The 68,648-nt window shown below is 53.4% G+C and overlaps 4 protein-coding genes and 2 pseudogenes across 6 annotated transcripts; 3 read left to right on the forward strand and 3 right to left on the reverse strand.

Moving 5' to 3' along the window:
- The first annotated feature begins 4,931 nt into the window (after positions 1–4,931).
- LOC101389457 (keratin, type II cuticular Hb1) lies at positions 4,932–10,579 on the forward strand. The gene is made up of 9 exons (XM_014786494.2): positions 4,932–5,468; positions 6,227–6,435; positions 7,115–7,175; positions 7,913–8,008; positions 8,237–8,401; positions 8,692–8,817; positions 9,058–9,278; positions 9,544–9,575; positions 9,880–10,579. Exons 1-9 carry the CDS (start codon positions 5,100–5,102, stop codon positions 10,113–10,115), a joined length of 1,515 nt encoding a protein of 504 aa, XP_014641980.2. The 5' UTR covers positions 4,932–5,099; the 3' UTR covers positions 10,116–10,579.
- A 5,000-nt stretch (positions 10,580–15,579) lies between these two features.
- Positions 15,580–20,496, reverse strand: LOC106801626 (keratin, type II microfibrillar, component 5-like). Its single transcript, XM_014786504.2, has 5 exons — positions 20,443–20,496; positions 19,116–19,241; positions 17,360–17,580; positions 16,333–16,364; positions 15,580–15,825 (listed from the first exon to the last, which is right to left on the reverse strand). Exons 1-5 carry the CDS (start codon positions 20,443–20,445, stop codon positions 15,650–15,652), a joined length of 558 nt encoding a protein of 185 aa, XP_014641990.1. The 5' UTR covers positions 20,446–20,496; the 3' UTR covers positions 15,580–15,649.
- Positions 20,497–27,356: 6,860 nt separating this feature from the next.
- LOC106801647 (keratin, type II cuticular Hb6-like) lies at positions 27,357–33,324 on the reverse strand. The gene is made up of 9 exons (XM_014786726.2): positions 32,779–33,324; positions 31,802–32,010; positions 31,067–31,127; positions 30,579–30,674; positions 30,200–30,364; positions 29,816–29,941; positions 29,350–29,570; positions 28,459–28,490; positions 27,357–27,884 (listed from the first exon to the last, which is right to left on the reverse strand). The coding sequence occupies exons 1-9, from the start codon at positions 33,277–33,279 to the stop codon at positions 27,772–27,774; spliced, it is 1,524 nt and encodes a 507-aa protein (XP_014642212.2). The 5' UTR covers positions 33,280–33,324; the 3' UTR covers positions 27,357–27,771.
- Positions 33,325–38,455: 5,131 nt separating this feature from the next.
- Positions 38,456–44,713, forward strand: LOC106801646 (keratin, type II cuticular 87-like; annotated as a pseudogene). Its single transcript, XR_015554906.1, has 7 exons — positions 38,456–38,809; positions 40,111–40,168; positions 41,008–41,216; positions 42,761–42,856; positions 43,352–43,514; positions 43,702–44,262; positions 44,365–44,713. The product of XR_015554906.1 is annotated as a keratin, type II cuticular 87-like (transcript).
- Positions 44,714–47,215: 2,502 nt separating this feature from the next.
- On the reverse strand, positions 47,216–60,396 carry KRT7 (keratin 7). Of its 2 annotated transcripts, XM_004429063.3 has the most exons (9): positions 59,983–60,385; positions 58,429–58,640; positions 56,261–56,321; positions 55,008–55,103; positions 53,384–53,548; positions 53,141–53,266; positions 50,621–50,841; positions 47,879–47,913; positions 47,216–47,515 (listed from the first exon to the last, which is right to left on the reverse strand). In XM_004429063.3, the coding sequence occupies exons 1-9, from the start codon at positions 60,304–60,306 to the stop codon at positions 47,358–47,360; spliced, it is 1,398 nt and encodes a 465-aa protein (XP_004429120.2). In that variant the 5' UTR covers positions 60,307–60,385; the 3' UTR covers positions 47,216–47,357. The 2 variants fall into 2 exon arrangements, with proteins under 2 accessions (XP_004429120.2, XP_087298482.1); XM_087442356.1 differs by lacking the exons at positions 47,216–47,515; positions 47,879–47,913 and adding an exon at positions 49,138–49,307 and having other exon boundaries at positions 59,983–60,396.
- Positions 60,397–64,953: 4,557 nt separating this feature from the next.
- Positions 64,954–68,648, forward strand: part of LOC101389205 (thiol S-methyltransferase TMT1A-like) — a 12,163-nt pseudogene continuing 8,468 nt past the window's right edge.

A 68,648-nucleotide genomic window follows, 5' to 3' on the forward strand; every position in this document is an offset into this window, starting at 1 on the left:
TGAAGCCTGACTCAAGAGCTCCACCCCTGGTGAGGTCCATCCCACTAGCCCTGCTGAGCCCCTGCACCTCCTTAGCCCATGACCCTGCCCTGTGAGGGTCCATTACTATAAAGCTGCAGCTAAGGTTGCCCACCTCTTCAGCTAGGTCTACACTTCGCCCTCAGTGCTGCGCCCCTTCCCCCATCAACCTCCTCCTCCTATGCTCTTCCAGCCCTGGAGTCTCTCTCCACCACTCTCCCCTGGGTCTTCTCCCCATTTTTCATCCACTGTCCTCCACTTCCCTCCTCTTCCCTCTGTCTCCTCCAATCTCTCCTCCCTCCCATTCTCCTCAGCCCCCAGCCAGTCTCCATCCTTCTTCCAAGTGGCCCTAGAGAGTCATAGTCTAAGACCAAGCACCTTCTCCATCCTTTTCTCTTCAAATCTACCTCCCATCCACTTCTCTCTTTCCTTCCCCAATCCTACCCTCAGTCTCTACTCTGCCCCAAGGCCTCCAGGATTCTTGCCCTCATTGGCTGGCTTTCCCTACTACCCCCGTTATCATTCAGGTGAGGAATTTTGCTTTGGTCAAGGACACATCTGCTCACTCTATCCCTCTTTCAATTTCCAGCCAGGAATGTCTCCCCACCCCACCCCACCCCCAGGAATGGCTGCCTTCTGATCTGCTTCATCTGGTCCCCACCCCAACCTACCAGAAAGCTTCGCAAAATTAACCACCAAGCTTTGATGGCTCCATTACTCAGCACCAAATATGCAGCTGCTTTTCATTTCATTCATTCAACAAATATTTATTGAGCACCAACTATGTGCCAAGCCCTTGGAATATACCCATGAACCAAACATCTGTACCCATTGATATGTTGTAGGGTTTGCATTTTTTTTTCCTGATCTGGGTACATGTCCAGCTTGTCTCATAGAACTGGAAACTCACCACAAACAGGGGTGAGCTCTCCTCCATCCTCTGGTCCTGAACCCTGAAGCACTGCGAAGGGCCCTGGGCACTGGAGGGAGGGGATCAGTGAGTGTGTGTGTTAATGTGTTATATGCAGACATTATCCACGGTGTGATATTTATAATGATGGCGGGTAGTGGACAGATGGGAGTGCAATAGAATCTACTCACCCCTTCCATTGGAGTCAAACACACCAGGCTCCAAGTGCCAGCTCTGCCACTAACTACATGACTTGAGCAAGTCTCTTAACCTCCCTGGGCCTCAGTGTCCCCATCTGTAAAACTAGAATAATAACACTTGCCTCAGAGGGTAATTGTAAAAACTAAATGCATTAACGCACGTTGGGCTCTTAGCATAGAATCTAGTAAAAGTAAGATGAACATCAAGAGTTATTTTTTAAGTTTGGAAGAATATTCAGAAAATAGTTTCCTTTTTTTTTTTTTTTTGTGAGGAAGATCAGCCCTGAGCTAACATCCATGCTAATCCTCCTCTTTTTGCTGAGGAAGACCGGCTCTGAGCTAACATCTATTGCCAATCCTCCTCCTTTTTCTCCCCCAAAGCACCAGTAGATAGTTGTATGTCATAGCTGCACATCCTTCTAGTTGCTGTATGTGGGAAGCGTCCTCAGCATGGCCGGAGAAGCGGTGTGTCGGTGCGCGCCCAGGATCCGAACCCGGGCGGGAGCCCGGAGCGCGCGCACTTAACCGCTAAGCCACGGGACCGGCCCAGAAAATAGTTTTCTACACTAAACATACACGACTTGCATAATTTTAAAAAATAACCATATACACTAGAAAAACTCTTGCACAAATGCATCAGAAGACCTGGCAAAGAATGTTCGTGGCAGCTCTGTTCATAACACAAACCCTGGAAACAACCATAAAGCCATCAGAGTGGAAAGATGAACACACTGTGGCGTAGCCATACAATGAGTACAATCCGCAGTGACCACGAACACAATACAGCCACAGGAAGCAACATCGAACAAAAGAAATCAGACACGAAAGAACACACACAATAGGATTCTATTTATATGAAGTTCAAAAACTGGGACAGTAAACAATATACGGTTTAGGTTTATGCATACCTTGGTGCTAAAACTAATGAAAAGCAAAGAAATGATTCAACATAAAATCCTAGAGGGGCCATCCCTCGGCCAGGAAGGAAGGGGCTGCAGTCAAAATAAGGCTCACAGGAAGCTCCTACGTTCCATGGATGTTCTATTTCTTCCCACGGGTGGTAGGTACACCACCTATACATTCTTGTGTGTGTGGCATATTTCATAATAAAAACAGCTTTAACCTCCATAAAGCTCACATTGCCAGAGCCCAGACCACAGAGTGCTGGTTCTGCCAACCCTGCCCCCTACCCTCTGCCCTTCCCCCACCAGAAGCTTTTTCACTCCAAAAAAACATACGGGTTGAATGTCATTTTAGGTCTTCAAAAATTAGCAGCAATTAATAATGCCTAAAGTTTAATGAAATAGTGTCACACTTAAATTTGTTTGTATCTTGATCTAAATTGCTTCTTGCTTCTTGAAAATTGCTTAGCAAGGGTCAGCCATTAGTAATTAGCTTCTATTTATGCACATCATTTTTACAAGGAGTTACACTGGGAGAGAAGGTAAAGCGTGTGTGTGAGATACACCTTGACTCAGCGCTTCTCCTCTGGACACCCAGCCAGCTGGCCCGCTGGGAACACAGGGCTCAACTGAAAGCAGTGCCCAGAATTGCAGGGAAGTATCAAGGGCCTGGGAAGCGCTGGCCCAGCTCCCCAAACACATAAAGTGACAGCAGGTGCCACACCCTCCTCTGAGATGACCAGAGGGCTGACACAGTCCGTGACCCCATGTCCATCCTGTCACCAGGCTCCACTCCTGAGTGGTTTGCACAGACTCACAGAGCCCTACCCTAAGCCCTCTCCTTCTCTCCTCCTTCCTTCTCTTTTCCCATCAACCCCGCCCCCTTCCTCCTTCCCTAAACTGCTCTGCCTGCCTGTGCCCCTAAGGCACAGCAGCTGGTGGGGGGGGGGGGTGGCTACCAACCATTCATTTCATTTCTCTTTTCTTCTCTTCCATTTAACGCAAACCTCTGTACTTGATGGGATAATTTTTCTAGACCTGCTCCATTGGAGTGGGGTGCTTCATGGGTAAGTAGAACACAATACAATCTATCAAGCTACTTACAATATACCAATAACTAAAACTGCAATTTTCCATCCCCTCCCTTCAATTCTCAGGCACAGGGTCCTGTGATCCAACCCATCCCCCTCCTCAGCCCCCAGCCTCACATTGCCCTTGTATCACATCACGACCCATTGGCCTCTCCCAGTTCTAAGCATCCCAACACCCTCTGACTCTGCCCATCTTCCTTAGACTGACTCTCCCCAATCCTAAATCTACAGATATCCCTTCCTAAACAACATTCTCTACCCTCTTGAAATTTTCCAAGGATTGGGAAATCCAGGGGTTGCCAGAGCTTGGGGGTGAGAAGGCATTGCATCTCCTGGGCTCCATTACTTACTAGCTGGGAGACCGTGAGCAAGTTATTTAACCTCTCCGAGCCTCCGTGTCCTCATCTGTGAAATGGGAATAATGGTACATACTTCACATGGTTGATGTGAGAATTAGAGATCGTTCATGGCATATAATGATGATCACACAGCATGTATCCAATGAAAAGAAAATATCTTCTTATCAAAATAGGACCTACATCTCCCTACAGAGTTCTTTCTCATTGTAAAGGGAAATATGTATTCAAACGATCCAATGCAGCAGCACCAATAATAGGACACCCTGACATTTTGTGATACAATAAAAAGTAATACAATGTTATATAGCAGCATTATAAAGTGTTCTGCCCCAAAATGTTTAAATTAAACCTAATCAAGCCTCTAGACCAGTGCTATCCAACAGAACTTTATGTGGTGGTGGAAATGTTCTGTATCTGGCTGTCCAACAAGGTAGCCACTAGTCACGTGTGGCTACTGAGGACTTAAACCGTGGCTATGCAAATGAGGGATTAGAGTTTTAATTAATTTAATTTCAACTAATTTAAATTTAAATATCCACTTGTGTCTGTTGGCTACCATACCAAACAGCCCAGCTCTGGAATAAACTTCCAGTTTATAGAAAATGAAAGGAATAGAGCTACAAGTTAACTCACATAAAATCTATTTTTTAAAAATTCTTGGGAAAACTGAATATGGCATGGAGAGTAAATGATTTTTTGGAATTACTGTTAATTTTCTTGCACGTAACAGTGGTACTGTCTTCATTGTTTGTTAAGAAGCGCACGCCGAAGTATTTGAGGGTTATGTGCTATGCCTCCTTTGACTGTCAAACAATTGAGCAAATGTGAAAGCAAATGTGGCCCAGCATGAACATCCGTTGAATCTAGGCATCTACGGGGAACATCTCAGAGTGTTTGTTATGCTGATCTTTCAATTTTTCTATATGTTTGAAAACTCATAATAAAAGTTGAAAAAGACACAAAACTCACTAATATTTCATAATCTGCTGGCTGCTGCCATAGTAGGAAAGATCAGATTTTTTCGTCAGCCCACTGGACAATCTGGGGATGGGGAAAATCCAGATTTGAGTTTTAGTAGCACCTTGGCCACTACTGGAATGGAAACTTCTAGATGTTTTGCTCCCATCTCAATCTTTCCTGGTCCCCTCCTCACTCACCCCCTACACACACACACACACACACACACACACACACACACACACACACACACGGGTCCCCTCCTCCCTCCCTCCCCTTCTTCTGGTACCAATCCTCCCTCCCTCCCCTCTCCTTCCCTGCCCTGCCCTCCTCTCCAGGATGCCCTCAGGTGAGTGCATGCCCTGCTGGCAAGGCGCTTTGAAGATGAAAAGTGCTGAGTCCCCTGTGGCCCAGGGGTTGGCATCCTTTACACAGAGGAGGGTGCGGGCCACTCCACCATTAAAGCACATTCTAGAGAGGCGCTGACCCGCATAACTGCCCAAGCCTATAAAGCACAAATTGCCCCCACCCCATCGCAGAGCCAAGCCCCTTCAGATCTGAGCATAAATAGGACCGGGGCGCCGTGAGGAGCACACTGGAGCTTCCACCGAGACTCCGGACCTCACATCCCGTGCTCTGCACCCCACACCTCCAGAAGCACCATGACCTGCGGATCAGGATTCAGCAGCCGCGCCTTCAGCTGCGTGTCGGCCTGCGGGCCCCGGCCCGGTCGCTGCTGCATCACGGCCGCCCCCTACCGCGGCGTCTCCTGCTACCGCGGCCTCTCCGGGGGTTTCGGCAGCCGCAGCCTCTGCGGGGGCTTCCGCGCCGGCTCCTGCGGCCGCAGCTTCGGATACCGCTCCGGCGGCGTGCGCGGGCCCAGCGCGCCCTGCATCACCACCGTGTCGGTCAACGAGAGCCTCCTGGCGCCCCTCAACCTGGAGATCGACCCCAATGCGCAGTACGTGAAGCAAGAGGAGAAGGAGCAGATCAAGAGCCTCAACAACAGGTTCGCTGCCTTCATCGACAAGGTGGGTGTCCTTGATCACGCCTTTCCTGAACCTCACCCATGCTCAGGACTCAGGATGAGCACTCAGGGAGAGTCTGAGGCAGAGAGACCTCTGCCTGCAGGAGTGCCCAGTCTGATTGGGGTGGCAGACAGACACACAGACACAAACAGGCACTCACACAAGACCAGACTCTGCTGAGAGTTCAGATAGGCAGGGCTTGTGGAAAAAACGTGTGACCTGGCTGCCCTAGGGCACAAGCCAGACTTCAGGAGGTCGGGAAGGAGTGTGAGGGCTGCTTCTGAGATCACAGAGGTTTGGACTGCCCCAGACTGCAGCTGTGTTCCCTCTGAGGGGGTGGGGTGGATTGGCTGTCAGATGAAGTAGGGAGGGGCTAGGGTAGCTAAGCTCTCCTCTAGATGGCCTGTGACATCCTCCTGGTCCCAGAAACCCCATGCTGTGACTGAATCTGGGGGCTTTGCCTAAGAGGGCTCCTCCTCTGGGTCCAGGGTGAGGGGCTGAGCTTTGCACCTGGCTCCTGACCACACGACCTGGACGCATCAGGTGGGGATAACTCTTGCTCCCATCCCTAAGCTGGAAAATCCAGACAGAGAACCCAATCAGGAAATCCAGAGGTTGCCTTGTGTCCCACTGCCCAGCTCTGTCTAATCTCTGCTGAGCTCTGCGTTAGGAGTGTACCTGAAAGCAATCACCTCTCTCCCCCAAATTGGCTTTGGGGCGCCAGGAGCCATCTGACCCCTCCTCCCCACCCCGAATGGCAGGTGCGCTTCCTGGAGCAGCAGAACAAGCTGCTGGAGACGAAGCTGCAGTTCTACCAGAACCGCAAGTGCTGTGAGAGTAACCTGGAGCCGCTGTTCAGCGGCTACCTCGAGACGCTGCGGCGGGAGGCCGAGCTAGTGGAGGCCGACAGCGGGAGGCTGGCCTCGGAGCTCAACCACGTGCAGGAGGTGCTGGAGGGCTACAAGAAGAGGTGAGTGCAGCCGGGGGTTACACTGGGCACAGGAAATGACTTAGGCAGGCATCTGGGCAACAACTGCACTGATGAGAGGATCCTGCTACAGCCCACCAACCTGGCCTGCATGGCCACTTGCCCTGCTGGGAAATTCTTCTCAGGTCTAATCCAATGGGCTTGAACCTAAGTGTAGCGCTGGGGTCACGCTGGAGACATCTCTCCTACCTCAGCCTTCTCTTCCCTGAGCCTGACCACTCAGCAGCTGGTCCTGGGGCTCTGGGGGTCCCACTGCTTAGGGTGCTGAGTGCTGATGGCCCATGGGTCTCATGGGCCCCTACAGCTGAGCCAGGAGGGACACCTAGGGGAGGGGAGGCTGGGCCCCAGTGCCCCGAGGTGACGCTGTCCACTCCTGGCATGGGGCTGGGTGCTGAGGCTTATGTGCCTCTGGAGGTGACCTCAGAGCAGCTTTGGGAACAGGGCTGTGAGGTCCCAGAATATTAGCCCCAGAGCCCTCAATTCACAGTGGAGAGAGAATCACAGACACACCCCAATCCAAGCAGACAGGACCCAGCAGGGCTGCCGGGGGCCCAGCTGAGTGGGGAGGTTCCTAATACTTCCCCCGTCCCTGGGGTGAAGTGGAGGGGTCTGGGGAGACCTGCCCTCCTGTAACCTTCCGCTCTGCCCTCCTGTGCCTCAGGTATGAGGAGGAAGTTTCTCTGAGAGCGACAGCTGAGAACGAGTTTGTGGCTCTGAAGAAGGTGGGTGCCATGGGATCGGGAGGCACAGACACGAGGGACCTCAGAATGACAGACTTTTCTCGGGGAGACCCAGGGTCCCCACTTCAGTGTGGGGTGCAGTCACCTTGCCACATGAGGTGGGAAATCCCCAGAGATCATGTCGTGAAAGGCACATCCAGGCCTTTGACCGAGGGCAATAACCTGGAATACCCACTCCCACGCTGCCCTGGGGCAGGGGGATGGCCGGGTTGCCCCCTGGATGTCCGGGGTCCACACGGAGGCACAGCAGCTTCAGTGTCTCTGTTGAGGGACACTGTGCTGTCGAGGCCTGTGGGACATCTGACTCAGAGCAGGGCCACAGTCCCAGGCTTGGGGGAGGATGGAGCAGAACCAGGAGTGGCCAGGTGCAGTCCTGGAGGACCGTGGGGGACAGCGAAGGGTCAAGGTGGCCGAGTGGGGGAATCTGCCTGGCAGGCCTCCTGGAACAGGGGAGGGTGGAAACGAGAGCCGGGAGGGCAAGCTGTCCCCGGTCGGGGGTGAAAGGCTGGTGGCCCATCGCCAAGGCACCAGGGTTTGTTCTCAGAAGTGGCAGGGGTCGGGGGCCCATCCTGGGCGGTCAGAAGGTATGGAGATGGCATGGGATGGGAACACTGGGCAATCCTTTCCCCTGGCCTCCACGTAATGGGTGAGAAGAGAGAGGAGTGTGGGGTGACGATCACCAGGGGTCCTCTGAGCTCAAAGACTCCCCACCTTTCCAGGACGTGGACTGCGCCTACCTCCAGAAGTCAGACCTGGAGGCCAACGCGGAGGCGCTGACCCAGGAGGTCGACTTCCTGAGGCGACTCTATGAGGAGGTGAGGCGGCGTGGTGCCGGCAGAAAACCAGCAGCCGGCCTGGAAGAGAGGGCACTGGCTTGGGATTAGAGGGGGACAGGGATGTGGGCAGGGGGCTGCCGTCCATGAGGCTCTCAGAGGGGGCAGGGCTGAGGACGAGGGAAGGGCTGAGAAGACGGTCCAGGCTATGGTGGGTGAGGCTGTGCTGTGAACAAGAGCCTTCCACTCCCCGCCACCCCCCTATCGCAGGAGATCCGTGTTCTCCAAGCCCACATCTCGGACACCTCGGTCATCGTCAAGATGGACAACAGCCGGGACCTGAACCTGGACAGCATCGTGGCCGAGATCAAGGCTCACTACGACGACATCGCCAGCCGCAGCCGGGCCGAGGCTGAGAGCTGGTACCGCACCAAGGTGAGTGGCACAGAGCACTTGCCTTCTACCTATGGCAGTGGGAGGGATGCGAGGTATAGATTAGCAAGGCTTCTTTTGTTAGGGGATTCTGATCCCTAAGGCAATTGTGGTGTGTACTTCCCTAGAGATGGTAAGAAGGGCAGAGAGCTCTCAGGTTGGGGTGGCTGAGCAGGGCTGCCATGTGTGGTTGCACAGGATGAGCACTGTGCAACCTGCACTATCATCTGTGGTGTCCCAAATGGGTGGGATTTCCCATCCTGAGCCTCAGGAGCTTCTCTGCTTCCCCCCAGTGCGAGGAGATAAAGGCCACGGTGGTCCGGCACGGGGAGACCCTGCGCCGCACCAAGGAGGAGATCAACGAGCTGAACCGCCTGATCCAGAGGCTGACCGCCGAGATCGAGAATGCCAAGTGCCAGGTAATGGTCGTTTGGGGCCCACCCAGGGTGTGTGAGCCCAGTGTGGATCTCAGCACTCATCCTCTAGCCCGTGTGCATGACTAGAGTCCCTACTTGTGGTCGCTCAGGGAGACCCAGGTGATGAGGGCGAGAGGCCTGTTCCTGGGTGTCCCCAGCTGGGCAGGAGGACTGATCACAGGCAGGAAATGGACAGAGAGACCCAGGGACCATGACCCACCTCGTTCTCTTCTGGGTCCCCAGATCTCCAAGCTGGAGGCCGCCGTGGCCGAGGCCGAGCAGCAGGGCGAGGCGGCCCTCAGTGACGCCCGCAGCAAGCTGGCCGGGCTGGAGGGCGCCCTGCAGAAGGCCAAGCAGGACATGGCCTGCCTGCTGAGGGAGTACCAGGAGGTGCTGAACTCCAAGCTGGGCCTGGACATCGAGATCGCCACCTACAGGCGCCTGCTGGAGGGCGAGGAGCAGAGGTGCGGCCTGACCCACCCTGGCCCTGAGCTGCCCATTCCTGCCCCTTTACCAAAAGCCACCCTTTCTCCTGGCTGAGCAACGCCCCAGGGTCTGGGACTATCCTGTCACTTATCACTCTGGGGAGAGAGCGGTTTGGGAGGCTCTTTCCTGAGACCTGCTGCTCCTACAGTGCTGACCTCTGGTGGACCCCACTCCTAGAATTTGTGGGGTCCTGTCTGCCCCTCTGGCGAGGCACTAATGTTGCCTTTTCTTCTTCCCTCTCAGACTGTGCGAAGGTGTTGGGGCCGTGAATGTCTGTAAGTAACATAGGCCCTGTGTGGATGGGTCCACTCCCTTCCTGTCGGGGGTGGCAGAGTCTAGAAGGATGGGTTTCCCTGAAATCTAACTATACATGAGTGGGTCGACTTCCCAGGAGGAGGGACTTCGGCTCAGACAGCAGGAAAGACCACAGCTTTGGGACTAGATGGACCTAGAGTTGTCAAGTAAAGGAGCTCCTGACTTTTCATACCCAGGGCTCAGGGCTTGAGGAGAGGCATCGTTGGGAAGCGGGATGAGTCGCCCCCCAGAATTTTGACTCAGCAGGGTCTTTGGGGTTCGCAGGTGTCAGCAGCTCTCGCGGTGGGATCGTCTGCGGGGACCTCTGCGTGTCCGGCTCCCGGCCAGTGGCGGACAGCGTCTGCAGCGCCCCCTGCGGCGGGAACCTGGTGGTGAGCACTGGCCTGTGCGCGCCCTGCCATTCCATCACGTCCTGCGGCCTGGGCACCGGCGGCGTGGGCTCCTGCGGCATCAGCTCCTGCGGCGTGGGCTCCTGCACCAGCAGCTGCCGCAAATGTTAGGCGCCCGGGCTCAAGCCCCCGGGCCGGCATCTCCCCCGCGCGGCCCGGCAAGGCTCGCCCCGCCTGCTCCAGCCCCGCCCAGCCCCCAGGGCGGAGCAAGCACTTGGCTACTTCTCCGGGCTTTGAAAGGTCCGCCCCACTCCTGGCCTCTCACCTCCATGTGTGATTCCCTGTCCCTCGGCTCTGCCGCTTTCTGCTGGGAAAGGCTACCCCAGGAAGAAGTCCCCTTGGCACCCACAGGAAGGGGGCTCGGGGGCAGAGAGGACCAGCGCCCTACCCTGAGCTGCCATGGGACCCATGGGCGGAAACCCCCAGCCTCTTCCTCTCCTTCTCTGCCGTGTTCATCTCTGTCTCTGTGTTTCCAATAAATCAATGTAGCCAGCCCTGCGCCTTGTCTGCATCTCTGTTATCCTCCTCAAGGGTCGGGGTTTGGGAGGGTCCCCAAAGTCACATGGAGCAGAAAAACAGCCTAGTCTGGGCTCTCCAGTACAGGCATCTGTCCCTGGGCTCACAGCAGTCTCAGATTTAGCCAGGGGTTGTGCTGGGCCCCCACACGGCGTAATTTCATCCACACCACCTTCATGGTACATCTTGCAAATGGAGCGCAGAGACACGCGGTAGCTGGGGCAGGGCCCCACACTGAGTTCAGGGGCACAGCTGGGTTTGAACCCCGAATGCCTCTCTAGTGCTTATTTCACTGAACCACAGCTGCTTCCCCGGAAACAACCCTGTGCACATCTGTAACCTGATGAATGATGAAAATTTGATTCACCAGGCGCTCCAAGCTTAAGGAAGTATCACCCATTGCTTTGGTGGGGAAGAGTCATGCCTGAGTAATTTATGAGAATTTTTTAAGGGGTAAATACATGAACATGATTTAAACTTTTAGAAAGCCTTTGATATGGCTACCTTTTTTTTTTTAATGGAGTCCTTTTGGGGTTTGGAGACCTGCCAGAGCTGATAAATTACCCCAGAGATAGAAAACAGCAAGTAGCAAGAAGATGATGTGGTGTAGAGGTGAGCACCCAGCTGCCTGGCCCCAAAACTGGGCTCTGTTCCCTCCTAGCTGAGTGACCTTGGGCATGTACTTACCCTCTCTGGGCCTCAGTTTCCACATGTCTAAAGTGACAATGATAAAAAGAGCACCTACCTCATAGGGTTGATGGAAAGATTAAGGAATTTCATATCCTAAAATGCTTAGTGCCTGCCACAAAAAAACCACGTTACGTATTTATCGTTAGCAGTATTCTTCTGCAGAATATCAAGCAGCAATTCCTCCAGGAATCATGGCCATGGCCACACTCTCGTTACACTTATATCTGTGATCAGAGGGTGCAAGTACACAGAGAATGCCCCATGTCTTCCAGGGCCAGGGAGCTCCTTCATAGAGGGAACTGTCCCCCCACAGACACACTGATGAGGATCTTACAAGTGGCAGTAGGGTAGGGAGATGGCCTCTCAACATCACTACGGGCCAGGGCAAGTCCCGAAACATAGATCTGTGCAGCGGGTGAATCTCTAAACTTCCAGTCCTGGGCCCAGAAAACAGGAGCAGAAATGTAAGTCCCCATGCCCATCTCTCAGGGCAAGAGAAGTACTTAAGAATATTGAGAGACCAGAAGCAAGTGATCTGAAAAGACAAAAGCTCTTTTAAGGAACAGGATCAATCCCTGGTCTCCTGGCCACCAACCTGGCCCTCCGCCCCCCTGACAGAATCCTGAGCAGGACAGAGCCCTCAGAGAGTTCCGGAGTGGTCCATTGTTGTAACCAGCCCTCTGCGCTGTGAGGCCACACAGCTCAGAAGCAGCCCCTGTCAGGAGTCCAGAACCAAGGCCTGAGCACCTGCTCCATCCCTCATCCTTCCCCAGCTCAGAAGCCATCAGTCCAGTGGGACTTCTCAGCTCTGTCAACTGACCCATCCCTTCCCATCTCACTGGTCTCATCAGCCCAGCTGGGCCTTGATGACCTGCCATACTTCACTCTCTCACCCTCCCTCCAGCTCTGAACCTTCTCCTCTTTCCTGCTCCAGCTCCACAATCCTCTCCTCCACCAAGGTTCCCACTCCTGGACAGGCTCAGGCAGAGGAGCAAGGGTGAATGAGTTAAACACACAGTACCCATGATGCAGAATGGTGAAAAAAATGAAACACCTCGCTGTGTGCCCTTTAGCAAGTCACCTCCCCTCTCTGGGCCTCAGTGTATTCACCAGTGAAAAAAGACCAGTTTGGCCTCGATGGCTACTAAGGTCCCTTATCAATTTGAAGCTCGACTATTCTGTAGGAGACGTGGGACAGGACTAGGGGCTGGAGGGAAGAAGGGAGTTGCAGTGCCATGCGACTGTGCTGGGTGCACGCTGTCTGTGTCTTCATTCTGCAGAGCTCACTGTCTGCAGGTAGCTGTCTGTGAGTAGAACAGTAGGACTGCATCCAGGTGTGTGCACATCTCCGGGCATCTGTGTGGAAACACATATGTGTGGGTGACTGAGGGTTTCTGTACATGTGATTATGTTTGTGAATGCGTGTATGCCTGTACAGATGTGCTGGAGAGAGGAGTTTAGTGGATACTTGTGGACATGAGTGCAACGTGGGTGCACGAGTGGACTCGTGCTGGTGAGATGGGGTCACGGCTGGAGAACTGGGCTAAGATGGGAGTGGTGACAGGAAGGTGCTGCTGGGTGTCACACGGGGAGGTGCCCTCTGGCTCAGAGCCCGGGATGTAACCCCGGACTCACCTACCCACCCCTCCTGCCCTACTGTCACTTTAGCTCCAGTGAGGGCGGAGGGAGGCCAGTTGGCCTTGGACTTTGTAGAACCTTCTTTAAAGGTGCTGAAAACCCTTCCCAAGAACTCCAGTAAGTGAAACATTAATTAGTTTTATATAGCTCTCATTATGTTTAAGCACTTTACATACAGTAACATATGTAATTCTCAAACAGCCCTGTGATAGGTCCTATTCTTATTTTACAGATCAACTGCAGTGCAGAGAGGTTAAGTAGGGAGGAAAAGTAAAAGAGATAAATGAATCTTCACCAGTTAGAACTGGGGGAGTGCTGGACCGAGGCCCAGAAACAGGGGAAGAGTTGGGCCAAGGTAACAGCAGGATCAGAAACAGAATCGGGCCTTCCTTCCTCACTCCAGGCGGGTCTGGTTGATACACTGCACCTGGAATCATATCAGAAGAATTGCATTTAGACTCATCAAGAGTCTCCCAAGGGGTTTCCACAAGCTGAGACATGTTAATGGTGGAAGAACCGGGCCCAGTACATCCAAGCACAGGCCAACAGACCGCAGAGCCTGGACCCGTTCACCTCTGCATTGCAGGCCTGGAGAAGGATGGATGACAGTCACTGCCCTCGAGGGGCTCAGAGACAGATGCGAAGTTGCATCCATCATGTTTAAGTGTATTAAGTGTGAGGCAGGCATGGGGAGCCCACAGCGGGCTGACCTCTCCTGGTCCACCTTCTGCTGAGAAGCCATGACGAACTGGTGACAACTGTCCCTTCAGAAGTCACCCTGACTCACAAAGTTTGTAAATGGGCTGGTGATTGACTCTCCATAAATGACCATATTCTCTCCCACCCCAGCCTGGAATGTGGCCCATTGTCAGGGGAGCTACTCAGAGAATCTGTCCCCAAACCACAAACATTGCTGGTGGCCCACGTGGCCCTGGCCCAGCAACAGACTCAAACCCCACAGCCCTTGGGATCTCCTGGCCTGCCCTCAGGCTGGGGATTTGGAAAGGGAAAATGCAGGCAGCCAGTCCTCGGTGATGCGGGCTGCAGAATGCGCACCAGAAATCCTGCCGACAACTCGTAGGTGGTATTTCCTTCTGCACTTCCCACAAAGTTCCTTCTTTGACATGATCAGCACAGCAGGCGCTGGAAAAACCTGACCTTGAAAATCATAGAATGTCATTACCTCCTAGCAAAATGCAGAAACCCGGAGCCCACCTGAAAGATCTGGCAGAGGGCGGCTCTGCTTTCAAGCAGCTGCTCGCACTGGGAGTATTGATAGGAATGTTTATACAGTTGGTGTCGCTCAGCATTGATCAAACAAGGCTGACGCATGAGTCCAGTGGGGCCATGTCGCCGACCCTTCAGGTGGGTGGCAGCCTGCCAGCCAAGTTTCAGGCCCATTCCTTTTGCATGAGACCACTGTTTACCAGGAAGGGAGCCTTTTGGATACCTTTTCTCTGGGCAGGGACCCAGGAGAACACAGCAGACACCCTGGCACTAGCATACCTTAAAAGGTAAAGCCAGGGCCTCTGGCCAGTGACGCACCTTAGCCCCACCCAGGGACACAGAAAGCAGGAACCATTGTTCCCCAGATGCCTGGATGATGTAATCCTTTGTGCAATAGAAAAGAACGTGAGCTCACTGAACAGAGGCTTCGCTGGGGCCTGTGTGACAAGAGCCCAGAAACCCAGCCCCTCTCTGGCCACTCCACCCCCCAAAATGGCCTATCTTCTACCCCACCAAGTCCAGTTGCCTTGTGAATACCCAGACCAACTACACCACGACCTGGAAGAGGGGGCAGAGCTGGAACCTCCATCTGATCCCAAAGCCCAGGTTTGCCTCCACCACAGTATGTTGTTCCCAGCAAACCATCAGACTGATCACTTGTAAACTAGAACTCGGGCCTAAGCCACCCGACTGTATCATATCCCCCAGCCCCAATCTGTGAGGGCCATCTCCCCTAGGCCTGTCCTCAAGGGCCTCTGGCCAGGCGGAACAAGGCCCGCCCTCTTCCCCATCCCACCTCTTCTTCTTCTGGCCTGTCTGCTTGTGTATGGCCTGCCTCCCCACCCGGAACATCCTCTCCAGAGGCCAGGGATTAGAGTGGGGTCTTGCTCCCCAGCGCTGTGCCTGACCCTCAGGAGCCCTTCAATAAGCATTCGTAGAGTGAGTGAGGGGATGAATGAATGCTGTTCTCAGCTCCTCTGCAGAGAAGAGCTGACTGCCCACCCCAGCCTAGGGAATAAGCAGACCCTCCTGCATGAATTAACCCTTCTGTCACTTTCACCAGGGGCCCTCTGACCAACCCCCACCCCCTTGGATCCTGGTTCTATAATATCACCATAAACTGAAGTCATGTGGACCCACGCACCACAAGAAGAGGGTTGCTTCTTGGTAGTGTCCTCCACTCCACATCCGGCCAGCTTCGTCCTTGCTTTTGGAATAGCCTGAGGAATCAGGTACGAACAGGCTGGTGGCTCAGTTCGCTGCAGAACGTTTTATTGTAAAGGAGGAGTCCCAGGAAAAGAGGGTGGGGCAGTTCAGAGGGGCAGAGTGCTGGTGCAGGGAGGCCACGAACCGGGCCTCCTGAGGATTACAGCGTCCAGGCCCTCTCCGCACTGGGGACGAGTCGGTCACTGTCCAGTAAACTACATTCCGAGACCTCACCCTCCGGGGTTGGGGACAAGAGGGAGAGGCGAGGGGAGGGCCAGCTCCGTGGGAGGGGGCGTCTGAGACACAGGGCCAAGACTCTGGGGCAGAAGCGAGGGTTCCTTGACTTCTCCGGAGAGGGGCAGGAGGGTTCAGCATCCTCGGGGGCCGCTGCAACTGAAGTCCCCGACGCAGCCGGGGGAGCCGCAGAGCGCGCAGCCGCCGCCAGGGGCGCTCGTCTCCAGGGCGCCGGAGCCGGCTCCGGGCAGCGGCGGGCGGGCGGGGCCCGCGGCTGAGCCGGGCGCGCAGGTGGGGGCGCTGCCCGGGGCTGGCGGAGAACGGCTGTTGAAGGGAGGAAACTCTCTCTTCGCCGCACTCCCCGTTCAGCCCCAGAAGACAGAACGACAGACTCCTTCCCCAGGGGGCAGACGCACAGACCGTCCTCCCCACCAGGAGACAGACCTGCAAACTCCCCAAAGTAACACACACAGACCCCTTCGCCAAGAAACAGACTCAAGAATCCCCCCTCCTCGAGTCAGACACACAGATTATCCGAGGATAAAACAATCTCCTCCACGAGGATAAACACACAGAACTTACTCCCACACCTCAGGACAAACCGACAGAACCTCCCCCCAAAGAACAGACCACAGGATCCCCTCGCCCCAACACACAAACCCAAAAAATCACCCCCAAGACAAGAAACAGTCCCCCCTCCCCCCGCAAAAGGGAAACACACAGAGGAAGCAGACCCCTTCTCCCTTCCCAAGAAGATGCACACAAGGGGGAGGGGGATTTGACCCCTCTGACCAAGTGACTCCTATTATTTACTTACTGACACTCCCGGTGCCAAATCCCAGACCAAGCCTGCGGGGAGAAGGAGAAAGCAGGTGAGTGCATCTGTCTGCCGGGCAGAATATTCTCCATTCTCCAAGACAAAACCCTCCTGGCCCTCTCCAGACAGGCAGAACTCGTTGCATCCTGCAGGTTCCTTGGTGCTCTCAGATCCCCACAGCCCTTTCCAGTAAAGACTCCTTCTGGACCTTAAAACTCAGTCTTTCCCACTTTAAATTCAATAACTCACTTTTATTGATGACTTCTTGGAGGAAGGAAAAGGCTAAAGATCTATACTTTCTTTGGCCTAAACGTCTTGAATGGAGAGATCATGGCGCCGGATGGGGTGCATTTTAAAGGGATACCTCAATTATCTCAGGAATGTTGTTCAGGCCTCATCCAATCACTGTCTACCTGTGGGTCCTTGAGGTGGTCCTTTACCCTCTCTGAGACTCAGTTTGCTCGTCTGTAAAATGGGGATAATAGCGTCCCTCCCAGGATTTTTGTGGGGTTTAGTAAATGTGGGAGGTAACTAATGCAGCACACCTGTTGCACGGTGGGTTGCCTCTCCCTCCCTTCAGCCTGGTGTAACCACTAAAGCTGGCAGCCCTTGGTCCCTACTGCTGTCTAAGGTTAAAACTTGTTCTTGTAAAGCCTGCCTTCCTCAGGCCAAAGGGAAAGGGGTAGAGTTGAGAAGAAGGCACTCTGCACTGGGGACATTTTCCCCCTGGCTGGGCCTTGGTCCCTGCAGCTATCTTGATGGACCAGCTGGCCCCTGCTCTCTGATCCTGGGGGTAAATGACTTCATGAGTTGCCCCATCCCTGGAGCCAAGGGTGCTCATTTGCTAGGACCTTTTGTCTAGAGGGCTGTAAGATGGTGGGAAAAAGCAGGCTCCAGGAGAAAAAGTCCCTGATGCCCACGTCACCTCTCCCCCTCCCTCCCCGGCTGGTGAGGACCCAGAGAGTGACCTCTCTGTGCTCCTGCACTCCTCACCGTGGCCACATCTGAAGCGCCGCCCGGCCCTCACCTGCTCTCCTCGCCCTCCAGCAGCTTGCGGTAGGTGGCGATCTCAAAGTCCAGGCCCAGTTTGACGATCATGAGCTCCTGGTACTCGCGCAGCTGCCGCGCCATGTCCTGCTTGGCCTGCTGCAGGGCTGCCTCCAGCCAGGCCAGCTTGCCCTTGGCACTGCCTGAGGCAGCCTCCTCCTGCAGAGCTGGCGGCTCCTTGGCCCTCTCTAGTTCGCAGGGCTGGGGGCAAAGGGAAGACCACGGACAGAAGGACATCCTTGGCCCCCATCCCTCTCCCGTCGAGGACCCAGACTGTTCTCAGAGGCTGGAGGGCCAGTGAGGGATTCGAAAGCATTCTGAGGAGCGAGCACGCCTGTACTGAAACATGTGTTTGTGTGTCTGCCCCGCTCCCAGGGTGGAGATTTGGGGCCAGCCATCTGGGACGGCTGAGAGAGAGCCTTTTACATCTAGGATGGTGACACTTCTAATAGGAGCTCAGGTCCAGGAAGCATCAAAGGCTCCTTAGCACATCACGTGCTGTGGTTCTTGTTTCAGCAGGGAAACTAACAGGAAGAATCTCCTTTCCTTACAGGAGACTAGAATGTGTAGTCTCTGGAAAAATCATAATAATAAGCTCTTGCCTTGGCCCGGTGTGCTTGCTGCTTAGGAAGCCAGTGGGGGAATGAGCGCCACTGTGGCAGGTTGGGGACTGAACCACGACGGGCCCGCCCACGCACACTGCCACCCCTGAACCTGAACAGCTTGTCCCTCCTCAAAGTCATCACTTCCTGGAGAAGGGAGAACCTCCCAAATATCCCTCAGAGCCTGAGACACTTGTATCTGCAGAAAGCAAGGAAGACCGACGTGGAGCAGAACCCTTTCCATCTGCGGCACAGAGCGTGAGCCGGGGGGCTTGACGGAGACGGCGGCAAGAGGGGGGTCGGGAGAAGAAAAGCATTCCCGCGGGAACCTCTCCTTTCTAAGGCCTGAATCACAAACACAAACGCCTACAGACACCTGGCTGGAGGCACCAAAAGGTAAAGCCAAATGTTAAGTATAATCAATAGGATCCAGTTCCACAAAGAAATGTGCACACTCTCATTTTCCTGAAATCACTGGGACCTCTTTCATGTTTTCAGTCTTTCATTTCTCTACCTTAGATAGAGACAGAGGTTCAGCATCTTTTCTCTTCTACAGGGATAATAACAGCACCGGCCAAGGGGATGATAAATGGCCCAGAACCCTCTGCCTCGATGTCAAAGGAGGCAATATGGAGTGATGGGGACTGTGGCACACACAGAGCATATCCCCCTGTGAAGACAACAAAGAAGATAGAGGCCTCTCTTCTGTAGCCAAATGCCACCATTTGGGGTCATAGTTTAACATTGCCAGATCTGCACATTTTTAAAGAGAACCCAGAAAACTGGATTTTTAGGTAAAACCTTGCCCATTCTGAGGATGGGCTCAAATTTAATGCAGTGTAAGATAAAACACACAGACATAAAAATGTATATACACATAAAAAACGATATAGAAACAAGCATACATATTCAAACCTATTTGCCTGCGTGTTAATTACTTACCTACATGAAATGCAGAGTCCTAGGCACTGTAAGCATGCTATGCACCTACAGCCACACTCCTGTTTGCTCAGACATTCACAAATGAAACTCTATGCATCTATTCCAAAGGATGGGGGGTGTCCAGTCTAGTCATCATAAACAATGGACATCCTCCCGCCGTCACCCCTCTGCCGCCCCCATTCCCACCCTCACCTGACCCTTAGCACCGTCCCCCTCCGCAGTCAGCCGCTGGATGGCCTGGTTAAGCCTGTTCAGCTCCTCCTTGCTGTGCCTCAGGCTCGGTGCGTGATTCTGCACAGTTGCCTTTATCTCCTCACACTGCGGGGTGGGGGCAGCAGAGCAGGGGGAGGATCAGGGAGATGAGGACAGCAGACAGGGGCACTCAACTGAGGCCCCTAGACAGTTCCAATACCCACCCATCCACCCTCCATCTCGGGCAGATCATCTAACTTCTCTGGGCCTCTGTTTCTCCATCTTTATAATGGGGATGATAATCTTTCCTGTCCCCAAGGGGTGTTGAGAGAATGAAATGCACTTGGTGGACAGTGGTGGGTGCTCCACCAGGCCTGGGGATGCCACAGGGAGCGTGAACTCAGGCACGAAGGGAACACCGCAGAGCGACAAGCTGTTGAGTCGAGTCTTCAGCCTGAGATCACATAGAGTTTATCCCAGGAACGGGGGTACTTAAACTCTAGGAAATCAACTATCCTCATTCACCACATAGGATCATCTAAATTAGTACAAACTGCATTTAATAAAATCCAACAATAATTCCTAATTTTAAAATACTTTTAAAAATTTAAGAATAGGAAGAAGCTTCCTTAACTTGATGAATGCTATTAATCAGTGACAGGGATCCAGATTCTGGCTCCTTTCCCAAACCCAAGGCCACTACGGGAAGTGCTGTCCACAGGGACAAAGCCAGGGGGCCTTTTCCCTCTCTGCACCTTGTCCCCACACACCAGCACGCGAGCAGCCTGGGTACAGTGACTGACGCCTGCACAGCCTCACACTCTCCAGGCGTTTCCCTCCACCATCCCCCCCCGGAGCCCACGACCACCTGTGAAGTAGGCCAGGTGGGTGTTACTGTCTCCATTATCTTTCCTTGGGCAAGCTGACCCACTTGTCTACTGTGCAAGGCAGTAGGGACCCAGAGGGACGTGAGGGACCCTGCCGGTCAAGGGCTGAGCCAGACTGCATCTTAAGCCCAGCTCTTTGCTCTACACCCTGAAGGACGTAACGTCACACACTCACTTCAGCCCAGAGAATAGGAAATGCTCATGCCAGCCCAACGCAAATTTCTCTCCAAGGCAGGCAGGGGGAACGGATATGAAAAGACTGCAGAACTTCATCTCCCACCGCTCTCTGCCCTCGCCGACTGCCCAGCCTCTCCCACTCCCGTTCCCAGAAGCTGCGGACATAGCAAGCAAGCCTGTGCCTGGCTGGGGCCAACAGATCTGGGTGGAGTCCGAGACCCCTCACCCCGTGTGAGCCCGTGAGCCACGTGGACAAGTCTCACCATGATGAAGGGAGCTGTGGTCTCTCTCCTCCAAGCCTCCCGGGAGCATCTAAACTCCAGCCCAAGGAGCTCCCAGAATCCTGGCCTCCGAGGACGAGGCCTCTCCTCCCCAGGAGCTTTGTGACCTCACCTTGCTACAATTGCAGAGTTCTGACAGCGGGCGGAAGGGGCCGTTCTGTGAGCCCAGGTGGGAAAGTGGAGGTCCCAGGCTGGGACCTCCCTCCTTGAAGGAAGGAGGAGGAGGGGAGAGGACGGGTACTTCAGGTGGGGGAAGTGTGTGGAGCTGAGGAGTTGGGGCTTGTGGGGTGGGCAGTGGGGAGCCACGGAAGGTGCTTGAGCAGGTCAGTGGCCTGGTGGGAGATGCAATTTAGGAAGGCCTGTCTGGTAGCAATGTGGAAGATGGACAGGAGGGAGAGAGACCTGGGCTGGGGATTCCCGTTCCAAGACTAGGTAGGAAACCCGTGCTGATGGCTGAACTGAAGGAGTAACCAGGGCCAGAGACCTCAAGCTGCTGTAGGCAATTTTTCTGTTTTATAAATTTCTCATACATGTAAAAGACTATATATAACATACATTTAACGACTCAAATAGCAACAGTAGTAAAACAAATCCTCGTGTACCCACCAGTACCTTCGAAGCCCCCTGTGGGGCCCTTTCTGATCACAGCATCCTCCATCACTGACCCCATCCAATCTCCAAAGTAACCTCTATCCAGGGTTTTTGTGTTAAGCATTCTCTTGATTTTCTTTATTATTTTACCATGTGTGTTTGAATCCCTAAGCAAGTGTTTAGTTTTTTCTACCTTTAAGCTTTATATATATAGCATTACACTGTTTCTATGCTTCTGTGACTTGCTTTTTCCTCAACATTCTACTTGTGAGATTCATCCATTTTGATGCATGTAGCTTTATTTTTCAGTGCTGTATAGTATTCCAATCTGTGACTACTTCTCCATTCTTCTATAGGGATACATGTGGGTGTTTTTGTTTTTGTTATAACAAACAATTCTGCTCTGAACTATTTTTCCCCCCTCTCCAAAACCCCAGTACATGGTTGTTCTAGTTGTAAGTCGTTCTAGTTCTTCTATGTGAGCTGCCACCACAGCATGGCTACTGACAGACGGGTGGTATGGTTTCCCTACCAGGAAATGAACCTGGACCGCCGAAGTGGTAAGCACCGAACTTTAACCACTAGGCCATCGGGGCTGGCTCTGAACTTTTTTGTACATACCTGCTGGTATACTTGGGCAAGGGGTTCTTTAGGATACTGACTGTCAAACATTTTTTTTAACCACAACTCAAAATAAAAAATATCTTTTATATCATGAATCAGTTTATTGTTAGTGTTGCCAAGTTGATTCCAACTCCTAGTGACCCTGTGTACAGCAGAGAGGAACCCTGCCTGGTCTTTTTTGCGCCATCCTCTCACCTTCCAGCGCTACATCAGACAATGCTCCGCTGCTATTCATAGGGTTTTCATGGCCAATTCTTTCAGAAGTGGGTGGCCAGGTCCTTCTTCCTAGTCTGTCTAGTCTGGAAGCTCCGCTGACACTTGTCCACCATGGGTGACCCTGCTGGTATTTGAAATCCCAGTGGCATAGCTTTCAACATCGCAGCAACACACAGCCACTACGGTGTGATAACCGACAGACGGGTGGTGTGGTTCCCTCACTGGGAAACGAACCCAGGCCACAGCAGTGAGAGTGCGGAATCTTAACCACCAGACCACCACGTGAATCAGTACCTACATACGTATTCATGCACATAAATTGAAATCAGGTTCGTAAACAATTACTCCTACTACGTACAATACACTCGGACCCTCTAACCCATCACCTTAACACGTTCTTTCCCTTCCAGTTTATGGCCTTATGTTTTAGGTTCACTTCTTATAAATAGCATATTATTTTATTATTCGTTTAATAATATAATGAAAATGAAACACCTATGCACCCACTTACTGACACAAAAACCAAAACGTTACTAATAATTTACATCCACTTACACACTCCTTCCCCACTCTGTTCCCTAATTCTCACCTTAGAGGTCACCACTTTCTTGAATGTGTGTCGTCATTCTCTTGTTTGTTTATTAGTTTTATCACATACATGGGTATACCTAAAAAAATATTTTTTAGTTTTTCCTGGTTTTTGTTTTTTTTTTATAAAAAGGGTAATACCCAGGGACTTGGTTTTTCTGTTTTTGAACATTGTGTAATTAGGATTCCTCCGCTAGGATTCATAGTATTCTATTGAGTGAATAAACCACACTTTATGTAATTCTATGATTGTTTTGTTTTGTTTTGTTTTTTCTTCTTACAATGTTGGTGCTATGAACATTTTTCTAAACATCCCCTGATGCACTTATATGAGAATTTCTCTTTGATATACATCCAGGAGTGGAATTTCTGGGTCTTAGGATGGCCAAATGTTCAAGGTTATAGGACAAAAATTATTGGCCAAAGTCATTAAAATAACAATTTACACTTTGATCAGCAGCGTATAAAAGATTCGTATCCTCTTCAATGTGTCTGAATTTTCAACAGTTAAATGGTGTAATCAGTCTTATTTTTGGTCTTGCTTTGTGTTTTCATGATTACTATTGAGGTTGAATATCTCTTTAAATGTTTATTATTTGTGTGTATTTCCTTTTCTTGTGCCCATTTGTTCTGTTGGGTTGTTGCCCTTATTCTCATTGGATTATAGATATCCTTTATATTTCTAGATATTACTGCTTTGTCACTTATATGTATCACAAATGTCATCTTCAAGTTTACAGCTTGTGTTTTCACCTTACAACATATTTTGATAAATAAAAGTTCTGAATTTTAATGTAGTCTAATTTAATCTTTTCTTTTATATTAAGCGTTCAATGTACCTTGTTTAAAAATCCTTCCCTATACCAAGATCAGGAAGACATTCTCTAATTTTTTCTTCTAAAAGATCTAAAATTTTGCATTTGACATTTATAAGTTTTCTTTGCCTGGGATTGATTTTGTGTATAACAGAAGGCCGGAATACAATTTCATTTTTTTCCATATGGATAACCAATGCATAGTCCCCCCTTTGCTACTGCTCTGCCTACATCACTTCTGTTCTATAGCAAATAGATATAGATATATGCAGTATATCTATATCTTTATGTATTCCATATGTAATTTATTTATGTATTTAATATATTTATATAATATATATATATACACACACACACACACACAAGAATAGACAATATATATGTCAATTTAGGGGCTTTCTATTTTGTTCCCTTAGTCAATTTGTCTATTCTTGTGTGGATACTACACTGAATTACTATAGCTTTATAACAAGACATAATGTCTGAAAGGACGAATGCCCATTCATTCTTTTTCGTCAGTGCCTTGACTATTTTTGGCCTTTGTTCTTCACCATAAATTTTAGAATCAACTTGTAAATCCTTGTTTGGAATTTGATTGTAGTCGCGTTCATTCTGTAAATCGATTTAAGGAGAATTAATATCTTTATGATAGTAAAGCTTCTTATCTATGAACGTGGTTTATCTCTTCATTTGGTTAGGTCTGCTTTGTTATCCTTCATCTCCTATAACATTTCATATAAAGTTTGTATTTCTCTAGGTACAAGTCTGTCACATGTATGTTAGATTTATTTCTAGATGTCTTATGAATTTTTAAATCATTAGTTTATCAATTTTATTGAGGTATAATTTGCATACAATAAAATGTACACATTTTAAATGTACAGTTCAACAAGTGTTAATGGGTGTATGCCCCCGTTTAGCCACCACTGAATGAAGATATAGAACATTTGCATCATCTGAGAAAGACCCCTCATGCCCCTTCACAGACAGTCTCCCCACCCCATCCCAGGCAACCACTGATCTAATTTCTGTCACTGTAGATTAGTACTGCCAGTTCTAGAACTTCATATGACTAGAAGTATACAGTATGTACTCTTTTGTATCTGACTTTTTTCACTTAGCATAATGTTCTTAAGATTCATCCACATGGTAGTTCATTCTTTTTTGTTGCTGAGTAATATTCCAACGCATGAATACATCTCAGTTTGTTTACCCATTCACCTGTTGATAAACATTTGGGTTGTTTCCATGTTGGGGCTATTATGAACACAGCTCCTATGAAATTCACGGAGAAGTCTCTGTATAGACCTATTTTCATTTCTTTCAGATAAATACCCAGGAGGGGAATTGCTGTGTCAGTTGGTAAGTGTATGTTCAACTTTATAAGAAGTTGCCAAACTGTTTTCCAAGGTAACTATGCCACTTAACACTCCATGAAAGTCCCAGCTGCTCCACTCTTGGTGTTGTCAGTCTTTCAAATTTTAGCCTTCTAGTGGGTTTTGGGGTTTTTCTCATTGTGGTTTTAGTTTGGATTTCCCTGATGATTAATAATGGTGAGCTACTTCTCATGTGCATATTGGCCCTTCATACATCTCCTTTTGTAAAGTGTCTATTCGAGATTCAAGATTCAATCTTGTGTCATCTCCCTTCAGCCTAAAGAATCTCCATTATCCTTTCCTTGTCCTGCAGGTCTGATGGCAATGCATTTGGTCCATTTTTGTGTTTCTGAAATGTCTTTACTTCACCCTTGTTTTAAAGGATATTTTTGCTGGTTGTAGAATTCTGGGTTTATTGTTGTCTGGCCTCTATTGTTTCTGATAAAGGGTCAGCAGTGATTATTATTACTCCCCTATATGTAATGTATCTGTTTTTTCTGGTTTCTTTCGAGCTTCTTTACCTTCAGTTTTCAGGATCTTCACTATGATATGCCTGTGAGATCTTTGTATTTATTGTGCTTGGGGCTGTCTGAGATCTTGGACTATAAGTCAATATTTTTCATCAGATACGGGAAATTATTCCTTCAAATATTTTTCCACCTCATTCTCACTCTCTTTTTCTTCTGGGATACTTTTTCTGTGTGTGAGGAAGACTGCCCTTGAGCTAACAGATATTGCCAATCCTCCTCCTTTTGCTGAGGAAGATTAGCCCCGAGCTAACAACTGTGCCCATCTTCCTCTACTTTATATGTGACACCGCCACAGCATGGCTTGACAAGTGGTGGATCAGCCCGCGCCCAGGATCTGAACCCGCGAACCCCGGGCCGCCGAAGCAGAGCGTGCAAACTTAACCACTACACCACCAGGCCGGCCCCTTTCTTCTGGGATACTTATTATAGATAGTAGATTGCTTGATAATGTCCTGCAGGTCTCTGAGGCTCTGTTATTTTTTCTTTAATGTTTTTTCTCTGTTGTTTGGATTGGAAATTTTCTATTCCTGTGTCTTCAGGATCACTGACCTGTCTTCTGACACCTTCAATCTGCTGTTAAGCCCATTCATTGAATTTTTCATTTCATTTGTGGCACTTTTCAATTCTAGAATTTTCATTTTGTTGTTTTTTATAACTTCCATTTCTCTATTTACTCGTTAAGATTAAATATCCTTTTAGTTCTCTGAACATATTTATAATAGCCACTTGAAAGTCTTCATCTAATCAATCCAACATCTGGGCCATCTTGCGGTCTATTTTTATTGATTTCTCTTTCATATTTTCCATTTATTTGTTTCTCTATGCTGCATTCCAGATAATTTCTTCAGATTTATCTGCCAACTTACTCTCTCTTTAATTGGGCCTAATGTGTTATTTAACCGTCCATTGGGTTTTTCATATAATTGTTATAGTTTACATTTCCAGAAATTCTATTTGATTCTTCTTCAAATCAGTCTATTAGTGTTTTAAAAGCTCTTATCCCTAGGTTATATTTTAATATCCTCTTTTATTTTTTTAAACATATGAAACACATTCATTTTTTTTTCTAACTCTGATTAATTCCAGTATCTATAGTCTTCACAGGGAGGATTCTGGTGTGGAATGCTTCTGCTGACTCCTGCTTATGATGGCATCTTTACTCATGTTCCGTGATTTTCGTTTAACCATGAGCTTGTGTTTGTTGGGACACTCTCTGTGGGGCTTTTCGTAGCATTCCTTCCTCTAGAAATGATTTGCATTTGCTTTTGCCAGATTTGGAGGAGAACCACCAACCTGGGCTCATTTGAAACTACGTTCTCACCTTGGGTGCTATGAGTTTTTACCATAGAAAAAATACGAACCCCAGGCCAAACCTATATGAGGACAAACTTGTGGTTCAGTATTATCAGGGAGAACTTTTTTCTTCTTTACCCAAAACCAGGGCCAAGAAGTCATGTCCCCTTCCCCTCCCTTTGCAGAGTCCTTTCCTGCCTCCCCTTGTGTGGAGGACAGCCCCAGTTATCTGTTAGGCACATGGCATCCATTCTCCCATTTATGGGCCTAGGGTTCATGCCCTACGCCTTATTTTTTAAGTATATTATCCAGAACTTTAAGTGACTTATGACAAAGAGTTTTTCAGAGTTCCTAGTCTGATATATTTCAAGAAAAGAAGTTCCTTGTGGCATTTTTTTAAGAAGAAATTGACAAGGTTTGGTGACTCATGTGGGGAAAATAGGTATTGATGAGTTTTAAGCTGGAGATATTAGGGAGAACTGAAAAAAAGAGGGAAAGTTGACAAATAGGCATCAGTAGAGGGGAAAATGATGAGGTGTTTTTAAGGCATTTTGAATTCCAAGTATCAGGGCAACATTCACGTGGAGATGCCCTATGGGCAACGGGAAACCTTAGAGACAAATTCATTCATTCTCCTAACATTGCTCAGTGCCTGCTATGAGCCAAAACTGTGCCAGACACTTCCTAGCACTGGAGAATTACCTCGGGGAGCCCTGAGCTGTGACAGCCCCCTCCTCAACGCCCCCAGCCCTGAGCACGCGATCGAATAAATGGCTGGCATGGCCCTAGCAGCCCCCGCCGTGTTGAATGCCCTCCTGGAGATCCCGCCCACCACCCTCCAGGCCTGAAATAATGGACAGAAAGATTGACAAGCGTGACAGGAACTACATGACTTTATTGTAAGCACAGACAGCAAGGAGGAAAAGAAGATATGGGAAAGGAAGGGAGGAGCAAGAGGGCAGGAGAAGGGGAAGGTGGGGGTGCTGAGGGGCTGTCCTCTTCACGGGCTCAGCAGCCCAGAATCCTCAAACAGAATAGCTCCACGTGTCACTCTTCCCAACAGCCTCTCTCAGCCTGGGGGAGGCAGGAGACAAGGAGGGGGATTCCTGCACAGCCAGAAAGGAGAAGCTGGCAGCAGGGAAGATGGGTCCGGCTGAGATCGAGCAGTTGCACCCGCCACCAGGCTACACGTGGTCAGGTTGGGCAGAAGGGCCGGCTGGGATCCTCGGGAAGCGTGAGAGGGCTGGGGGCCTGGGTGCTTCCTCAAGCCCTGCCAGCTTAACACTTCCTAGAGCTGCTGCCACAGGCTCCCACCCCACGAGACTTGATGCCGCAGGTGCGGGTGGCTGAGAGGTCCCCACAGACGACTCCGCCCTGGGAGCTGCTCACACCTGCACAGGGACAATGATAAGTCACAACCTTCGGTGGGGTGGGGAGCCGGTCCCAAACAGCCCCCACTCCAATGAGAAGTCCCTCCCTACCAGCCTAGAGCACCCAGCTGGATGGCTCCTGCTCAGCCACATCTCCAGGGACAAAGACAACGTGAGCTTCCCTGTGGTCTGGCCTCGGGACTCCTATCCTTACGGGAAGGGAGCCCATCTTGTAGTTTAATCTCAATCTCTTCTTAATCTATTCTTTTGTAACTGGTTTCAGGAAGACCTCCCTGGGGACAACCAAGGTGACTAAATATCTGTTTTAATTGAGAAAAAGTGTTGGACATCTTGAACATGGACAAGTGCGTTTGGATAGGGAACAAATAAGAGCTTCCTATGATGGGGAGAATAAGACCGATACTCCGATAGGTCTGGAGTGAGGAATTATTCCATGCGGGACCTGTCAACCCTCTGTAACTGTGTGGCTGGAAATGAACGGAACCCCCAACCCCAGGTCTGTCCACCCTCAGAGCTAAAACGTTCTTCCCGCTGCCTAACCCCAGTGTCCCCCCTCAGGGCCAGAGTTACTCACAGATGTTCACAGTGCCAATGCCATCACACAGCCTGACGGGGAGAGGAAAGGTCAGTATTAGGACTGGGAAGGAGTTCCTGGCGATGATCCCAGAAGTCCTGTCATCACCAGCTCTGAACCCAGTCACCCAGGGAATCGCCCTGGTCCCTCCCCAGAAGGTAAGAGGAGAAGGTCTGAGGCCTAGCACCCCCAATATCTCAGCGTCTCCCCAACCCTGTCCCAAAAGAGCACAGGGGGCAGACTCTCTCAGAGTTCCTCTGGGAAGCGGGACCTGCCAAAATGCAATGGGACACAGAGATCTCGCCACCTGCCCCCAGGAATCCAGCTCCAGACGCCTCCCCCACCCCCACGGACTGGCTATGTGACCTCGAACAATCCAGTCTCCCTGAGCCTCAGGTTGTCCATCTGCCTAATAGAAACACATCTTTCTATCTGCCCTTTCTGTGTGAGGCCTCCTACCCTGGCCCCTAACCAGTGGTGTTCTGGAACCAGCTCTCGCCAGCTCGCAGAGCCTATTTTGCACATTTCTGGCCAACTCTTCATGAAGTCAGAGTGGTAGCTTGCACTCAGGCATGATGGAAGTATTTACACACTGAAATCAGTGAATACTACGAATCAGCACTTTTTTTTTTTTCCTTCAGAGAGCCGGCTGTCACACATTTACCAGCAAACCGTTGTCTCTAATTAAATCACGCAAGACTGTTGGAAATCAGGCAGTGGACCTCAACTAAGACTATTCTCTTGAGCCTCTCCTCGGGGCAGGGAGGACCCCTGAAAGGCTTCCAAGACGCGAGCAGAAGAAGAAATGGAGGCTAGAGAAGTAACGGAGCACAAAACGGGTCAGGTCTAAGCAGATGAAGCTCTGGGCCCCACTGTCCCGGCTGCACCCACCTCTGCTCCTCGCCCTCCAGCAGGCGCCTGTAGGTGGCGATCTCGATGTCCAGGCCCAGCTTGGAGTTCAGCACCTCCTGGTACTCCCTCAGCAGGCAGGCCATGTCCTGCTTGGCCTTCTGCAGGGCGCCCTCCAGCCCGGCCAGCTTGCTGCGGGCGTCACTGAGGGCCACCTCGCCCTGCTGCTCGGCCTCGGCCACGGCGGCCTCCAGCTTGGAGTTCTGGGGACCCAGAGGAGAACGAGGTGGGTCATGGTCCCTGGGTCTCTCTGTCCATTTCCTGCCTGTGTCCAGTCCTCCTGCCCAGCTAGGAACACCCAGGAACAGGCCTCTCGCCCTCATCACCTGGGTCTCCCTGAGCGACCACAAGCAGGGACTCTAGTCATGTCAGGCACACGGGCTGGAGGATGAGTGCTGAGATCCACACTGGGCTCACACACCCTGGGTGGGCCCCAAACGACCATTACCTGGCACTTGGCATTCTCGATCTCGGCGGTCAGCCTCTGGATCAGGCGGTTCAGCTCGTTGATCTCCTCCTTGGTGCGGCGCAGGGTCTCCCCGTGCTGGACCACCGTGGCCTTTATCTCCTCGAACTGGGGGAAGCAGAGAGGCTCCTGAGACTCAGGATGGGACATCCCGCCCATCAGGACACCACAGATGATAGTGCAGGTTGTACAGTGCTCAGCGTTTACAACCACACATGGCAGCCCTGCCCAGCCACCCCAACCTGACAGCTGCCCTTCCTACCATCTCTAGGGATCAGAATCCCCTGACAAAAGAAGCCTTGCTAATATATACTTCGCATCCCTCCCACTGCCATGTCTAGGAGGCAGGTGTCCTGTGCCACTCACCTTGGTGCGGTACCAGCTCTCAGCCTCGGCCCGGCTGCGGCTGGCGATGTCGTCGTAGTGAGCCTTGATCTCGGCCACGATGCTGTCCAGGTTCAGGTCCCGGCTGTTGTCCATCTTGACGATGACCGAGGTGTCCGAGATGTGGGCTTGGAGAACACGGATCTCCTGGGGGCCAAGAGCCATCCACATCACATATACCATCGAGAGCCAAGTAGAACAGAGCTCACACTCCTCCTTTTTACACACACATGCGCGCACACACAGGCACCATTTCCAAAGCCCTCAGGCCTACAGACCCCTCTCTCTGTTTCCTCTGTACACAGGCTGGTCTGGCACAGAGGGAGGAGGGGTGACTGATGTCCCCCCTGCCGATGCTCACCTCCTCATACAGCGTCCTCAGGAAGCCGATCTCCTCCACCAGGCTGTGGGCGTTGGCCTCCAAGTCTCCCTTGCGCACGTAGGCACTATTCACCTCCTGGAGACACAGACACACGGGTGGTCCCTCGGTGTCGCGGCGGTTTTCCCGGGGACTCCCACCTCCCCTGGTGCAACCCTGGAGAAATCCCCAATCCCATCCCAGCCCGGAAAGCAAGTCATAGTCATAGATCCAGAAGTCGAGGGTCAGGGAACTAAGCTCTCCCTCCAACTGGAGCAGAATGGACTGTGTGACTGTGGAAGGCCCTTCCATCTCTCTAGAAAGGAAGATCCAGAGAATTCCTGCCTATGGACTTCCTGGGCTGTGAGGAGAAGAATGCCCTTCCGTGGGTGGAAATCAAGCATGAGCTTTTTGACTGAAGGAGGGAGGACTGGATGCCCCTGGGGGCTGCCAGACTCCCAGGCTGCCGGCCCATGGGCAGACTCGCTCACCTGCTTGACTATGACAAACTCGTTCTCTGCCGCAGTCCTCAGGGTGACCTCCTCTTCATACCTCCACAAAAGAAAGGGGTTTGGGGGATTATTCAGAGATTTGGCTAGTAATGGAAGGGAGGAGAGACCACGCCAACCTGAGCTGTCATGTCCCTCCCCTGGGACGTCTGAAATATCCCTCTCATCCATCTCCCTCCCCCAGCTCTGAAACACCCCTCTCACCCACATCTCTAATAGTACATTTCTCTAACTTAAATAAACATTACTCATTTTAAAGATCTTGGCTTTGCTATTACTCTAATATAATAAGCTAATTGCCTGGGCTTAGATCTGGGCAGGTGAGTGGAATCAGCAACAGGAACCAGTGAGAGGGAACAGTGGAGCAGAGGTGGTGTCATTTCTTTGTACCCCTGGTGCCTAGCACAATAATGGAATAGAGTAAGAGCTCAGACCAGGTTTATGGGATGGATGGATGGACGGATGGATGGATGGATGGATGAATAGGGATACGGTCTCTATCCTGAAAAGTTCAGAATGCGATGGGGAAAGGCTCACAGCTGATATTTCAGCTTCTCTTCTCTTCACGTGTCTTCCTGTCTCTGCCTTTAAAGCCGATAAAAGCACAGAGTGGATTAAAGAAGAAGGAAGCTTCTAAGGCCAGTGTGTTCAGTGGATCCCCGCTGTTATATCAGGTATCCCCTTCTGAGAGAAGCGGACCTTCCCCACCACACTCACTTCTTCTTGTAGCCCTCCAGCACCTCCTGCACGTGGTTGAGCTCCGAGGCCAGCCTCCCGCTGTCGGCCTCCACTCGCTCGGCCTCCCGCCGCAGCGTCTCGATGTAGCCACTGAACAGCGGCTCCAGGTTGCTCTCACAGCACTTGCGGTTCTGGTAGAACTGCCACTTGGTCTCCAGCAGCTTGTTCTGCTGCTCCAGGAAGCGCACCTGCCGCCCAGAGGAATAGCCATCCAGTCACCCATAATTCTAGCATCCCGGAGGACCCATCTCCCCCCGGCTTCCACACCAGCCTTTCCCCCCAGCCCTCCCACCTACACACCAGACCTCTCTCTATTGTTTGAAATGGCTACAAGTACTAGTCCAAGCTTCCCATGATCAAGTGGAGACATCGTTTTTCCTAGCTGGCATCACCATGCCAGGGATCACAAGCCCCTCCCAAACAACAGAGCTTTCCTCTAGGAAACCTTCCCTGGCTAACTCTCCTGTTGGCCCATACCCATCTGAAGGGAACATTGCCCAGCAGGCCTCAGCTGGTCCCAGCGTTTACTATGGGTCTGTGTGTTTGTGTGTGTGTGTGTGTGTGTGTGTGTGTGTGTGTGTATAATCAGGCTGGGAGTTTCAGATAGCAAGGTAATCCCAAAGGATGACGCTGTGGTCCTGTTCCCATTTCTTATGTGTCTTGTATGCATGTATGGCCTCCTCCCTCTGATAGGCAGTTCCAAGCCTTGTCTTTGTCTCTCTGTGGGGACTCTGCCAATCTGGACCAAGGTCGTATTTAATAATGGTGCTATCAAACCAGGAACCCGCGCCCTATTCTCATCTCTCTGTGTCTGTGCCCTGGATGTGTGTCCATCTCTCCATCAGACTAGGAGCTCACCTGGACCCCATTCTCCTGCCTCTGACTCTCCCCTCAGCGCCCAGCCTAAGTCCTGAGCATGGGTGGTGCTCAGGAAGGGTGTGATCAAGGACACCCACCTTGTCGATGAAGGCAGCGAACCTGCTGTTGAGGCTCTTGATCTGCTCCTTCTCCTCCTGCTTCACACGCTGAGCCGTGGGGTCGATCTCCAGGTTGAGGGGCGCCAGGAGGCTCTCGTTGACCGACACGGTGGTGATGCTGGGTGTGCTAGGTCTGCACACACCGCCAGAGCGGTATCCGAAGCCACGACCAGAGGAGCCGGCACTGAAGCCCCCACAGACGCTGCGGCTGCCGAAGCCCCCGGTGAGGCCACGGTAGCAGGAGACGCCGCGATAGGGGGCGGCCGTGATGCAGCAGCGGCCGGGCCGGGGCCCGCAGGCTGAGGCACAGCTGAAGGTGCGGCCAGAACTGTATCTCTGAGTGGTCACACAGGAGCTGGATTTGCAGACTCCGCTACCGGAGCTAAAGCAAGACGATCCACAGGTCATGGTGACTCTAGGCTGGAGGAGACAAAGCCAGAGGAAGAAGAGAAGGATTCTGCTCTCTCCCTCGCTGCCCATCCCTTTTATATACCCCGGGCACCTGAGTCTGCCTGCCTCACCATGTGGAGTGGCCATTTTGTCACCTTTATGGGCTTGGGGAATTTCACAGTCATTTCTCCTCTCTCCTAGGGCAACATCATCAAGATGGGGTTTTGGAAAATCCTACACTCAGGCAACTCTGAAGCCTTGACAGCATTTCTTCCACAGTTGAGGGCCTGAGGGTGCCTCAGAGTCAAGGTCAGCCAAGGCCTGTGGACTCTGCACTTTGCGAGATAATTAAGGAGGGAAGGGAAGCCGGGTTGGGATGATTTCTTTCAGATGGTCAGCTAGACTCATAACCTCAGTCCTTCAGTTCGGGCCACAGATGAGCTGAGACCAGGGACAGAGGACAGGCCATGCTAGGGCCGGGGGGCGCGGGGGATGGGTGGAGTGGGGGCAGGTGGACCCCGGCAGCTTTGAGAGGAAGAGCCTTCCAGGGGCCCCGCAGGCAAGGTCTCAGGGCCAACTCTTCGAGGCAACCTAGGACACTTGGCCCTTGGCGTGGCCTGAGGGAGATTGTGTCTACCGTGCCCCCCTCCCCCCTCCCCCCTCCCCAAAGCACAGAAAAGTCAACCACACAACCAACAAATTATTTGCTCAGCTACTTCATGCTGCAGGGCCCATGAGGTTGGTGGCTCTGTGTAAGCAACGTGGGGTCAGCATTCCAAATATCTGGAGTCCTAAGACCCCCAGCCTGCCCATCCACCTCCGTCCCTTCCCATGAGCCTTCACGATTCCTCACCCCACCCAACACAGAGTCTCTCGGTCAGCTAGACCGGAAGCACAGGGCCACATTGTCCACACAGCCTCTTGCAGAGGGCTCCCTGTTTCCTGGGACACTTTCAGAAGAGCTTCTCTGATAAGGTCTGAGCCTCGAGTGACTTGGTGGGACGGGGGGTCCCAGCCAGAGAGCATCCGTGTGAGGAGACCACAGCTCCTGTTACGGCACCACGTCCGTTTTTGCCAGCCGCCCAAAAAGCCAATCACCGAGACGACGAGATTGCAGAGAGAGAGGGTTTAATCACAAGGCAGCCAAGTGAGGAAAACAGGAGAACAAGTCTCAAATCCGCCTCCCCAAAAATAGGGACTCAAGGGTATTTATGGGGACGGGGGCAAGGTGGTCTGAAATGATCGGAGGTGAGGAGAGATGAGGTAATTGATGATCTGCGCAAGGGTAGTCAGCCTTCATGCCTCTGTAGGACACAAGTTCACAGAATGGGGGCATTAGCATGCCCTGAGGGTGGAGTTCCAACCTCTTGCTGTCAAAAGGGCCCAGTTGATGGGTTGGTGGTCTCAATCCAGCCTGAAGTGGACAAGGGGTTCAGTTCCTGAAAAAAATAGCTCAAACACCCATTACCATGGTAACCCAGGCTCCAGGGGGATGTCATCTATAGGAACTTAGTGGGAGTCAGACAGCATATTGCCCAAACAGCACAGTCAATAATGAGTAAGTTTATCATGCAGATTTAAGTCCTCGCCTTCCATTCTGATAAGTTTCTAGGTAAGGCCATCCCCTGCTTCTTCCTGGTACACGGAAGAAGATATCTTTACAGATGGAGATTTTCTTTTCAAATGTAAATGTCTCTCATCAAGGGTAACCAGAACTAAGAATGGGCTTAGCACAGACCCACCCAGACACCGGAGATGTCTATGGTGATGGCCTATTCCGGGGTAGGCCTCCCATCCCAAACTCCTTTGGTTAGTTAGTGGGAGTGGGGGCCAAAATGTCATTCAGGCAGAGACGTATTCTGAGCTGGCCAATTCCAATCCCCCATAGTTACTAGCTGCTTAATCATCACTGGCTGTTTGCTGGTTTCACTCCCAGACCTGAAAGAGCAGGCTGGCCTGGGGAGCTGGTGGGGAGTGGGGGGAGCTGGGGATGGTTACCAGGGCAGGTACCTGGGGTGACCAATGAGCAACAGAGGGGAAATAACAACAACAATAATAATAGCAGCTGGTATTTATTGACCGTTGACTATGCACCAGGCATTGTCCTAATGCTTTACATGCACACTTCGCTATCCTCACCACGCCCCTGGACGAGTGTAGCATCTTCATTCTAGATACAAAGGAAACTGAGGCTCAGAGCGGTTAGGTAACTTTTCACCAGATTGTAAGTGGCACAGCCCAGGCTTGAACCCAGCCATGTCTGATTCCAGAAACACTTTCGGCCACTAAACCATGGAGAAGAAAGCACATTGAAACGGGCACATTGATGTTCAAGATGTTGCATAATGATGTCTTGGGTTACCAAAGTAGACACACACACAGACACACTCTCACACACACACCCTCAGGTACTAGCCCCATGTCTGGCCCACGCCTAGCTCTCATCCCTCTGAGCACGGCCCTCTCCAGGTCAAGCACCTCGCGGTGCTCAGCTTGACATTCTGAGCCACTCCGCCCATCCACCAAATCCACCATCCACCCCAGCCCGCCTCCTTTCCCCCTGCCCTCGTCTATCTCCTATTTTTCAGCCAAAGTGGACCGCCCACTGTTCCTCTCACATCCTAGGGTCTCCCTTGTTTTGTGTCTTTGTACACCAATCCCTCTGCCTGAATCCTCCTCCCCTCTCCCATCTCAGCACATCTAATTCTTCACCATTCTTCAGGCCCAACCAAACTGTCATCTGCTCCAAGGACCCCGCTCTGACCTCTGGCCCCAAGCCCCTGAACCGGAGGCTCACTGTCCCGCAAGTCCCCGTGGCACGGCATTCCTCCATTAGCGCCAGACCCTCCTCGGCTTTGCAGTGAGGTCCTCCGTGTGCGCCTGCCCTGCCTGGGGCAGTAGGCTCCTCCTTCACCCTCTGGGCCTGGTTCCTGCTGGGTGCTCAGCAGGTGTTTGCTCCCTGCCTTGAACTGGCTCCTGGGGCCCACTGGCGGGTAAAGAAGACGTGACAACCAAGACCGAGCATTAGCTTCTCATCTAAAGAGTGGTGGATTGGGAATTAAAAGGGCAAGGGAGTGAGTTCTAGAAAATCTGGCAGAGAATGGAATGGCCCTCCTCTTCCCCAGCACCCGTGACCACCAACCCTCCCTATGGGGAAGTCAATGACCGTTGACTGTGTCTGACTCTCTCATGCTTCAGCCCATTAACCCCCGCTGGGTTCCAAGAATAATGAAGGGGACTCAGGGTGCATGTACCCCTGAGGCTGGGTCAGGGATTAGTACTGACACTCTGAGGACCACTATGCTCCAGGTGTCAAACTTTTCAATTCCATCCCCTTCAGGCTGTGTTCTTAGCAAGCACAACTCAGCCTGCAGCCCTCCAGTCTCTGGATTTTAAATGCACTTAATTATCTGTGTAAACAAAGGCTGATTATTAACCTCCTCTGTGATAGCACAGAAAGTCTGCTCCATCCACCCACCAAAACCCAGAAAGGCCCAAGAAAGCCTCATGTAAGTGCCTCCACAAGTCTAATTTAAGTCCTCCATGCTTCAGGGTAAGTCTATTTCCTCTCCGCAGGGAGACACCAAGGAAAGACTTCTCCAGTACTACTATTCCTGGAGAAAATTAGAGTCAAAACACGTAATCCTGAAGCCATTAGTCATACAGCTGGCAACCTCAGCTGAAGCTGCGGGTGGAAGCACGAGACACTGAGCTGGGCTCCATCTTCCACAGAGGACGACACTGGGGTTGGGCCGAAACTCCTGCAAAATCAAGGCTGGACCAAAGGATTCAGGCCCACGAGAGTGACGGGAAAGACGGCAAAGGGGGCAGTGGGGCACTCCCTGGAAAAGAGATGCCAGGCGGCTCAAAGCCAGGCACGGCTGGCCGTGATGACCACTGGGGTTCCAGGATTTAATCACCCTCTGCACGATAATAACTCATATTTACAAGCAAAGGAAGCTAAGGGTGATTTGCATGTTTCTCTTGAATGCTGGCTGCTGAGTTCACACCCTGGTTTCCTCTGCCTGGAATTGGACACGTAATTAACTTCCATGATGACGTGATATGGCCTTCCGGAGTCGGTGGCCACGACCAAGCACCAGTCGAGGGGAAGGCTTTGGATCAGGCCAGTTTCTCTAAGATCCCAAAGCCTAGCAGTCTGGGCTCCTGCCTGGGAGAATTCAACCCTCACGCAGCCCCCAAAGACTCAGACCCTGGGAGGGGCCAGCATGGTGGAGGGCTGGGAGCCTCCTTTCTGATTCTCACTCTGCCCCTCTATGGAGCCTTCTCTGCTTGACCTTAAACAAGTCCCTGGACCACTCTGAGTTCACCTTCTTAATCAGGCAAATGGGTACAATAATGCTGACCTCAGAAGGATGTCCTGGGGGTTGGATGAGATGATACATTATGAAGCCCTAGCACATTGTAGGCACTCCATAAACGCAGCTCCCTTCCCCTCCCCAGGCAGAGTGGAGAGGGGTATGGGAAGCAATTAGTGTGGGGGGTGGGACATGACGACAGGACACCACACTCACTAGGAGAGGGGCTCTGAGTTGAGTTCTCAGAAGGAGAGAAGAGCAAGTTTTTGCCCAAAGGGAGCCAGGATGAATGGCAAATTAATAATAGAAAAATAGAACAAGCAAACAAACATTTATGGAGCTCCTATGAAGTGCTAGGTAGGGCCCTAAATGCTTTCCGTCCATTATCTCATTAGGTCCTTCTCACAACACTCAGATGGGTACTATATGATCTCTGTTTTGCACACGAGGAAACTGAGGCTCAGAGCGGTTATTCACCTGTCCGAGGTCACGATAAGAATCTGCAGGAGTGACTTCAGAGACCCCTTCCCTTCAACACACACACACACACACACACACACACACGCCCCCTACACCGTGCGGAGATGCACAGGTAATGATATCAAGGCTGCCCAGCGTGCAGGGCGGTCGCGCCGGGCTGGGACCCAAGTTGGGGGCGCGGTGTGCCCAGCTGCCCAGCCTGGGGGCGGAACCACTGACCCAGCGCTACCCAGGCCGAGTCCCGGCAGAGGGGCAGGGGTCCCCCGATCCCGCAGCGCAGGGCCGCGGAGCTGACCGGGCGCTTCCTGGCCCCACAAAGCGCGGACGCGAGGCGCACGCCGTTTTATGGAGGCGGCCGGGCGGCCGGGCCGCTTAGAATCCCGGCTCCACGAGGCGCAAGGCCGACCTCCAAGCTCGTGAACTCGTCGGCCGCGCGCTCCCTGCCCGGCCCGCGGGCCGCGATATAACGCGCCGCGCGGCTCGGGGCCCAGCGCCTCCCGCCGCCGGGCCACGTCCTGCTCTCCTCCCGCCTCGGCGCTCCCCGCGGGCTCCGCGCCTTCAGCTGCGCGTCGGCCTGCGGGCCCCGGCCCGGCCGCCCCCTACCGCGGCGTCTCCTGCTACCCCGGCCTCTCCGGGGCTTCGGATACCGCTCCGGCGGCGTGCGCGGACCCAGCGCGCCCTGCATCACCACCGTGTCGGTCAGCGAGAGCCTCCTGGCGCCCCTCAACCTGGAGATCGACCCCAACGCGCAGTGCGTGAAGCACGAGGAGAAGGAGCAGATCAAGAGCCTCAACAACAGGGTCGCTGCCTTCATCGACAAGGTGGGTGTCCTTGATCACGCCTTTCCTGAGCCTTCAGTTCCTGGGCTAGGCGCTGAAGGGGAGTCCGGGCAGAGGGTATGTGGTCCAGGTGAGCTCCCAGTCTGATGGAGGAGATGGACACACACCCAGGGCACAGACAGACAGAGACATGCGTATAGGGCGGGGGCTCCTGATCTGATATCACTGTTGTTATACACAACCTCTGTCCAGACAGGCCGGGTCCCCACAGAGAAGGTGGGTGTCCTTGATCACACCCTTCCTGAGCCTGTAATTCCTGGGAGGACTGGGGAATTCCCAGGTAAATCTCCAGAAGTAGGGAATGGGAACTGCTGTATTTTATGTAATAATTTTAGGTGGTGCATTAAAGCATTAAATAACATTGAAACCTTTGTTTCAATGCTTAAGATTAAATGGAGAAAATCTCATTGGGCGCTAATATGTCTTTACCATCCCTCTAATACTTGCTACTTTCCTACTTTTAATAAGCAGAGTGAGCCTCTGAAGGTTCAGAGGTTCAGAGGTTCAGAGCTGTCTGGGGCAACAGTTTCAGCCAGAATTCCATGTTGTATGCTTTCCTTTTGTGTATGCCTATGATACTGGTTTTACAACTGTGGTGGTAATATAAAGTTACCCCTTTACCCCCATTCGAGTGTAAAAGTCAAGCAAATCCATTTATAGATAAATCATGAGTACAGCAGCACAAGGGGATGGCAAAATCCTGAAGTTAGCCTGTGAAGGGTTCATATGATCTCTGCCACCAGCCCAGCCCTCTGAGTGTACACAGAAGAGAGAGGAGTCAGGGATCTGCCCTTGGGCAGGCCCCTGGCCCCACCGAGAGTGCGTGGCAGAGCAGAACCGCAAGCCCAGCCTCTCTCCAGCTCTCCAGGCCCCTGGAGCTAGAGGGTCCTCAGCTCAGGGCCCAGCCACCCCACTGCCCTCCAGCAGGAGCTGGTGCACCTCAGCAGGCACCACGCCATGGGTGTGCTGGCACCCACAGCCGGGAAAGGCAGCCAGGAAGTGGAGTGTGGAAAGGGTCCTGGCCCAGGACAAGGCGGCCTGGGCTCCACGCCCAGTTTCTCCACTGATCACTCTGTGATGCCCGGCAGTGGCTTCCCCTCTCGGCCCCGAAGTTCCCTACAGCAGAGCTGTGTGTGGTGCCGGTGTGTGAGCCGGCCGTGACTTTGAAAGGAAAGATGGGGGCCAAGCAGCCATGAGACTTTCCAGCATAGCTCCAGCCCCGTCAGCTAAGACCTCCTAAAATGATCCCATATAACGTCCCCATTTCTGGAATTTCCAACCAGGGAACTCCCAGCTGCACTCATCAAGTTGGACGAGAGGATACCAGAGCTGAAAAGCAAGGTAACGTCTCAACTCCAGCTAAAATGCGTGAGAAATGGAAAGCTGGAGGCCGGAGGGCCTGGTCTTGTTTGCTGACCTTGCTGGCAGCACAGCGGCTTGCGGCCAGTGCAGTGGTCCGGTTTGAGTGACTTCCAGTAAAGGCTGGTATGCCTCACTTCCCTGCAGCCCCCACCCTCCCTACTTTCCAAAACCTTCCCCCATTCACATTGGCTGCCTGGCCTCCAGACACGTGCAGTGTCCAACAGAGGAGTTTAGGCCGCCTGGCACCACACCCCACCCTCTCCCAGGACTCCTGCGGCCCCAGCCACCCTGCTTGGTGAGAGCCTGCCCCTCCACCTCCCCAGCTAGCCCTTCCCACCTTGACCATCATTCAAATAACTGCTCACCAGGCCCCAGGCTGGCCCCTGAGGACAGAGATAAATACTCCATAGGCCCTGCTCTGGGGGGCTCATAGTGAAAGGCTTTCATCTTACCCTATCCCTCCCAACCCTGCTCTATATTCCTTTCCTCCAGGAAGCCTTCCCTGATTGTCACTACCTTCCACCCCTACCTGCCCGCCCAGCCCAATGGTAACCCAGCACAGCCCGTATGCCCCCCAGTTTCTTACTCATCCCATCCAGGTCCACGTGGACAGACCCTCACTCAGACCTGAACAAGCAATCATGAAACAAGGATTCTGCTGGTGCATCCTCAGGCCAGGAGAGCCCGACAGGGGCCATGCCGGCCACCCCTTGCCCCTGCACACCCTGCTGCCTGTTCCCTCCCGACTCTGCCTGCGCTCTAAGGAGGGCTGGGGGTATCAGCTCCTCCCCCCGACTTTTCTCCCACTTCCACACCAGGCGCGCTTCCTGGAGCAGCAGAACAAGCTGCTGGAGACCAAGCTGCAGTTCTACCAGAACCGCAAGTGCTGCGACAGCAACCTGGAGCCGCTGTTCAGCGGCTACCTCGAGACGCTGCGGCGGGAGGCCGAGCGAGTGGAGGCCGACAGCGGGAGGCTGGCCTCGGAGCTCAGCCATGTGCAGGAGGTGCTGGAGGGCTACAAGAAGAGGTGAGCGCGTCGGGGAGAGAGGTTTGGAGAAAGGAAAAGGGATTCAGTTAAAGCAGGATAGATTTGGGTTAGACCACAAGAGGAACTTTCCAACAGGAAGAAAACAATGACAGGAAGCCTGTGGGGAAAATTTTTCTCTTCTGAGATGTGAGTTTAAACATTGGAGAGAGCCTGAGCTGCTCCAGCTACCTCATCTTTATCTGTTTATTTCATTAATTCAGCAAACATTTCTTGAGCTTCTACTCTGTGTTCCAGGTGCTGTGTTGGGCCCTGAGGTGGGAGAGGGGTCAGAAAGGAAGGAGGAGGGGAAAGGGGGGCAGGGTTCCTGCCCCCAGGGAGTTACAATCCAGAAGCAGAGTGGAGCACTATGAAAACGTGCAGGGCACCCACCTGGCCCACATCAGGAATGTGAGTCCCTGAAACAGGACGAGCAGTGGGTGACGTGGGTGGGTTTGAGTGGCCGGAGGAAAGGGATGGACAAGGTCCCTCCTAGTCCGACACATTTGGATTCTATGACCACCTCCAAAACACCCAGTTCTGGAATGTGTTTGGGCCTTCATGCTTTCTTTCTCTTCAAATCCCAGCCTATGAAAGTTCTAGCCACTGACCCTCATGCCCTTGTCCCCAAGTAGGAAGAGGAGGTGGCACTGAGGCCACCGCTGAGAATGAATTGGTGGCCCTGAAGAAGGTGAGCGACCCCAGAATACTCGTCCTGCAGCTCAGAACCAAGGGCAGAGGCAAGAGGGAGCTCCCTGTAATTCAGAGAGGCTGAGCAACTCCCCCAGAGTCACACAGCCCAACCTCTCCCCTACATCAGAGCCCCGGACATCAGAGACACTGCCTGCTTCAAGCAGGGCAATCTTCTCCCCCATCCGAGGTAACTCCCATCTGGCCGAGGGCTTCCCACCTCCTTGTGCCCTGTGCCTGGCAGAGAGTAGGCACTCCGTAAATAAGGGTGGATAAAAGCACGTGGCTGCTGGGGGATGGCTGCATCCCTGGCCGGCAGCAGGTGGAAAGTGCTGGCATGAACGAGGCCGTCGTCCCTCACCGCTCAGACTCCACTCCGCACAGGTGCTGTCACCTGGACTCTTACCAGGTCCCCCAACCACCCCCATATGAGGAAGGCAGTGGTTACTGTGAGGAAACTGAGGCACAGAGGTCCAGGGTCTTACTCTGAGTTGCACTAAGACCTCTTCTTCTGGCCACAGATCTAGATTTCTTTCCATGAGATTCCAGAGCAGAGAGGGGTGGGGCATCTAGATCCTGAATTGCAGTCATAGTTGTAGATGTGGATTCTAGAGGAATCATCCCAGTGGGAACCAGAGGAAGTGCCTGGAGACCTCAGGATCCCCTCCCTTACCCAGACCTGCTCCGGACCCCTCTAACATGAAGGACCTCACCAAGGCCATGCCACCAGGCACCGGGATGAGCACTAAGGAGGGTCTCCAGAGAGTTTGCCCAGCCAGGAGGGGTGTCCCTCCCTGGTGGGGAGAGCTCTGTGTTATCTCCCCAGTGAGCCTCCTGAGCCACCTTTTCTCCTTTAGGACGTGGACTGCGCCTACCTGCACAAATCAGACCTGGAGGCCAACACGGAGGCGCTGATCCAGGAGAACGACTTCCTGCAGCGACTGTATGAGTTGGTGAGGGACCACAGAGCAGTGGGGCAGCAAGGCAGGTGTGAGTTAGACATTGGACAGGACTTGCCACCATCTCGGCTTCTGAACCCCTGGGGTGGGGGCAGCGCGGAGCAGAGTTGAGAGACCTGAGGCAGTTTATGCCAGAAGGGGAAGTGTAGCTTCGGGTCTCACTGCCATGCCCCAGACAGGCTGGTGTTCCTGGTTACTATGATAACAGGTATCACAAATTGGTAAATTCTGGTCCCAGACCCAAAGGATGGAGACAGGAGGCCCCAACTGAAATCGGGCAGTGCGCCTCCAACGTGAGCTCCTCTCAGCTTCAGGACTCTGTGCCTGAGGAGCACTGAGAGGTCCCAGGGTTGAGCGGGGACTTCACCTTGGAGGGCGGGGCTTCAGGAGTGAGGCTGTGGAGGAAGCAGGGGAAGGGGACGGGGGAGGACCGTGAGAGTGGGGCTCTGGTCAAAGAAGCTCCTACCACTCCCCAACCCCATCCCCCAGGAGCTCCAGGTCCTCCACACCAATATCTCAGACACCTCGGTCATCGTCGAGATGGACAACAGCCGGGACCTGAACCTGGACAGCATCGTGGCCGAGATCAAGGCTCTACGATGACATCGCCAGCCGCAGCCGGGCTGAGGCCGAGTCCTGGTCCCGCAGCCAGGTGAGTGGGCCCAGGGCCCCTTCCCGGACCCCCAGCAGGAAGGATGCTGAGAAGGTTTGGCCTTTGTCAAGGTGGAATGAGCAAGGGAAGGGCAGGCAGCTCTCAGGATGCGATGGCAGATGTGCAAGCTGTGGGGCCCAGTGGGATGTCCCATCCTGAGCCCCAGGAGCCTCTCTGCTTCCCCCAGTGCGAGGAGATAAAGGCCACGGTGGTCCGGCACGGGGAGACCCTGCGCCGCACCAAGGAGGAGATCAACGAGCTGAACCGCCTGATCCAGAGGCTGACCGCCGAGATCGAGAATGCCAAGGGCCAGGCAGGACAGCCTGGCCCACCCCTCCGTGTAGGAAGACAATGAGGTTGGCCTGCAGCAGGGGGATCTAAGTTCGACCCCTTGCCAGTGTGTGGGAAAAGGAGCAAAAATCAAACATGAGGACAGTTGGGCTCTCAAACCAGCCCCGCCACTAGCTCACCACGTGATTTGGGGTCAGCCATTGCGCTCTCTGGCCCATGGTTCTAAATCAGTGATCACACACACTCAGATGTCCACCGGGGTTAGTAATGAGTGAAGTAGGCTGGTCCGATCCAACTGAGGCAGGCCCTATGGAACTGCAGGCCCACTAGGGCCAGATCCTCTGATTTTTCAAGAGAAGCCAAGAATCTGAATTTTTATGTTGAATTTCCAAAATTAAAGACACTGAGCCAACATACCCTGGGAGCACTAATTTGCAACCCTTGACCTAACAAATGGGTAAGTTCCCTTCTTCCTCTGGTGGTCAATGGTCAGTGGATGCCTGGCCTCTGACCCTGAATCCAGAACAGGGAGCATTAATAACCCACCTCTGCCCCCCAGAACTCCAAGCTGGGGGCCACCACTGCTGGCCAAGGCCAAGCAGCAGGGCGAGGCGACCCTCAGTGACGCCAAGTGCAAGGTGGCCGGGCTGGAGGAGACCCTATAGAAGGCCAAGCAGGACATGGCCTGCCTGCTGAGGGAGTACCAGGAGGTGTTGAACTCCAAGCTGGGCCTGGACATCGAGATTGCCACCTACAGGCACCTGCTGGAGGGCGAGGAGCACAGGTGAGGCCCTCACCCTGGGGAGGATGTCTCTTCAATGCCCCCCAAACTGGGCTTAGAGCCAGGAGTGTGTTTGCATATTATTTGCATCTAATTTGCATCAAGCTTACTTGGAGGAGGGAATTTGCAGGTGAATAGTAGATTTCATCACTTTTGCTCCCCCCAACTAATTTTTGTCTCTTTGCTCTCCAGGTAAGGTTGTGTGAGGGCGTTGGTGCCGTAAATGTCTGTGAGTAATCTATACTGTGGGTTCTGAAATAAGGGCTTGGGGTTCCAGGTGGGCAAACTTTTTCTTAAAGGGCCAGATAGTAAATATTTAGGCTTGTGGGCCGTGCAGTCTCTGTCTCAGCTCTTCAGCTCTGTCCTTGTGATGTGAAGGCAGCCACAGCCTAAGCAATACTTAAAGGATAGATATGGCTGGGCGCCAATTAAACTTTGTTTACAAAAACAGGAGGCCAGCAGGTGTATAGTTTGAAGACCCTAAAAGGAAGGAGGAGTGTGGCAGTGAATGATTATGATAACTTGAATAGCTTATTTCTGTCTATAGGGATGGCCTGGGCTATCAGTTTATCAAGGGTGCTTGAGGTTAGACTGCAGGAAGGAGCGCCCAGGTGTGAGGATGTTGGGCTAAGGGGAAGATAGAAATGGAGGATAAAAGAGGGGGCTGCAGGCCACGACCTTGCTCGGGTACTAAGCCCTGTCTTCCTCCTGCGGGCGTCAGCAGCTCCCGGGGCCGGGTCGTGTGCGGGCACCTCTGCGTGTGCGGCTCCCGGCCCGTGGCGGGCAGCGCCCGCAGAGCCCCCTGCGGCGGGAACCTGGCGGTGAGCAGCGGCCTGAGCGCGCCCTGCGCGCCCGGCCCGTGCGCGCCCTCGGGACAGAGCTGCGGCAGCAGCCGCCTGGTGCGGTTTGCGTAGCGCCTCCCGCCGTGTGAATACACCGCTCCGCGAGCGGCCGTCCCGGCCTGCCGCGGCGGCCCCGGGGCTCCGAAAGGCGCTGGGTGTGAGGCGGAAGGGCTTCGGGAACCGGCCGCCCTGACGCTGCTGCTTCTCTTCTTGCCTCTCCCCGCTTCGTCTCCTCGTTTCTTCCAGGGAGGCCGGGCTCCTCGCGCGCATGTCTGGCAGCTCACCCCAACCGCAAGAGTCTAAATGACTGGTTTCCTCGCAGCCCTGGGCAAAGATCCAGTCCTGTCTCGGGCTGCTCTGGGGGCTTGGACGCGTGTGGTTTCTAAGGGACACATGGGCCCCAGGGCCCCTCGGTATGGACGCGCTGCCGTGCGCTGCGCGCCCCCTGCCTTCTAAACCCTCTGAGGTTGCGGCTCTGAGGAATCACTTTCCGCAGCTGCCTGGGCTCCCTTTCTCTCGCTTGGTCCCCACGTTTCCAGTAGAGGTCATGGCTCATATATAAGAAGCTCTGGTCATACGTTTGTGCTTACACATGTGGCCATCCGGCCCAGTTTTCACCCGGGTCGGGGGCAACAGAGGTGTTCTCAGCCAAAAAAGGATGGGCCGGCAGCCCAAAAAATTCAGACACACAGAAGCATGAGGAGGAGCTAGAAAGGAGGTGAGAAGGGCAACAGGGAGGAGCCTTAATCAGGAGGGGAAGGGCCGGGCTCCCCCGACACCCGGGATGGGGACCTCATCACTTGTGGCTGCTGGGACACTGGTGGTCCACTTCCTCCACTCCCCAGTGCACCCCCACCTCAGCATATGAAAACTCCTGGCCATGGGATCAAATACACAGAAACCAACACTCCCTAGGCAGCCCCCCACCCCACACACACACCACCACCATCACCCCTGGGGGGCCCAGACACAGAGACCCCCCCACCTCCTCCCCAGCACCAATCATATGTGCTGCTGTCCATCAGAGATGGATATTCCCAAGCATAGACCACAAAAACACTCCACATGCTCACAGACACACAGACCCCACATCAGAGACCCTGACACAGATGCCCCCACCAAGCACACACTTAACACATAGATGCCACCCCCCCACCCCCCCGCCAGAGATCCAGAATACACAGCCCATCCCTCAGCCCACAGACCCAGGCCCAGAGCTCTGTAGCAGAGATGTAGACTCTGGGAACCCCCCACCCTACCCCCTCCCACCGCCATCACCCCCACCACCCCCCAGACAGCCCCCTCCAGGGCCCCAGGGCCTGGCAGACCAGCACCAGGAAGGGCTCAGGGCAGCTGGTCTCCCAGTTGGCTGGTCCGCCTGAAACTGGGACCTGGGCAGCTGAAAGTTTGTGGTCTTCTCACCGCAGAGGAATGTACTCTGGCAGCACAGGGCATGGGGGGCGGGGTACAAACAGCGTTCCCACCCCCTCAGCAGGAGAGGACTCCAGTGCCCACTTCCTGGCAGGGCCAGAACTTCCCTGGGGCGTTTCTGGGCTTCTTCAGGAGAGGAGTTGGGATTGGCCCCAGCCCTGGGAGGAGGCCAAGGCCTCACACTGTGTCAGAGCCAAGTTCTTTAGAGCAGCACCCCCATCTCACCAATGTGCTTTCCCAGTCTCCCGCACAAAGCCTTCCCAGCTATCAGGGCAGACCTTGTGCTCTCCAGGTCCCTTCCCTCCCCACCCCCTTCCCATCCAACCTAATGAAGCCAGGATACCAGGTGCCGGGCATGGAGCTCACCCAGGCCTTGCAAAGAGGCTGCTTTATTGGAAGCTATTCTGACATCACTTTTCAGACTGCCTTGCAGTCTTGGGACCAGGGATGGGAGTCTTCCTGTAGGGGAGGGAGTATGGGTCTCCTCACGCCCAGGGCTCAGTTGCGGGCACTCCTGCGGGTAGCAGATGTGGTCCTGATGGAATAGGCCTTGAGGACCCCGGGCCCTCCGCTGCTCGAGAAGCTCAAGGCATTGCTGCCCATGGTTCCCCCGAAGGCCAGCCCGCTACCAGAGCCGCCAGTGGAATTCACTACAGCTGGGCGAGAAGGGGGAGGGCTCCGTCAGCATGAGGCCCCATCCCTTCACTCCACCCCATCCACCTGCCGTAGCTGCCCATCTCCCTACCCCCCCACCTCCCCTTCCCACCGCCCCACCATGGGCCAGCCCAGGAGCCTCGCACAGTGGTGGGGGCTGCTCCACAGGTGCCCCCTGCCCTGCCCTGCCCTCTTGCACAGCTTCCCTGGCCCATTGAGCCTGACTGGATGGGAGCTCCAGGGCACCTGATGAAAGGGAAGGAAACTCCTGGTCCCCACAAGGCGGGCCCTCAAGCCAATGTGGCACCCTATAGACCCAGCCCAGTCTGGACAGCACAGGGGCTGGGCCGCAGCCACGGACTTACAGATGTTCACGGCTCCCACTCCATCTCCAGCCAACCTGGGGGCAGAGGAGAGACCTGTGAGAGCAGCTCTTTCCTCGGTGCTGGAGGATGCATCCCCAGGCACCCCTCCGTCCAGGCCCCAAGCAGGATTGCTGTTCCTCCCTCTGTCCCCATACTTCCAGGCTTCCTTCAGCCTGGTTGCAAAAATGAGTGAGGAGGAGTGGAGGGGGGTGGAATTTGGCCCTCCTACTTACGAGTTACATGACCTTGGGCAATGTCCCAGAGCCTCCATTTCCTCATCTACAAATGAGGCCTAACTCAGCACCAACCTCACAGAGTCATTTGTGAGGGTTAAATAACATGATTTACCTAACACCCTGGGCACACAGGATTCGGTAAACGGTAGCTGCTCTTATTATTTCTGTAGACGGCTGCCTCCCCGAACCAGATCAGAAAATCCTCAAACTGGGCTGTAGCGTATTGATTCCTGTATCCCCGGCCCCTAGCATGGGGTCCGGCACATAGTAATTACTTAATATGTGTTGAAATAATTAATGCATTGTTGACAGAGTGAACACGGCTCTCACCGGGACTGGGGAGGGAGGGGAGGGAGGGGAGTGGCTTTAAGCAGCCTGTGGGGCTGAAACAGGTCTTGCACTGGAAATTAAAAATCCATCGAGACAGCTGGGTGTGTTTGTTTTGTGACTCACAGCCCCATTGTCACCAAGCCCTTGGCCTTGGGGATGAGTTTACTCTGCAGGGGGGAGGGGAGACCTCACTTTGGTGGAGGGAGTAGGGGGAGCCCAGCCGGCCACAGCAGCCCCAAGTCCAGAAAGGGGGCGGAGCAAAGGCCAAAGGAAAGAGCTGGGTATGCTAGGAAGCTTCCAGGCCCCTAGTTCAAATAGCCCCTGCAAGTGCTAGGAGTTGCTGGCAGTTGTGGGTGGGGAGGGAAGCCAGGTTGCAATGAGGCAGCCATTCCATGTAAGAATTTCTGGTACACTGACTAAAGAACTCAGCAGGAAGGGACCTGAATGTCTAAGGCTCTAGTTCTTTGTGTAATTTTTCTTTTCTTATCCCAAATAAGTATTTGCTTTTGTGCCTAATTTCATATTTGTAACTTTGCATTCTTAAAAGACCCCCCAATTGCATGAGTTTCTAAGACCACAAATCCTAGACCTGCCCCTGGGAAAGGCTGAGGGGTAAAGGGATAAAAACAAGGTGTCCATCCCCATGTCCCTGAAGGAGTGGAGAGAGGACAGTCTCCTCTCAGAGAACGAGGATCTGAGCCCCAGTGACAGCAACCCGGACTGAGATTAGACTTTCAGAGGGAATGTCTCGCTTGCTGTGTGACCTTGGGCACACCACTTACCATCCCTGAGCTTCAGCCCCCTCATCTGCCCATGGGAGGAAGTAGATCAGGCCCCACTCTAAGGGTCCTTCAGCTCTGATTCTATGAGGAAAAGAGGATGTGTGTTCCCAAGAAAGTGGGGCCCCTGGACCCATGGTGGAGGAGGGCACAGAGAGGGGCATCTTGGTGGGGACAGCTGGGCTCTGGGGCTGCCCTGTGCCCCAGATCAGCTGCTCTCTCTTCCCAGAGGCCTCTGGTGTTCAATTCCTCTTCCCACAAAAACTGGGTGCCAACCCAGGCAGGGGACAGGTCAACTGCAGGGGCAGAGACCTTTCCTTCTCCTTCCCTGACTCATATCCTGCCGCCCCGTTTCTTTTCTCCTTCCCCCAGCATCCAGGCACTCGGACTCCAGCGCTCCCTCGTTCCCCAGTTCCCTCCTCTCCACTCCACTCATCCTCTGCATTCTCTCCCCAGCCCCTCAGGAATAATGCTCAGAAGAGAAAAAGATCTCTGTAAACTCAGCATTTTACAAATGCAGGTGACTGATCTCGGAATGCTTCCTTTGCAGATCTGCAGATCTCTACCCATCTATAAGCTCCCTGAGGGCAGAAACGTGTCTTACATATCACATATCTCTGTGTTGGGTTCCAACAAGCCAAGCCATGATGAGTCCTCCTTCCAAGCCTTTGTCCACTGTTTCCTCTCACTGTCTCCCAACCCTAACTTTCCCCCAAGGCACAACTTGAAAGCCTTATCTGTTGACTGATTGAATCAACCAACCCATCAAGGTGAGAATGAAGACCCAACTCCATGGACATAGGTTCCACATCTTTCATGAAGAATTTCCTGTAAGATGAACCCAGCCCAGCCTCCTCTCCAACTGCAGGTGAGTATGCAAATATCTCTGGGGACAGTGGGAAATTAACCTCCTCCACCACATTCAGGCAATACCAGGTGACTTAGCACTCAACTATGTAGTGAGAAGCAGCCTGGCGTCATGGAAGATGCTTGGATCAGGAATCAGCAGGGCTCGACTGCACACTGGCCCTGCCCTCTCAATTAATAAAACTGAATCACAGTGTCCCCTCTGTAAGCTAGGGAATCAGCAGTACCTGACCTGCTTACCTGAATGTGCTCTGAGGATCAAGTAAGATGACCCTGCTTATGGCCACACACATGAAGGGGCTGTTATTCCTTCAACTTTCCCACTGGGCTTTATGCCACATGGTCTCTCCTTCCAAAAGGTCATCTCATCAAGGACAAAGAAGCAAGCATCAGCGGTACCCTCCCTGCACTTCCCACCCCCCGGCCCCTGCAGAAGAGGGTACACAGGACATGCTGTAGATGGATGAATGTCAAGCCCCAGGCCCCACTGAGCCCCAGAAGGATCTCCTTCCCGGCCTCCGTGTCCTCACCGGCTCTCCTCGCCCTCCAGCAGCTTGCGGTAGGTGGCGATCTCGATGTCCAGGGCCAGCTTGACGTTCATGAGCTCCTGGTACTTCCGGAGCTGCGCGGCCATGTCCTGCTTGGCCTTCTGCAGGGCGGCCTCCAGCTCCCCCTGCTTGGCGCGTGCGTCCTTGAGCGCCACCTCCCCACGCTCCTCGGCCTCGGCAATGGCAGCCTCCAACTTGGCCCGCTGTGGGAGTAGTGGAGCTGTGAGTTGGGGACAGGCCTCACCAGTCGCTGCCTTCCTGCCTCCCCACCCTGCAGGGAGCACCTGGGCCACTTGTTTACAGTGGCTGCACTGGCACCAGCCTGCTCCCCACACACCAGGGAATCCCAAGGGTTAAAAACATGGGTTTTCATGCCCAATGCTTAGGTTCCCATTCAGGCTCTACCACTTACTAGCTCTGTCACCTTGGACCAATCAACCCTTCTAAAGGAGACTCCAAAAGTCTCCTCTTTTCTGAAATAGCAATAATCACAGTGTCTACCTCATAGGGATACTGCACGGGTTAAATGAGGTAATACACAAGTCCTTGGCACAGGATCTAGCATACAGTAAGTGCTTAATAAATGCCATTATGATCACTCATTAATAAATGCTATTATGATTTACAAATGCCCAGCCCCCCTTCCCCAGCTGGAGGAGCTCCAGGGCCAAAGGATCCTAGTTGAGTCCCCAAATTTCAGGCAGCTGAAAAGTACCAAAGCCACCTTCAAAACAGGAGCCAGTTTGGAACAGGCCCAGAACAGGGGGACTTGTAGCAGAGAGACGCTACTTAGAACTCTCAGACCCAAAATGCATGATCAACGGCCCGCCTGGGCTGGGTTGGAGTGGTCAGATTCACGATGGACCTGAGCAGCAGCTGCCACTTCCTGCCCAGCCTTAGCATCCCTCCGCTTGTGGCTCATCCCCCACCACCAGGAGCCTATCTAGTCCTGAGCCTCCTCTCGTTCAGCTCAGAGGGCAGCCATCCCCATCCCCTTCTTCCTTCTTCATCCCCAGTGCTCCTCCTCCCTCCTTCTCACTGACCCTTCTCTGCCCTCGGGTGCTCTCCCTTCAGCTCACGCACTCTGCCTGCCTCTCTTCCCAGCCCATCCAGTCCTCCCCAGGAGGCCCTCTGATGCTCTCTACCCCTTCCCCATCAGTGCCCTTCTCGTCACACTGGTGCCCCCTTGGCCAGGGCCATCTCACTGCTTCTGGGCCCCTTGATGGTGGTAGACACCCCAACTCTGGGGCCTGGCTCTGCCCTGCTGTGTGAGAGGAGAACCAGATGTGGCAGAAGCTGCAGGGTTTGGGAAACTACCATTCATTATTCCGTGCCTCCCCTCCCGGCCTGGAAGCTGGCTTGCTTCACCCATGATTCATGGCCCTGCATCTGTGCCAGGAGGTGGCCTCCGACCTTATGTAAACAGGCCTGCAGGGCACCAAGGGGAGGACATTTCTGGTAAATCATCTCCACATCACATCCCTGCAGCTCATCTGGAAATTAGCTCTGTGAATCTGCTACACTAGTCACCTTCCCTCCCTCCCCACTGCAGACACCTGCTCAGGCTTAGCTGCCCGGTCCACACCCGTGCTTGGCCAGGACTTGGGGGACCCTTCCCTCGTTAACGCCCCCCACATCAGCTTCACAGCACATCCTCCCATCGTCTCTCATCTGAGACCTGTGCCTGTATCATGCCCCAGGTGCTGGGAAGGGAGGAGCAGCAAACCAGACAGACAGGGTCCCTGCTCTCAAGGCATTTTTTTGTATTCCAGTGGAGGTGGGGACAGTCAGCAACTTAATTAATAAGTCAGAAAATTTCAGATAGTGATAGGTGCTTCAGGGAACTTTAGACAGACAGCTGGAAGAGTGACTGAGTGGCTGAGGAAGCCATCTCTGGGAAGGGGTCTTTTGTCCTAAACCCCAGGGATGTACAGAGCTGGGAGAACCACATTCCAGGTGGAGGGAACACCACGTGCAAAGGCCCTGAAGCATGCACATGTTCGGCAAATGCAAGACACAGAAAGCAGGCTGGTGTGGCCGGAGCACAGCGACAGGGGGAGTGGTGGGGAGTGAGGTCAGGGGATGGGATGGGGCCTTGTGAGCCATAGTGAGGGTTTCTGCTGGCCTCTGCACCCCCTCCACTCCCCACGGAGTGTGAGTGCCCAGGTACAGCATACCGCACCCAGAGCAAGGAGAGTGCTCAGTACCAATATGGTAACAAATGGTGGTTCTTCTCTGGCCGGCCAGCCCAAAGCTCCCTCCATAGGCTCCACGCCCAACTAGGACTCCTCTCCTCCCTTCAGCCTGAGCCAGGACCTGGCCAAGAACATTCCATCCTGGAGATCACACAAGTGGAGAGACTTGAGCTGCACCAGCCTCAGCCCCGGGGGGTGGGGGCAGGGCCTACGCCTTTGCTCCCAGCCTCCTGCTTTCGTTCTCAGCTGGCTACCCTTCACACGCCCCAAGAAAGAAGGAAGAACAAGGAAGAGGGCTCGTCCCCACCTGGTTCTTGATGTTGTCGATCTCAGCCTGCAGCCTCTGGATGGCCCGGTTCATCTCTGCAATCTCGTTCCGGGTGTTCCGGAGGTCGTCCCCGTGCTTCCCAGCCTGGGCCTGGAGGGTCTCAAACTGGAGGGGCCACACAGAAGAGGGGGCAATGATTATACGTGACTCTTCCCTCTCCCCATCCAAGGAAGGCCCAAGGTTCTGCGTGATAAGCCCTCCTGGGCCCCCAGTGCCGCACACCTTGGTCTGGTACCAGGCCTCGGCCTCGGCCCGGCTGCGGTTGGCGATCTCCTCGTACTGGGCCTTGACCTCAGCGATGATGCTGTCCAGGTCCAGAGAGCGGTTGTTGTCCATGGAGAGGACTACGGACGTGTCCGAGGTCTGGGACTGCAGCTCTGCCAACTCCTGTAGGGACCAGGCAGAACGTCAGGACTCGGGGCCCGACCCATCCCTGTTCCCACACCCACTCTGGGGTCCTCCACATGCTGGGGAAAGAAAACGGGAGAAGAGGCCGGAGTGGGCTTGAGTTTGAGTCACCAGGCAGGGAGGAGCACAGACCCAGCACCTGCCAAACATTTCTGCCCATCCCTGACTCCCCAAAGAGCCCATTAGCAACTTCTCAAATAAAAGAGTCTAGTGGGGCCACAGCAGATCAAGAAGTGACAGAGTGTGGGGACCTGTGAGGGCTCCTGGCTATGAGGGGCTCTTGGGGCATGAGCTCTGTTGCAAAGGGGATCAGCAGGGAGTGGGCAAGATAAGTCATATTCCACCCTACAGTGGAACACTCTGCAGCCTTGGAAACCAATGATACAGCTGTATTTATGGACAGGGAAATATACCCATGGTATACTGTTACATGAAAAAAAGCATGATTCTATTTTTATTAAAATATATATTTCTATATCTCTTTGTGTATATGTGCACAGAAAAAGTCTCAAAAAGTAGATATCAAGATGACAAGAGCGGGTATAGGTGACCTGTTTTCAACTTTATGCTTAATTTTCTGGATTTTTTGCAATAAGTATATATTTCATAATGAGAGGAAAATAATTATTTATATATATATACACACACACATGTACATATACAGACATGTATATATACCATGTGATAGACATGTGAAGACCTGCAGTGAGATTAGAAGAGCCAGAAGTCACCCTCAAGGATCCAGCCCCTGAAATTCACACATGTGGAAATTCGCTCTGAGGGGCTCACGGAGGCTGGATGTTCCGGCAAAGACACTAATTAGCCTCACGTGTAGTCATATCCCAGAGCAGCCCTGCCAGATGATTGGCTACCCTATCTTCTGCCTCTGGCCAGAGACTCACACTGGTGAGAGCAGAGAGGTTTTTAAATCCCTGGGAAGGGCACAGAGCTGGAAGCCCAGGGCAGGGCCAGGCGGAGAGGGGGAGGATGAGGCCAGGAGGGGCAGACAGAGTGGCCGGCTAGTGGGCGGCCATCCACCCAGTCCCTCTGAGTGTAAACTCTCGGGCACTCCAGTCTCTCCTGACTTGGACTCCTGTGCCCGCCGCACCCAGCCCACCTTTGAACTCTGTCACAGCCTAGGATCCCTCAACATCCTCCTGGTTCCTTTCAGCCCCTCCCAGTCCCCTTCTTGGCAAATGGTCATCCCATGTCTCTGGAAGGTGATCCTGACTAACCCCATCCTGCTCTGCTGCCCCCAGCTCCTCCCGAACTCCCTGCCCATCATGGATTCCTGAGTCCGGAAAAGATAAAGAGCAGGATAAATGTCCCCCCACACACTCAACACACACCCCAACTGGCCCAGTGCAGGGGCTAGACCAGATGGCCCCCTGGTTAGGACATGTAGGACATGACATGTCTCCCTCCCCCAAGATCTTACCGTCTCATTGAGGATCTTCGAGAATTTGATCTCGTCATTCAGGGCATCCACCTTGGCCTCCAACTCCACCTTGTTCATGTAGGCGGCGTCCACGTCCTAGGGGGTGGTGGCGAGAAGCGGGAGAGGGACACCGTGTCCTCAGTACACGGAACATTTAGCAGGGGTGGGAACAAGCCAGCACTATCCACCCCACAGGGCCAAACACCACTGCGCTACCAAGAAACACAGTTTCTCCAGGCTGCCTGGCCTGCCCACAGCAGGAAGTTTCCTCCACTGGACCCTCCCAAGTTGCGTGGTGGGCATCATGTCCATGCTTCCCAGGACTGGAGCCAAGAGCAGCCCGAAGCCCCAAACCTAGCATTTTCCCAGTTCCTAAAGGCTTTGGTGGTTTGGACACATCCCTGGCTCTGCCACCTACTAGCTCTGTGACCTTGAACAGATCACTTCAACACTGTGAGCTTCAACTTCTCATCAGTCAAACAGGGGAGCATAAAACCACTCAGACTCCAGGACACCACTCCCAGAGACGGGACATCTCAAGCCTAAATGTTTAATTCTGAGGCAGGTGGTCACAGCTAACAATGCAGGTCCGGATGATGCCTGGGCCCCGTCTAGCCACACTTTCCTGTGGGCAGAGCCACTTTTACTCATCCCTGAATCTCCAAGGGTCCAGCACTCAGGGTAGGTTGTGTTCATGTGGATGGGCCCGGAACACTGAGCTGCTCTAGTGAGTGTGTGCTGAATCAGAATCTTAAATCAAGCCCTTCTAAGGTATTCCTAAGGCCTTCCAACCTCGGCTTGCACATCTCCAGGGACGGGGAGCTCACTCTGCCTCAAGGCAGCCCATCCCATTCATTCAGCAAATCTTGCAGGCCTGCCACGTGCCACCCTGGTCTGTAATGAAATGTCCTGACTGTGATGGAGCACTGCGTTATTCGGGGTTGAAATCTCCTTTTCTAACCTCCATTCTTTGCTCTTAATTCTATCCCCTCCAGGCCCAGAAACAAGTCTAGTGACTCACCAGACACACACACAAATACACACACACACACGTGCACACACAAACACACGCACACAAGACAGACCCTGCTATAAGGTTTCCAGGTCTCTCCTTCTCCAAGCCCATCACTCCCTTCTTGTAGTCCCCAGGCCAGACCTTGGCTGCTCCGGTGGGAGAGCCATGTGGTCCCCTGTCCCATGTGTTTTCAGATAACGCCCCCCCCCCACCCCACCCCACCTGTCTGCCCCCTCACCTTTTTCAGCACCACGAACTCATTCTCAGCAGCCGTGCGACGGTTAATTTCATCTTCATACCTGCAGCAGAGGAGGGTGGCATTGGTGCAGCTCGGCCTCCATCCCCTCTCCCGTCCAGGTGTTAAAATCTGCCCTGCATCACCTTCACCCCCTCCTTAATGACACACCTGAAACAGGTGTCAGCTACGAAACCAAATGTCCCTGTCTTTTCCATGTAGCTATTCCCAAGGCTTGGAGTCTTGGCATGGGATGGGGGTGGGGGAGCAGGGAACATGTGTGAATTAAAGAGCAAAGGCTGTGTATACTGGTAAAAAGAAAGCAAATAATAGTAGCCATGCTTATGGACCGCTTCGTGTGGGGCCTGCCCTGTATGTGCTTCCCATGCATTGGCTCATTTCATCCTCACGACAATCCTGTAACAACGGTACTGTGATTAGCAGGGAAGGGAATGGAGGCACAGAGAGGCAGGGTGATCTGTCCAGTCACCAGGCTGCTAAGTGGCAAAGCCCAGATGTGAACCTTGGCAGTCTGACTCGGGTCCGTGCCTTAACCACTACCTAATCTCACCCCCCGAGGGTGATGAAAGGGCCTGAAGGGAGGACCCTTGTGGAGTCATGAAGGGGGATGACAAAGTTCTTGAAGAACCAGGCCCCAACTGGGTGGCCTAGCCCCTACTCCCACAGCGCCGCCCATCCCTCTGTCTCCCAAGGAGCCAGTTCCACCCGGAGGAGGACGCAGGGCACAGAGCAAGAGAGCACCTGGGCCTCACCCAGTATTTATTTGGGGACTTTTTAAAAAAGGTGTTGGAAAGAGGTGCCTGACCTCTTTCCAGTCGGGAAAGAGGTGCCCAGAAAGAGCAGTGCCCAAGAGCTGCTGGACAGCCGCAGGGGCCACGCGGGGCGACCACAGTGGGGAGCAGGATGCTCTGGGCAGACCCCCTCCCAGAGCCCAGACTCCCAAAGTCCCACTCCCTCAGGTCCTACAGAATAGTTATGGAAATATCCTCATGGGTCCACCCCTGCCTGGCTGTGCCACTGGGCCCAGAGCGTGCGCAGATGGGAGCTCTCTGGGCAGCTGCACCCAGGGCCCCTCCTTGTGTCGCTTCCAGCCCCAGAGCTCAGCCTGGCTCCACAGAAAAGTGCTCTGCGGGCTCCGGGGTGGGGGAGTGTGTGTGCACATATATGCAAGCCAAGTGCGCAGAACAACAGGGGCTCGCTGGTGGCGCCAGGCCTTCCCTGCCCTGCACCTGTCTGCCTCCACCTGCTCGGATTCATCCTGTTGACTGTCGCCCTAGGGAACTAGGGGGTAGGCACGCTCCACAGACGCCTTCTTTCTACCTCCAGTCAGAGCCAGTGTCCCTGAGCTCGGGCTTAGTCATGCACCCCCAGGCGGAGCACAGAACTCACTCACTAGCCCCGTGTGTCCACCGGGCAGGGACACCAGGGTGCGGCCAGCCCAAGCCTCAGGCTTTGGTTTCCATTCAATGAGAAAAGAGCTCAGCGGGCACCTCAAAGGCCTGTCCTCAAAACCCCAGCCCTCCCGGCTGGCACCCCCGCCCCTCCTCACAGCCTCCTTTCCAGGTCCTGCCCTGACCAGACCCGCCCCTCAGCCTCCCCAGCCCCTCCCAGGGCTCACAGTGACCCTTCTCTCTCCTTGCTTCTCCGGTCCCAAGTCAGCTCCCCGACTCCTCCTGGGAGTCAAGGGCCCCAAATTCAAGTCCCAGCTCTCCTAGTGGTCTGCTGTGTGATCTCCATCAGGTCCCTGAACCTCTCTGGTCTCTAATTCCTCCTCTGAACAGAATGGAGTTGTCCTATAGCATAGTCTGTGAGGGTCATTCAAGTTCCGGAGCACGTGTGTGGTAGGACACCTTCTGCCCCACCCTCTCCTGGGACAGGCACCCAAAGGGGACAGTGCAGGTCAGGGCTGGGCGGAGATAGTCCACGGGCAGGAAGTCCAGAGAAAAGACCAGAATGACTTAAAAACAGCCCCCAGAACAAAGTAGGGGGAGGGAGAGACAGGGAATGTGTTAGGACCTTCCCTTCAGGGAGTTATTGTACGGAGCAGCCGCACCCTCTGACCCCTAAGAGGGGACTTGCAGAGGGCTGGTTGAGGAGAGGCATGTGGGCCCAGGACACGGATCCCCGCGGGGGGCACTGCGGGACAGTACTTATTCTTGAAGTCTTCCACCAGGTCCTGCACACCCCGCAGCTCCACCTCCAGGCGGCCCCCGTCCATCTGCAGCCCCTCGAGCTGCCTCCGCAGGCCAGCAATCTGGGCCTCAAAGATGCCCGGGAGGCAGCTGCCCTTGGCCGACTTCTGCTCCTGCAGCAGCGCCCACTTGGTCTCCAGCAGCTTGTTCTGCTGCTCCAGGAACCGCACCTAGAAGGGAAATGGAAGAGGAGACGGTGTCATCCACAGCGGGGTTGGGAGGGTCTCTAGCCACCCAGCAGAGCCCACGCTCCCACTGGCTGTTCTCCCCCAGCCTGTGGCCCTCTCCTCCAGGAAGCCCACCCTGGACAAGCCTCTCCTCCAGGACTCTGTCTCAAGTGTCTTAGAGTGTGACCCAGGGGTCAGGTCGGCCTGCTCCACCGATGTGTGCGGTGCTCGTGCCAGGGCCTCCTCCCTCCTGTGCTCCCCATCCATCACAGGTGACCACCCCACTCCCTCTCTGAAGGGCTGCCCCCACCTGTCAGTGTCCTAGGCCTCACTCGGCCCCTCCCTTCAGGCTGGGACCTCATCTCGTCCTCCCTCAGTATCCTCTCTCCCCTTTCCTCCAATGGGCCTCTGGACAGGGCACTAGAACCAAGGCCATGCAAAATGAGCACCTAGTCTGTGCTCAGCCCTGGGCCCCAAAGGCCCCCATGGAGCACCCAGTACGACTGGGGTGGGAAGCCAGCCTCCTCAGAACCAGCAACTCAGGGCAGCGGGACTTGGGGGCCGCAGATGGTGAGAGAGAGGAGCTCCACAGCAGGGGGGAGCCTGGGCAGGAAGGGCTTCAGAAGAGCCTGGAGTATAGTCAGGGCCTGCACGGTGAAGGAGAGGGGGATGTGGGGCCAGGAAGCAGAGAGGGACTGGAAGGCAGGGGAGGGGAAGCCTGGTCTACACTCCAGGGAGGAGGCACTGGCCAGAGAGGCCCCACTGGGCTAGCCCTTAGTTCCAGGCATAATCTCACCCCTACCACCAAAGAGAGACTGGAGAACCACGTAGGTGTGGTGGTGTGGTCGTGGGGGGAGCCCCCCTCCACCTCCCTCCAGCCCTTTACTTCCATCATCTGCAGAATCTGAGGGGGAGGGGCGTCTCCTCAGCTAGGAAGCGCATGTCACCCCTACCGCATCTCTGACTCCAGCAGCCCCCTCTCACAGAAAGGTGCCCAGAGAGAGAACTCCTGGCCTGGCCTCTGGAGTGCCAACTCGATACCGGCAACAAAACCGGCCCAAGAACCGCAGCCGCCTCGCAGACACAGCCAGGGCAGCCAGCCGGACAGCCCCAGGCACACATTCTGGGAGGCAAAATCCCAGCGATTGGGCAGCTTGCTGGAAGAGAGGGCTTGGAGACTGCGGGGGACAAAAGAGCCACAGGGTTCAGGGGGAGGGGGAAGGTCCCCGATATTGGCAGAAAGAGAGCCCGCACCAGTCCTCCCAGCGCCCGACCCGCGTGCAGCCAGGGCTGGGGTGGCTGCTGTGGCCTGGGGCGTGGCTCGGCAAGGCGCTGGCCGGCTCACCTTGTCGATGAAGGAGGCGAACTTGTTGTTGAGGGTCTTGATCTGCTCGTGCTCCTCTTGGCGCACCTGCTGGATGGAGGGGTCGATGTCCACCCGCAGCGGGGCCAGCAGGCTCTGATTGATGGTGACCTCGCGGATGCCGGCGCCCCCCGGGCCCGGGTAGGCGGAGCGCACGGCCACGCGCGGCCGCGAGGCGCCCAGGCCGTAGAGGCTGATGCTGCCGAAGCCGCCGGGGCGCACGGAGCTCAGGCGCACCTGTGCGCCGCGCCCCGGGAAGGCGGCGGAGCGCGAGCTGAAGGCCTGGGAGCTGAAGTGGAGGGACATGCTGGCTGGACAGGGCTGGACGTGGCGGCGGGCGACAGGGGGCCGAACTCGCTGACCTCCGGGAGACTCGGCCGCTTTTATCCGCTAGGCGCGGGCGGATCGGCTGACACAGGTAGGGGCGGGGCTGGCCGCCGGCCACCGTTCTCTGCCCGCCGGCCCCTCCCGGGGCCCCGCTTCCGCCCCCGCGCCGCCCTCCTCGCGAGGCCCGGGCTTTCGGTCCAAGCCGGAACCGTCCAGAATGGGGAGGAAGGCGAAGCCCTCCAGACCCCCTAATGCAGGCGGACGCAGAGAGCGGTGGGAGACAGCGGTCCGGGCCGATCTGAAACGGTATCAGTCAGGGAAGGCTTCCTGGAGGAGGCTTGGGGAAGGGGTGAAGAATATCCAGATTTCTGAGGCCAGAGCAGAGAGATCAAGCGGTCAAGGATTGGGGGAAGGAGTGGACAAAAAGTTCTAGTCCAGGAGTCAGTCCAGCCCCGCTACCTAGGCTACTGAAAGCCAGAAAGGCGTTCCCCGACGCTCTCCCTCCCCTCAAGTGCAGCTCCTCCTTGAGAGTTCAGCTCAGTTCTTGAGTAACCTGACCCCAGGGTGGGCCTGTCCTGGCTGATTTCCCTGACCGCTTGTCCCTACACCTCATTTCCATATAGAAACTAGGCCGAGTGGGGCATGACCCCATTTCTTGGCCCTCTCCTCCTGTTCCAATAGGCATCTGAAGCCCAGAGGCAGGTGGGAATGGTTACCCCGGGTGTATGCTTCCCCCATCCCCAATCACGTTCCTGTCCACTTATTCTGTTTTGTCCCTGTAGAGGAAGAGGACACCTGTGTGTATTCGGGACACTTTGTGGATGTCTGTACACTTCTGTGTGTACACACCTGCAGGCCACTGGGCTTCCCTATGTGCACACCTGTGTGCATGTCTGTGAACGGTCTTATACAAGTGGGCGTCTGTCTTCAGGGGAGGGGGGTCTGTGGATGCACACTTTCACACTTTGTGTGCATGTCTGTGCGTGTGCTTGCATTTACACTCAAATACTGCCCCCTCCCCCCATTTTCCTGTTGTAAGGTCCTCAGCTCTCACCGCCTCCCCCACCTGAAGCCGCCACCAAACAATCCCCAGTGGATTCAAACCCAGCCCAAGAGGGAGATCAACATTGTGCTGGGACAGGGAACACCAGACGGAGACAGCTGCGCTGCCCTCCCTTCCTAGGAGCTTCCAGTCTCACATGCCACACCCTCTGCAGGTCCCTGCCCCGTTTCCCCAGACCCAGCTCACTAGAGGGGCCACCTAAGAGCCTTTGGAAAAGAGAGCTGCCAGGCCTGTTGTCACCTTTAGCCCAGCTCCAGCCCCGCCCAATGAGCTGGCCAGGTTGTCACCGCAGAACAAGCCTTTGGGGGCGTCCGGGTGGAGGAGGGTGGGAATGGAATGCCCTTCCTGGTTTCCATCTGTTAGACCGGAAGGCCTTCCGGAGGAGGCTACATGCAGCAGCCCCTTCTCGGGCATCTCAGCAGACACCCACACCCCTCCCTGCCCTCTCCTCCATGGGGGTGTCAGGACAGCTTAGGCCAGGGGTGGAGGGATACCCAGGGAAACCTTCAGTCATGTCTGCTGCAGGGTGTGTGTGTGTGTGTGTGTGTGTGTGTGTGTGAGAGAGAGAGAGAGAGAGAGAGAGAGCGTGAGAGAAGGGGATGGGGAGAGTTAACCTGGAATTCTCAGCTGTAGCTTGAAGAGCGTCAAGATTGCCTGGCCCTGAGATATTTGCTGTCATGGGGGTCCCACTCCTCCCCCACCCCCAACCCCCAAGCAAGCAAAAGAGACCCAATGTTTAATTTCCACAGACATATACACGTATACACACACTCACACATACACTCACACACACACATGCCCACCACATCACTCTCGCACACATACATGCTCACATACACACATATACACATACACACAATACTATATCACACATACACAGACACACACACCACATCACTCACATGCACGCATACACGCACATACATACCACATCTCACACACACACACACACACACACACTCTCTCTCTCTCTACAACTTCCTTACCCCTCAGGGCTCCTCCTCAACTCTTTTTCCCACTACAGTACCTCCCACCCCAGCCCCCTACCCTCCACCCCCAACCCCACCTACATTTTGCTGCTGGCCCCTCCCACCCCCTCCCACCTGCAGCCCCCCACAGGATTTGCTATACCCCACCCACACCAGGCATTCCTCCTACCCCTCCCCTTCTCCTCTAGACCCTGGCCTGAGAAATCTTTGGCAGGGCGCTGGTGACCTGCCTTGTGATGCTGGACAGGTCACTGTCCCTCTCTGGGCCGTAGTTTCTTGACAAGAGATGAAACCTCTGGGTTCCTCAGGTAGAGGGAGCTGGGAGGACATTGCAAAGGAGAAAAGGTCTATGGCTTTTCAGACCCAGGCTTCAGCCTCTCCGTGAGCAACACTTCCCCATTCCAGGGCCTCTCCAGTATCCACCCCTCGGTCCTTCATCCCCTCCCTGAAGCATTCCTGGGACTCCGGCCCTTGCCAGCCTCCTCCTGTCTCTCCATTCACAGGCCAGCACCCTGAGCCCACTTGGTGCCAGGCCGCGTGCACAGACACCCTCTGGAATTCTTCACGAGAAGCTGTCAACACCCAGAGGCCGAGGGTCAAGTTCCTGCCCCGCGAGAGTGCACAGTCCAGTGGTTCATTAAACTCAGTCTCCCCCCACCCCAGCCTGGCCTCACAGAGACCCCTTAGGAGATTATGGGCAGAATCTTGAGATGAGTTAATCTCACAAAGCCTCGCCTACCCCAAAGGCTCACTCCCATCTCCGTAGTGTTCTGTGACACACACACACATACACACACACACCAAGCACATACTCGCTTGTGCTCCCACTCCCTGCCTGGTTTTCCCCTGCTCCCTCTGGACCCAGCTCTGTACAAACAAGCAGACAGGTCCTCAGCCCGGCTCGGCTTCACTAAACCTACCCCGACACCACCATCCTGTGGCCCTCGCAGGTGGAACTGGCTGTTGCTCTCCCGTGAGGGGGGAGACATTCTTTCTGGCTCCCTGCTGCACTTTCAGAACCATTACTCTGACCAGTGTCCTCCCCCGAAAACACATCCTCTGATTCCTAGAGAAAAAACAAAAGGCATGATTTGTTTTCTTGATCTTGGAATTCGAACGCTTGTAATCGTAACAAAAGCCATTTCACATTTCTGCGGGGAATGTAATACTTTAAAAGAAAGTCAAATGATAAAAGACAAGGAAGCAACATATATGACAATCAACAGGCTACTTTCCTGAATAGAAGAATGCATAAGAAAGACAAGCAATACAACAGAAACGTGGGCAACAGACATGGATAGTATGAGCTACAGCTACCTAGTGCCTACTTTCCGTGGGCCTGGCTAGGTTCCAAGCTCTTTGCAGCCAACAACCCATTTAGTTCTCACGATACCCCTGCGGCATAGTGTGGGTTATTACCTCCATTTTAAGAGAGGAAACTGAGGCATAACATATTTAAGTAAATGGCCAAAAGTCACATAGCTAGTCTGTAGAAAAGCCAGGATTTGAACCTTGACAGTTTGAACCACTAGATTCCTTACAAAAAGAAGAAAAGAAATTAAGAAAATCAAATAGCAAATATGAAAAAAAAATGCTCAACCTCACTCAAAGAAATATGACCAGAATTGCAAGGAAAAGCCATTTTCACCTGTCAGATGGTCAAAGACTAACAGTGTTTGCGGGTGTGTGGGTAACAGAAAGTTCTGTCCTTTGTTCGTGGGGTCATCGATTGGCACGTCCTCTTCCCTTCTTGTGTTCCTATGGCTGGACTAATCATAAAATTTGGAAAATACCAGATTAACAGGAGAAAAACCCAGTTTAATCTGTATGTACTGGAGATCATAAAGAAACGATGCTCGGAGAGTGAACAAAGCAGGCAGTATATATATCTTTTACATAAAGAAACGGTAAATTTGTGAAGAACTGACAGGACAAAGAAACTTAGATTTGAGGTATGTAGTTAGTGAGGAATTTAAGCCAAGTTTAGGCTTGAGGTGGTAAATTAGCAAGGCTTGTTTAGGCAGGATTCTCGGCCCTGAATTCCCTAGCTCTGGTGATAAGGATGCAGGGAGAACACCTTTCACATGGGAGATTCATTTTCTGCTTTCAGGGGATCAGAGACAGGAGGGTCAGAATGCCCTTTTTTCTCCTCAAGTAACTTTAATTCAAAATAATCAAAATGCCATTGTGGGGTATTTTGGGGTGGCCTGCCCTGGGCCCCAACAATAGCTATCAAAATTAAAGACATGTGTCCTTACCTCAATAAACAAAACAAATTAAATGAATCCACTTGTCCTTGACCAAGTACCTCCACTGCCAGGAACTCATTCTACAGATGCTCTCACCAAAAGTGCACACGGACGTGTGGTCCCTGCTGCCATAATTTTATGTTAGTGAAAAACAGGAAACAACATATATGCGCATCAATGGGAAGTAATTAGATAATTAAGCTACATACGTTCGGAGGAATGCTACTTACTGAAAAGAATAAAATCCTTTATATACTGATTGAGTTTTTACCTTTATGTATTGATTGCAGAAATCACTGTAGTTTTTGAAAAGCCTGTGAGGCTCATGCCGTCCAGCTATACTGCCATCCAGCTATCTACCCCCTCCCCTGTGGCTGGTCCCTGCTGGCCCACAGTCAGCTCCTGACCTCCTGACCATCCCCTCACGCTCCCCAGGGACTCTGGCCCTGGTTCCTGGTGCCCCTCTCCACCCTGGCACCCTCATGCTCCTGCAGATGACCTGCCCAGCATCTGCGCCTGATCCTCCCTTAGCTCCTCAAGTCCAGTGACTTTCACTTCCATCCTTTTTCTCTTGTCTCTGCCCGTGGCCACACTCTAGACCCTAAACTGCTCCATCTCTGAAGACGTCAACTCTGCTCTCACACCACAGGACCATTCAATACTCTCTCACTCTCAGCAGATGGGTTCTTCAGCCACAGCAGCATGCCCAGTCCTGAACCCAACTCTTCCATTTGCTCCCCGCCCACCACCCTCCTTCAGGCTTTCTTTCCAGCTTGGACTCCTCATTCTCTGACCTCTGACCCTTCAGTCTCCTCCACCTGGATAAACCCCCAGCCCTGTTCAGCCTAAACACTGAACTTCTCTGCTCAAGCTCTAAACTGCAGAGCACCACTGAAGAAAACCATATCCTCAAGATCTGGTGTCACCACCAGTGCCCAGTCCCCAGGCTCAGCTGCATCCTCTTTGCTACTGGGCACTTCTCTCTGCCCTTGGTCAGCAAGCTCTCCCAGTCCTCCCTGTTGCCTTTGCAAAGCTTCTCTACTCTCTTCTTTACTGAGAAAATCAAGGCCATCTTGATTCCTTCCCCCACTCAAACTTACCTCCCCACCCACCCTTTCTCCCTCTCTCCAGGCTCTGAGGACAGACCGCAGCTCCACCCGTGCCCTGGACGCCAGCTTCTCTCTCCTCCTCAGATATCGTATTCCATTCATTGGTCACCACTGCCTAATACTGTCCCCCTCTCTTTCTCCCATCCCTCTGACTGTCTTCCCATTTGGCTGCAAGCACTTTCATTGGAGCTGTGGGGTAGAAGCCAGATGTCAATGGGCCGAGGTTTGAATGGGATGAGGCAGTGGAAACAGTGAGTGCCAACTGCAATTTCTCATGGTCTGGCACTCAGGGAAAGCGAGATGGGCAGTTAGCTGGAATGGAAAGCAAGCTAAAGGAAAGGATTATTGTAGGATAAATATACTTGAGCATGTGTGTTGGGTGAGGAAAGGGAGATAGACCGCAAGGGGAGATGTTAAATATGAGAGAGAGAGAAAGGGGAGCTAATTAATGGAGCAAGAGGGTGGGGGTTAAGAATCCAGGTGGGGCCAGCCTGGGTGCAGGGGAGGAACAACTCCACATCTATGGCAGGAAGGAGCCAGGGGTGGACAAGGAGACATATTCAAAGGTGGGCAGAGGAAGCTAGTTCAGAGAAGGTTCTACAGACCTTATGAGAATGGCCATTTCTGCTTCTAGGGGTGATAAAAACAACATTTTGTGGGGATGTTCTGACCAAATTCTCTGCACCAATCATCCTGTGCATGTACTTTCCCTGGTCTGAGTGTGCATGACAGCTACTCTCCCTCGAAGAGATCAGCAGACTCAGGGGAACCAGGAAACACAGGGGTGAAAGACATCTGGTGAACTCAGACTGCCACTTCCTAGCCACACGGCCTTGTAGCTAACCTCTGTGAGACTCAGTTTCTCCTTCCGTAAAATGGGGAATTAATAGTGTCTATCTCATGGGTTTTTTAATTATTGAAGAAGATAATGTATAAAATGTACTTAAAGACTCAAAAAATGGAGTTGCTGCTGCTGCTGTTGTTACCGTGGCGGATGACCCTCGGAACATCTGCTGTGCTCTTGGCGATTGCTATCTTCTCTTTCTGGGAGGAGCCCAAGGAGACTGGGACTCCAGACACCACCCCCCTTGACTTGTCCCTCATTTGATGACTCTGTGCTATTGGGGGGTCTACAGGGTCTTACATTACCTGTGATGGTGCCACCACCTCCCACCCTGCTCCCATCCCCCTGTCCCCATGGTTCTGCCCTCTTTCCTTAGGTGGTCCTCACCCACCTCTTTCTGGCTGTCTGTATCCTGGCATTTCCCCTGCTGAACTTTCTGGGCGTGTGGAATTGGATGTGCAAAATTTGGCTCCCCTACTTCTTGGCGAGGTTCAGTGTGATGTACAATGAACAGATGGCGAGCCACAAGCGGGAGCTCTTCAGCAACCTGCAGGAGTTTGTGGGCCCCTCCGGGAAGCTCTCCCTGCTGGAGCTGGGCTGTGGCTCCAGGGCCAACTTCAAGTTCTACCTGCTGGGGTGCACGGTGATTGTATTGACCCCAACCCCAACTTTGAGAAGTTCTTGATCCAGAGCATTGCCGAGAACCGACACCTGCAGTTCGAGCGCTTCGCGGTGGGTGTCGGGGAGGACGTGCACCAGGTGGCCGATGGCTCCATGGATGTGGTGGTCTGCACCCTGGTCCTGTGCTCCGTGGAGAACCAGGAGCGGACCCTCCAGGAAGTGTGCAGAGTGCTGAGGCCGGTGAGTGAGGGGAGGTGGGAGAGACCCATCGTCACTGTGTGCTCAGCTGGGTACCTGTGGGCTTCAGGCACGGCGCCCACCAAGGGTGACCTTGGGCTGGTGACTTCGCTCATTCCTTTATTCGTTTAGTTATTCAACAAACATTTAGAGAATGTTGACTACGTGCAGCAACACAGTATTTCCGGGGTGAGAAACTGGTCTCAGAGAGGTTAAATGCCTTGCACAAAAGCACATAGCTTACAGAAATGGCAGAGACACAACTAAAATTCGGACGCCTTAACCTCTAGGTTAAGAAGGTCCGAGATCTCACCATGCCACAGCTCTGGTGGCTTCCAACCTGGTGTTTTGTAAGACATCACAGAGTCCAGTTCTCTAAAGATGAGAACAATGAATCCCCACAGGGTGTGCCAGAACATCTCCCTTCTCCAACAAATGAGAGCTTGTAAGAACACAGATAGCCATCTTTATTTGTGGCATGTGTTCTTCAGTTTTTACAAGGGAGCCACGGGAGTTAGCTACATACCATTCTCTAGGCCTTTTCTCCAGTGGAAAAACGAAAAAGTACGCTGGGAGAGACAGGGAGAATCGGGAAAAGCAGTCTCTCCAAAGACATTGCCCATGGCATCGCCTCGCGACTTCGAACACTGTTAACTTTCAGTGTTTCTTACTTCACTGTCTTTAGTTACAAAGAAAATTATAAGTTGTTCCAAAGAATTCAAAAATTAAAGAACACAGAGGGAAAAATGAAAGTTCTTCCTTCGCTTCGCTAAATCCCACTCCCCCTACCTGTCCCTGTAGGTCGCTACTATTAATGGGTATCCCGCCAATGGTTTTCTTTTTGAAATACCTCCCTGGTATTTGGAAGTTTTTCTATCTATCTCAAGTCAACTAACAGTTACTTTCATATTTCACGTTATATTTGAACCTGTACTTCACTATCAACACACCAAGATTATGTAGTTATATGACCCCCTGCGGCTTAGAACACACCTATCACACTTTTTATTTCTCCGTCCTTATCCCCTCTGTCCTCTCAACCCCATCAGTCTCTTTCCATCCCATATCCTGGGTTTGGTTGAAATAATCTGTAATTTTAGTTTCAACCTATTACTAAGGATTTTCCCTCTTGTTTTCTATTTCAAAGTTCTTTTCTTTTTTTTTTTAATATATGTGTTTCGTTTGTATTTATTTATTTATTTTTGTTTG

This window comes from Ceratotherium simum, chromosome 17, assembly GCF_057802395.1.
Source record: "Ceratotherium simum simum isolate JZ-2026a chromosome 17, ASM5780239v1, whole genome shotgun sequence".
Classification (NCBI taxonomy): Eukaryota; Metazoa; Chordata; class Mammalia; order Perissodactyla; family Rhinocerotidae; genus Ceratotherium; species Ceratotherium simum.

Coding starts and splice junctions, on each gene's coding strand:
- LOC106801647 (XM_014786726.2), bottom strand. CDS start 33,279: ATGGGCAGCGAGGGAGAGAGCAGAATCCTTCTCTTCTTCCTCTGGCTT. Junction 32,011..32,778: donor TCGCTGCCTTCATCGACAAG/GTGGGTGTCCTT, acceptor TCTGGGCGGCAG/GTGCGCTTCCTGGAGCAGCA. Junction 31,128..31,801: donor CTGGAGGGCTACAAGAAGAA/GTGAGTGTGGTG, acceptor TCTTTTGTGGAG/GTATGAAGAGGAGGTCACCC.
- KRT7 (XM_004429063.3), bottom strand. CDS start 60,306: ATGTCCCTCCACTTCAGCTCCCAGGCCTTCAGCTCGCGCTCCGCCGCC. Junction 56,322..58,428: donor GTGGAAGACTTCAAGAATAA/GTACTGTCCCGC, acceptor CCTCTGCTGCAG/GTATGAAGATGAAATTAACC. Junction 55,104..56,260: donor AGTTCGTGGTGCTGAAAAAG/GTGAGGGGGCAG, acceptor ACCACCCCCTAG/GACGTGGACGCCGCCTACAT.
- LOC101389457 (XM_014786494.2), top strand. CDS start 5,100: ATGACCTGCGGATCAGGATTCAGCAGCCGCGCCTTCAGCTGCGTGTCG. Junction 5,469..6,226: donor TCGCTGCCTTCATCGACAAG/GTGGGTGTCCTT, acceptor CCCGAATGGCAG/GTGCGCTTCCTGGAGCAGCA. Junction 8,818..9,057: donor TCGAGAATGCCAAGTGCCAG/GTAATGGTCGTT, acceptor CTGGGTCCCCAG/ATCTCCAAGCTGGAGGCCGC.
- LOC106801626 (XM_014786504.2), bottom strand. Junction 16,365..17,359: donor CTGGAGGGCGAGGAGAGCAG/GTGAGGGCCGGG, acceptor TTCTCCCCGCAG/GCTTGGTCTGGGATTTGGCA. Junction 15,826..16,332: donor ATTTGGCACCGGGAGTGTCA/GTAAGTAAATAA, acceptor GTTCTCCGCCAG/CCCCGGGCAGCGCCCCCACC.